A 72,089-nucleotide genomic window follows, 5' to 3' on the forward strand; every position below is an offset into this window, starting at 1 on the left:
ACTTGATCTTTAAGGATTTGATTCAAGGGTGGTGAATCTGCACGTGCAGCTCACAACGCCTAGCGAGTCAACCCAAGAATTTGAGGGTCAAAACAAGTCCACCAAATCCAGAGTGATTGCAACCCTGATGAGATGAGATACTTTTAATTTTGAAGAAGTAGCGGATGAATCGGCACATGCTTGTTGTGCTTGTCTCTACATGCTTCAATGTATCATTTTCCCTTGCCTTATCAGTTCTTTGAGCAGATGTGGTATCTTCTTTGGAAGTATACGATGTTGAAACAATGGATGCTTCGAGAGCAGTGCTAGGTAAGCAATCAGGGAAGGGTTCCAAGCAGTCGGTTCCTGACTGGGAGTTTGAGTGGAGGTTCCGACATATTGCTTTCTTTATCCTTGTCTTTGCAGGTAAGAACAAGGACAAAGAAAAGGACAGGGAGATTGCATGATATGAGATACTCTTGCTTTCTACACTGATGATATGAGATAATTTTGCTTTTGGTGTCATTTGTTTGCAAAGGTATTCCCGGAGAGGAAGAAAACTGAGTATTTCAAGAGGCTCTGCTGGGAGTGTACTCTTGGAGGTGAGGAATGGTTGGGCATTTTTGCAGGTCTGCCTTGCTATGGAGGATGAAGGTCGACATATATAGGACTTTTTTTCAACAACCATTAACGGCACTATTCCTTTACTCTTGTTAGCAATCGTTGGATGATTTAACAATAAACTTCACGTGCTTTCTACTTCATAAGAAATCTTCGACAGATTGCCCGTAATTTCCGCAAGGTTGAGTGTGCATGTGACAGGCGATGACACGTCTAGAAAAGCAAGTGCCTCTTCGATATCTGGAATCGGTGCTTCTACAAACTGCCCGTGATTTTCACAAAGCTGAGTGTGCATGTAACAGATGCTAACACGTTTGGAAAAGCAGATGCCTCTGCGATTTCTGATCTTGCCTCTTCGAGTTCTGAGCTCCGTCGAGTGCAGAGGTTGCATGTGACAAGTGCGGACAAATCTGGAAAAGAAGATTGGCCTGTGGTTTCTGAGCAAGCCCAACTTTTTAGAAAGCGAGCGCCTCTTCGATTTTTGAATTGGCCTCTTCGATTTCTGAGCTCGCCTTTTCGATCTCTGAAATCCCGTCGAGTGCTGATTTATATAGAAGCACGCAGTACTTTTCAAAGCACACTTGAATTTCTGCCTGTAGAAACTCCATTCTTGCACTTTTACGATCTTGACTTGTCCGACCTCTTCTTTCTTCAACACCTTTGAAAATGTCTGGCCCCTCCGACCGTCGTTTTGACTTGAACCTTGGTGAAGAGGCAACCATGCCTTCTCCAGACAACATATGGCGCCCATCCTTCATATCCCCTACTGGTCCTCGTACCATTGGGGATTCGGTGATGAAGAATGATATGACCGCTGCGGTGGTGGGGCGGAACCTTGTCACTCTCAAAGATAACAGACTGCTTTCTAAACGGTCTGATGAGTTGGCTGTTAAGGATTCTCTGGCTCTCAGTGTGCAGTGTGTAGGTTCTGTGTCTAATATGGCCCAACGCCTATTTGCTCGAACCCGTCAAGTTGAATCATTGACGGCTGAAGTGATGAGTCTCAAACAGGAGATTAGAGGGCTCAAGCATGAGAATAAACAGTTGCACAAGCTCGCACATAACTATGCTATAAATATGAAGAGGAAGATTGACCAGATGCAGGAATCTGATGGTCAGATTTTACTTGATAATCAGAGGTTTATGGGTTTGTTCCAACAGCATTTGCCTTCGTCTTTTGGGGCTGTACCGCGTAATGAAGTTCCAAATGATCAACCTCTGATGCCTCCTCCTTCTGGGGCTCCGCCAACTGCTGAGGCTCCCCCGACTACTGAGATTTCTCCTAAACTGCGTTTGTGAAGGCTCCTTCTTATATGTTTATTTTGATTCATGTATATGTATATATTTGTAACTTATCAGAGATATCAATAAATGAGCTTTATTTCATTTAGTGTCTATATATACATATTTTTTTTGTTGGTGCCTGAGCACCATTTTTTTTAGCACCATTGTTATATATATATATATTTTTTTTCTTCTGTCACATGGTGCCGTGCACCATTCATGATATCTTTATCAACATATATATATATATATATATATATATATATATATATATATATATATATATATATATATATATATATATATATATATATATATATATATATATATATATATATATTAGTAAGTGGAGACAACAATCATGTCAGAGTGAATGGACATCAACACCTTTTTTTTATTCTTTTATTTTATTTTTTTATTTTAAGCACCATTGTTTTATATATTATTTCTTTTCCTTTTGATGCTATACCACCATTTTTTTTTCTGTCACATGGTGTGACGTATTTGACCGGGTCATCTTGGGCAACCAAGTGGATGGTGTAAGCATGCATGTAATGCCTGAGTTTTTGGATTGCGAACACCAAGGCAAGACACATCTTTTCTATTGGGGAGTAGTTCAACTCGATGCCGGTGAGAGTTCGGCTGAGGTAGTAAAGCGCTCCTTCTTTCTGGGATTCATTCTCTTACGCCAAAAGTGCTCCAACTGAACTTTCCTGAGCGGTGATGTACAATATGAGTGGTTTCCCAGGCACAGGTGCCCCCAAGACAGGTGGACTTGACAAATACTTTTTTATGATTTCAAAAGCATTGTGGCATGCTTCGTCCCATACAAACAGAACATCATTTTTCATGAGTCGGTTGAACAGTTGACAACGCCCTGCAAGGTTGGAGATGAAACGTCTGATGAAGGCTAGCCGTCCTTGTAGACTTTTCAGCTCGTACAGGTTTCTTGGCTCAGACATGCTTTGAATGGCCTTGATTTTTTATTGGTCTACTTCAATACCACGGTGCTTGACAATGAAGCCAAGGAACTTTCCGGAGGTGACGCCAAATGCATATTTTAACAGGTTCATCTTGAGGTTGTATTTTCGCAGCCTTTCGAACACTATTCCCAAATCCTTCAAGTGGTCTGATCTTTTCTTTGTCTTGACCACCACATCGTCTACGTAACATTCTACGTTTTTGTGTAGCATGTCATTGAAGATTTTCTGCATTGCACGTTGATATGTAGCTCCAACGTTCTTCAGACCAAAGGGCATCACCATGTAGCAGTAGATACCTTTTGGAGTGCGGAAGGCTGTTAGCTCCTTGTCTTCGAGAGCCATGCACATTTGATTGTATCCAGAAAAGCCGTCCATGAATGATAGTGCCTCGTGGCCAGTGGTTGCGTCCATTATGATTTCGATGATTGGCAAGGGAAAGTCGTCTTTCGGGCAAGCGTCATTGAGGTCCTGGAAGTCTACGCAAACACGTATTTGTCCAGATTTCTTAAGGACGATGACGATGTTGGAGATCCACTTGGGATATTGCACCTCTCGAATGAAGCCTACTTCGATTAGCTTGTCAATCTCTGCCTCAATTTATGGAATAAGCTCGGATCGATAGCGCCTTTGAGTTTGCTTTATCGGTCGCGTTCCAGGCTTGACTGTAAGATGATGCACAGCGATGACAGGGTCAAGGCCGGGCATTTCCTTGTAAGTCAAAGCAAAGACGTCTTTGTACTCTGATAACAGTTGGTAATACTCATCTGTCTCGTCCGCACTTAGCAGCACACTTACGAAGATAGGTTTATGCTCATCTTTTGTGCCAAAGTTGAGCTTCTTGAGATCGTTAACTGTGGCTTGCCCCATCCTCAAGTTGTGGTGGCACATCAGTGACATCTTCTTCGGGGATCTGGTCTTCTTTGCTTTCTCGTGATATGAAAGACATCTTGGACTTCCTCTTCAGTGCCATCCTTTCGGGTGTTACAGTTACAAAAATCTATGCAAGCGCGGAGTTCCCCTGATATTTTAAAGGTAACATTTAAGTTCCATCCCGCGTCCATGACCTCTTGATTTAGATCACCTTCGATCATGTTGTCGATCTCAGCTTCATCCAAGCTTGAAAGTGTATTAACAATGGTTTCTTACCCTCTTTTCGACTGGTGCATTTGTGGATGCGACATAGGCTTCATGCGTAATTTCTTTGAAGCGACATGAGTCTATCCTTCAACTTCGCTTGACTTGGAGCATGCCCTCAGCGATTGAGGCGATGACTTTGAGTCGAAAGAGCCAGAAGTGACGTCTTCCTTAGGGATTTCGTCTCCTTTGCCTCTTTGGATCGTGATGGGGAAGATGTCTTGGATCTCCCTTTCAGTGTCATCTTCTTGGGCTTGTTGGCATGAAGATTGTCCAGTGTGGATGATGGTGCGCCTTCTTACCTTCAGTGGTCCATTTGTGTTAACCTCTAAGATTGTTTGGCGCTTCATCCTTGAAGGAATTGAGCTTCGAATATCGCCTTTTTCTGCTAGCCTGTTGAGCTTTTCTTCCTTTGATATTGTCTCCATATTTCTAGAAAACTTCCAGTTGTCTTCAAGTCTTTCCAAAGTCGACCGACGAGAATGAGAGCTGGTCGTGTGGCTTTGCTTCTTAGGTTTTAACAACCTTTCAAAAACAGAGCTTTGGGATGTTGGCCTGTCAAGCCTCTTGAAGACAGGGGTTCGGTTTTGACCACCAATAAGATTAAGTGCTGACGTTTTAGGTCTTAAACGATTCATCCTATTGAAGACCGACGTCCGAGGGGCGAATTTAAGCTCATATTAATCTTGTTCAATGCTCATGCTGATGTGTTGAGTGCTAGCATTTTTTGCTTTGCTTGAAATCTTCACGGGTGCATTTGGTGTGAAGCCAAGTCCAGCTTTGTCGTTGTCAACTCCGTAACCATGTTTCTTTAACTTCTTTTGAGTCTCGGTGAGGTCACGTTCTTTATTGTTGACGGTGTTTGAAACCTTCTTTCCAGGATTCGAAGAAGAAGCGAAGTCGTACCCAGCTTTTGACATGAGTTTGTAGGCGTTTAGATCAAAACCTTCTTCTGTCCTCTTGATTGGGAGAAAGCTTGGTTCCACCCCTTTTGGTAGAGCTTTTATGAAGCCTTGTGGTAGTCTTGCAACCTTAGCGTTGCCTAGCTGTGTCAGAGGTAAAACTGCATTCGTCTTGAGCAACTTTACATTATTCACATGCCACGGTGCATCGACTTTGCTTGCTCCAGTTTCGAACGGAGATTGACCATTCTTTCTTCTCGACATTGGGATGTATCGGAAGACGGGTGTGTTTGGTCTATTTGAAGGCGTCCTACCCCCTTTGGTTGTTACAGGTTTAGCAAGCTCATCATCGTTCTTGCTTGAAGATGGCATGGCTTCTCCTTCTTGCTTCTTGGGCATGGCTTGCCACTCCTGCTTTTTAGGTGTTGCTTTACCCGTGGATTTGATCTCTTTTGGAAGAGCTTCAGGCACCATGTCTTCATTCATGTAGAACTTGGCATCTGTGAAATGTGATTCGGCTTCGGTGAATGGTTTGGTGTCGCCATAGATCACCTTCACTCATTCTCGGTAGAATTTTAAACATTGGTGAAGGGTGGACGGTACTACTCCAATCACATGGATCCAAGGCTTTCCTAAAAGCAAGCTGTATGAAGTTTTTGCATCAATCACGTGGAATATCATGCTTGACTTGAGTTCACCAATAATCATCTCCACTCGGATCATGCATATCGCTCTTTGTCCTCCTTGATTAAAACCTTGGATTAGTAGACAACTTAGGGACAGTTCATCCTCCTTGATGCCGATTGTGGTCATTGTTGACTTTGGCATGATGTTTATGGCTGATCCACCATCCACAAACATGCGGTTGACTTTGTGCTCCCTTATGTACCTAGAGATGAAGAGATGACGGTTGTGAGGTTTGGATCCTAGCAATAAGTCTTTGTCGGTGAGTGGATTGTGTCCTCGATGGCATAACATGTGGCATATTCATGTGGCCAAAGCTTCAAGCCTTTGTTCTTACTTTCTTGCACTTCGTAGTCCTCGAGACTTGCCAAGGCCACTGCCAGTGCTCTTCATATCTTCTTTGGAAATCGTAGCGCTTCCTCGATGCTAAAGTGTGTTGGCAGACCTTCTTCGAGCGTGAGAGTTTTTTTCTCCCTCAGTGGTGATAACTTTGCTTTTTGAAGGTTCTTCCATTTCTACTTCGACCATATGGCATGCAGCGATAATGCACTGTTGGAAGAAGTCATTTGGGAAGTACTCGTGCAAGGAGACAGGAATGTGTGGCTCTTGCTCCATAGGTTCCCCAGCATACGTTGGCTTAGCAGCTTTTACGTTTCTTTTAGGCTTCCTACTGTTGCGGCGACGGTGTTTTCTCATTTGTTCCACCTTTGGTCTTGTGGCTTATGGTTTTGGTTTCCTTGTTTTTTTGTAGGTCACCAATGTCCATCATTCTTCATCATCAGTATGTGCATCTTGTTCGTTTACCCACGACGATGGTTGGGCAGTGGGTATCGTGCAACTTGAGCATTAATATGAATGGTCAAATGTTGCTTTGAAAGGCACGGGATCGAAAGATCCAAATGTAATCGTAGTAGTATGAGTTGCGGTCGTGTCTTCGAGGTCGAGCTCGATTCGCCCTTGTTGTGCCAGCTTCATGATGAACTTTTTGAGGACGAAGCACTTACCCACAAGATAGCTCACGATTCGATGGTACTTACAGTATTTAGAATCGTTTATGCGATTCATTTCTTCAGGCCGCTTGCATTCGGGTAGCTTGATTACCTTATTTCCCAGCAAGTCGTCTAACATTGCATCCATGTTTGAGTCAGGAAAAGGGTACGCCTTCTGCTCAAATTCCCTCAATGTGCTTTTGTACCTGTCTTGGGTATGAGGAGGCTCACCTCTCTTTATCTTCTTTGCTTTGGTTTTGGAGGAGATCTTGATAGGCGCGGAGGCGGTCTTGACGAGCGCAGTGTTGATGGTGAACGCTTCCTTGGGGGTTTTCTTCCCAGTCTTGTCTACATTTGGGAAGAACACCTTATCCTTCTTGAAGTCGGTGATTGGCTCTTTCTTCCCGTGATGGGCAATACTTAGCTCCATGTTATGGGCACGGGTGGCTAACTCTTCAAAGGTCCGTGGTTTGATGCCTTGAATGATATAGTGTAACCCCTATTGCATGCCTTGGACGTACATCTCGATTGAAGAGATCTCCGAAAGCCTGTCCTTACAGTCGAGGCTTAGATTACGCCATCGGTTGATGTAGTCCACGATTGGCTCATCCCTCCATTGTTTTGTGATCGTCAGTTCTGGCATGCTCACAGTGCGGCGGGTGCTGTAGAAACGGTTGAGAAATTCCCTTTCCAATTGCTCACAGCTGTTGATGGACTCAGGCTCTAGGTCTGTGTACCACTCAAAGGCATTTCCTTTCAGCGATCGTACAAACTGGTTGGCGAGGTAATCTTCTTCTGTCCCCTCGTTGTTGCAGGTCTCAATGAAATGGGCAACGTGCTGCTTCGGGTTTCCTTTTCCATCAAACTGCATGAACTTTGGTGGTTGATAACCCTTTGGCATCTTCAGGGCATCAATCTTCTTGGAGTAGGGCTTCGAGTAGAACAAGGAAGTATGTGAGCTCCCTTCGTACTACGCTTTGATGGTGTTAGTGATCATCTCTTGCAGCTGCTGAATAGAAAGAGATCCCATAAGTGCCGTTGCTTGGTCTGGCTCCGGCTTCACATCGATTTTCTCCACCTGAGGCTCCTCTTCTTCGCCAGCTCATCTCTTTAGTGGATCATCCTCTAGGTCGGGGTTCTTGCCGTCCTGTGGCTCTAGTCGGCTGACGAGTGCAGCGATTTGTGAGTCTTTCTCTTCCACAATCCGTGTTAGCCTTGCGATCGCTTCATTCGTTTGAGCTAGCTGCTCCTCAATTCAAGTTGCTCCGGTAGCCATAACTTGCATGGCTGTGCTCTCGCTCGAGTCAGCATCGGAAAGCAAAGACTCAGAGTACTTCATCGGGTTTTCCTCCCTTGGCACCCTTAGCGAGGCCAAAGTGATCACGGGCTCGTGCCTCGAGTGCCCTTGTTCTTTCGGCAGAGTTGATGTAGAGGTGGAAGAAGAGGTAAAAAGAGCTCTTGCCTTGCTTCGAGTTATGATGCCCGAAGTGACATCACCTATGGCGAAGATGCTTTTGTTCTTCGCTTTAGTTGCGGGAACAGCTTGAGCCTTCCTTAATGCCATGTGTGTTTCTTGTGGATTTGAAGATAGAGATGAGAGGCAGAGAGGTCCCACTGGGCATGCCAAATTTGTAAACATGGAAATTCCTGAAACAAACGAGACAAGAACATGTGTACAAAATAATATTTGTATTAATGATTTAGGGGTTGCAATCTCACTCAAATTTGATCCTCTGATTCGATTTCCGTAAGGTGTTGATGTGTGGATTGTGATATTGATCCAAAGGTCGTCGAGACTTGATCTTGGATAAACGGTTGGAAGTTTCTTCAAGGGCCTTTTGGGGCTTAATCTTGAAGGTTGAGGGAAGTTTCTTCAAAGGCCTTTGGGCTTGATCTTGAAGGTTGATGGATGAACTGATCTTCAAGGCTTTTGGGCTTGATCTTGAAGAACTGTTGATGAACGGATCTTCAAGGGCCTTTGGGGCTTGATCTTGATGAACAGTTGATGTGTTGATTTGTTGATGTTGTTGATCCAAAGGGCATTTGAGGCTTGATCTTAGGATGAACGGATGATGAACGATGAACACTTTCTTCAGGGGTCGTCGGGGCTTGATCTCGAATTGGTGGAAGTTCTTCAAGGGCTGTCGGGGCTTGGTCTTGAAAGAGGATTTGACGAAGAACGAAGAGAGCTTTCTTGATTCTTCGGGATTTGCTTAGGAGCTTTATAGTTTCAAAGCTTCAAGGTTTTGGTGTAATGTGAATTGGTTATGAATTGGTCCCCAAAATGAATGCCTTGGCTTCCTATTTATAGAATTCCAAAACTTGATTTTTGGATTTAAATAATCAGATGAAATAAATCATTTCTGCCAAGTGTTGACACGTGTCATGTTTGATGACTTTTCTGATGATTCTCGATTTTTCATTGAGTCACCTGCTATGTGTAAAATTTATGTGACACGTGAACGTTGAAATTTTAATTATTGATCAACATTTATTTCACGGAAATTTCGATGTCAACAAAAGGAAAGCACAGAATTGGATCATCTTCCTGACCCGCGATCCAACCTCACGGGTCCTAGGCTTTTCGACGCATTTTCAGGCAATTTTCTTGCGAATTGTAGCCACCTACCACCTAGAACCAACTCAACATCATCTCCTCTTCCTACTACACCCCAAAAATCAAGAGATTTAGCTTTGAATTTGGGAAAAATGCACCGGTGGGTGCGGTGGTTCTTGCCTGAGATCCACTAATTTTGAAATGATTTCATCCAATTGCTACCACCATTAGACATCCCTTGAGGCCTAGAACAAAGCCCAAACAACCTTAGGGGTGGCGAAGCACCGGAAGTGATGGATTGAAGCCACCCATTTTTAGGGTTTTCCGGCGGTTCTTGGTGATTTTAGGCCACTTCTCGGATGAACTAGGCTTCGGCCCAGGTATGAAAATTTCTCCTCTTATTGAGATCTATCTGTCTATAAAATTTGAGAATTTTTGAAATAGTTGAAATGTTTTGGCGAGTCGGGACAACCTACCGCCACCCACGGCGGCGCGTGGCTAGAGGGTTGTCAATGCTATTTTTATGCTAAATTTGATGCCTTGAATTCAGTTGTGATATCCATATGACGTAGGTTGATCGTTTGAACCTAAATTCACTACGATACGTTACTAGGTCATTATATGAACCAACGATCCAACCGTTGGATCGTCACCAAACTTTAAGGCATTATAATACGTAATATTTGAGGACCTTAGGAACTTACGGATTGGGAATCCGACGTACAGATCTTCCCAAATTGGATTTGTAAGTTCGTAAAATAAAACATCGACCGCCATTTGATTTCTTAATTGGCGAAGATCTAACCGTTGGATTATGATGAAATTTTAGTATATTGTTCTGGAAGCATAATATGAACTACGAATGGCTTGATCCCTTAGTAGGATACGTAGGCAGTCTAATGAGAAGGTTAGATGTAGTCATAATAAAATACATAAGATTATTCTTTTAGTGAAATTTGCGAATTTGGAGCCTATCTTAGTAATTAGCTTCCGAATTAGATATTTTGGGTCGTTACAGTTAAGGTGACTATGGAACCCTACCATTTTCTTTTAGTTTATTTAATTTAATTATTTCTCTTAAATTCGTTTTTATTATTTTAAATCACAAAATCAACCTTTTTCTCAAACTTTGTTTTAAATAATTAATTAATATTTAATTTTGACAAAAATTATTCATTAAATCACTATAGAAAACGACATTGCTAGAATTGCTATACTACGATTACCTTGTACTCTTACAAGTATTTTAAGTATTTTTATACTTTTGTAGGTGGTAAAAATCTCATCAAGAAATTGATGCCGTTGCCGGGGATTGTTTTAAATAATTTGTGTATATCAATTCTTAGTTAATTATTTTTGTAAATATTTTTTTATTTACTTGATTTTGTTTTTTTAGGTAACAATTTGTTGATTTTGAGAGCATTGCAGCAATAGATTGGTTTGGATTCTCACAAGGAGCACCTACAATTTGTGCTCTTTGCAATTTGAATACCCATAATATTATGTATTGTCCTCTAAGGTAGCATTTTCTAAAGTTTGTGCAGCACCTGTTTGGGTTAAAACTTAAACTTTGGGCTTAGAAGGGAGTTGGCCCAAAAAGAGAAGGAAAAGCCCGAAGCTCAGCCCAAACCCAGAAAGCAGAAAAGGCCTTTCCCGACTAGGTGCAGATCATTTGCACCATTTGCTCACCTACCCAAGGGCCAAGTGGTATAGACTAGCCAGCTAATCAGCCCAAAAGTACTTTATAATGGCAGTACAAGTAAATAGCTGATGAGTCACTATCCTTCAAAACTGCATTCGTGTTGGAAATGTGCCCTAAAGCTAATCATATGATGATACTTTACGGACATTTCACATGTTAAACTAATCTAGTTTAAATATAAAGGGCAAATATTATTGTTTGAGCCGTCTCATATAAATGTTATATGCTTAAATGATAAAGTCCAAGGAATATGTGATTGGGAGAATGCAATCTAAAGAAGTTAGATTCATGATACCATTCTTTCGTAGACACATCCTAAACGTTCCTGATCATAGAATTGCCAATTGAGCATTGACAGTCCGTTAAGATCAGTACGTGCTGTGTCTTCTCTCAGGGAGAGTGACTAGTCTCGAGTCATTGGTGTGTGTGACATCAAGACAAGTACGTAGGTGCTCAATAGAGAATGAGTTCACTGAACACGATCAACGAAGAGTTCTCATATTCATGTCACATGAGAACTCATGGTTGGGATAATGCAAAGTAGTCATTTGACCTGAGGCATTATAGTTGTCTTGTGGTTAAGTCCTTGATCTTTGATTATGTCAAAAGTCACTCCAAAAGGAGGGTGTCCACGACATAGTTGGGGTTAAGCCACTTAGCTATGGAGGCAAGTGAATGCGCAACAAGGGATCTCTAACCTTCAAACCGTTTGAGGGAGAATACTCTATGATATGATTTAGAACCTCTGGCCAGAGTATGAATGAGATTTAGGAAGTCGTTCCAAATCACATTCAAGGTAATCATATAAGCACATGAATCACATTGGATAGTAGACATGAATAAATAAACTATCAAACCAAACAATGTGATCAAGAGTATTGTATTAGAGAAAGACCGTATTGCATTTGTAATCCTAAACTGAATAGGTTCTCTACCTCTTCTGATTAGCTTGGGTAACCATGATATGCTGCTAGGTGTCACTCTTGGTTTGTGGAAGCCCTAAACGTGTATAAACACTAAAGGGAGAATTGAAAGTAAGTTTCAATTCACAATCGATTTTAAAGAGTTTTAATCGCCCACTGCCTCGCTAAAAGGAACCTAATGGATCGTACACCGTGTAAGGTGGAGATTGAAGAAACAATGGAGATGAGTAAGAATAATTAAATGGTTTAATTATTTATGGCAATGATTAATTAATATGTTAATTAATTAAACGAATAAGTTCGTTAAAGACCTCAGGATAGTTTTGGACCTTAAGGCCCAATGGGCTTCGAACGTCAAGCCCATTGACTTAAGTTGTATGACAACTTAATTCACAAAGGCCCAAAAAGCCCAAACAAAACCCTATGGCCGGCCATTTAGAGGAGGGTAGTGAACTTGCTTTAATTACAAGTTTGCCACTCCAATGAATAAAGGTATAAATATGACTTTATAGCCAAAATTCATTTAGGGTTTTCTTTTAGGAAATTGGAGAGAACACAATGCTCTCTTTTCTCTCTAAAGAGGCCGGCCCCCTTGGAGGGTGTATCTAGCAATCCCACTACTCCAAGGTCACTCATTTCTTCATCAATCTTACCTTGGTGTGGATACTTAGAGGTTCTCAATTTTGGGAACTTGGAGAACCATATTCTTCCATCCAAATCCATAGATTTTAGATGCAAGGAATGAAGGCCCTCTCTTTGGGTGATTAGCCTTTGCTTATGCAAAGAGGAATCTACAAAGGTATATTTCTCAACTCACTTTGATTTGAGTTGAGTCTTGGTTCACCAATCTACTAGGCTTTGAATTTCATGGTTAATGTTTTGTTTTTAAGTGCATGCAAGCATGATTCCGCCTTTAATTGTTAATTGCATGCTTATAGATGTTGCTTAAATGAACATGTTTTCACAAAATCATCATTCAATTCGGGCAAGATTATTGCTACAGGAGGCCATGCCAAAGTGTCTATAAAAGGAGACAGAGAAATCAAAGTCAAGGACACTCAAACAAACAAATACAAGCACAAACTTTGCTCAAAGCCAGATTTGCCTTTAAAACGAAGTTGTAGTCAGCCCAAGCCTTCATCCTTTTCGGGATAAACCCTTTGTAATAGCTCTGCTACCCTGTTCAACTCTTGCTGTAGTATCGATTTCTTTCTGTAAAATCACCTCCCAACCCCTTTTCTAAGCTTTCAAATCTCCTGATAAACCACAAAGATAGGAAGTTGCAAGACGATCAGCCTTGCCCGACCCTCTTTGTTTTTGTCTTTTCATTCATTAGCCTAGCAATATGTTGTGTACTACAAGTTGTATCCAAGTTATTTCTAGTAATATGGCTATTAAAAGACTCTCTCAGCGCTTGAGTCCGATTTGAATATGTCTTCACAGTTCAAGCCAGATCTAAGTTCTAAACCGTCGGGCATATAAGATTTGATCACTCTAAAAAGTCCTTGGCCTTAAGGCATAAAAAAGAACCTGATGTGGACTTAACCCATCCACGACAAGCTTTGATAACAAGAAGTTCGAAGTTACTTGAGGCGCAAGTAATTGACTCGTCACTTAGTTTTATTTCTATTATATTATGATTACCATAAAACGTTCGAGTACGGAATGAATTCTGATGGGAAGCCTCAAGGCCTATTCAAGGCCCTACAAAGGCACCTATTTGGATTCATCATGTTTCTCGGGCTAGAAAATTGAGTATAGAAAGAGTTTTGATGGGAAGCCTCAAGGCCTACACCTAAGGCCCTACAAAGGCACCTATTTGGATTCATTCTGCTCTTCGGGCTCAGATAATCAGAAGTATAATGGTTATAAGACTTATATAACCAAGAAAATGAACCTTATGTATTCGAGTACTAAGTTAGTTATTAACGGGAAGCCTCAAGGCCTACACCTAAGGCTCCACAAAGGCACCTGTCAATAACTAATATAGTCTCTTGAATATATAAATAAAACGCAAACATCCGTTTTACATCTGCCATGCTGAAGATGACAGTGGCACGCCTGAGCACTTAAAAGTTAATCTTGATTGTGAGCCTCAAGGCCTACACCTAAGGCCCCACAAAGGCACCTTTCAAAGTTAACTATGTCATTCTCTTTCAGCCTTGCCCGACAAGCCTTGCCCGACAGGCTTTGCCCGACAAGCCCGCTAGTAAAGCAGAAGCCCGACAGAAAGCATCAACCGGCACCGACCTCTCGGAGAGTTGTGTGCTCGTCGGCCATGAAGCATCCCCGACGGAAATTCCTGCCACGAACAACACCATATAAATATGAGGAACAATTTTCAAAGGCCTAGGTGCAACTCAAAATTTTCCAATCCATCTTGGCTAGAGCCTAAAAATCCTATGTGTGAGTGTATTAAACAGCCTCATGCACCAGTAAAAGCTGATTGGGAGGTTGCAGTTGAGAAATTGGCAGACAGTACCTTTACAAGGCTTGATCAAGCAGATCAAGGAATTCATAATATCCATAAATCAATAAAAAAAAATATGGTGCATCAATGGAAAGAACAGGGAGAAGAGGAGTTTCCTAGTCAACCAATTACTAATCCACAATGTTCAAAGGAATGCTGCATAATTCAACCATCCCAATTTGTGGAGAGCTATAATAACATTCTGGGAGATATTGAAATTAAAGAGCCATCGACGTATGACTCTTGCACAATGGAGTAAAAAGCACCTAATGATCCTGAAAGTTCCACATAATCTGCTCATACCAAAGTCTGTGTGCCACACATACTATTGCAAAGGGCTGCAATGCTACCCACAAAGTTGCAGGAACACGTTGAAACTGACGGGTTGGACAGTGTTGTTCAAAACTAGTCAAAATTTGATGATTCCCACGATAAGATTTTGAGCTCTAACCATTTTGCATAAAGGGCAGGCTATTGATAAAAGTTCTGGTTGCTGAATTAAACAAGCCAAAGGTAGAGCCCATCAAATTTCAAGAATGTCAGGGCCAATTTTATGAGCAGGCTAAATTCTATAAGGGCAAGCATGAAGAGCTTAGTGATAGCCAAATTCTTCGTCAAGAAATTCAGCCAGTGCAGAAATTGTGGATGTTAAATACAAGGTTTAAGTCAGTTCAATGGATACGTAAGTCTCACTGTAGGGGATTCTATTTGATTACAAAGATTCATTCACAAAGAAGGCCGAATATGATGGGTTCAACCACTCCCTTGAAACACATAATTGACAAACATCTCATTCCGTACCTACTGTTGCCTTGTGATGTTGTTAAAATATGGTTGACTCTAAGAGACCAAGTGACGTGATTATCAATTCCTTCCTCTATGTCTAGCTATATATGTTAACTAAAACGCTAATTAGGAGGCAACCCAATTTTTCTAAACTCTTTTCTTTTTATTTTCATTCATTTTATTTTCTTCCTTTTTAGTCTTTATCACAAAAATAAAAAAATAAAAAAAAATTATCAGAAAATTGAAAAACACAAAAACAACCATTTTTTTAGTTAATCAGTATTTTATTGTAGGTTTTACTCTAATTAGTTTTTTATTGTGTGATCTTTGTAGGTTGCATTGGAAGCAATTCAGCCCTAAAAATCCACTAAGCGCGCACATTCATCTGAATCATGCATTCAGCAGCATTTATACATTCAACTCAGCACATCAGCATTCATCATCACTCATCATCAACGAAAAGTGCAGAAAATTAATCGAATGCAGAAATATGCACAGGCAGTGTTCCAAACATACTCACAGTGGGGTTGGTGATGAAGCCCCTTGCATTGCTTGGCACCCCCTCTCACTTAATCACTCCCTGCATTTTATTTAAAATATTACTACGTAAATGTTTGGGGGTGGGATCCAAGCAACACAGAGGAGAAGCACAACTGTTCATGCAAACCAAGGATCCAGTTGGTGCATTGTTTAGCTCAATATTCATCATATTATTCAGGGCAGCATGCGTAGAAAAAAAAATTTCATGAGAATAATGGAGACTTTCAAATATATGGATGCGAGACAGAAGCCACACACTGACCAAATCACATGAACAACAATGACCACAAAGACACAGATTCACATAATCTATTTATCCAAATCGCGGTTGAAAATTTATACATTTCGTTCAACCTTAAGATCTGGGATTTGGGTTGTTTCTTGCTTTGGATCCGAAAGTCTTGCACAAGATATACACATGCATGAGGTACATCACATCTCTCTTCCATTTCATCTAAGCAGAAGCACAAAAATCGCAGAAGGAAAGTGAGCATTTTTACCTGCCATGGAGGACAAATATCCCTGTGATGGCTGTGCTTAGATTTGATCGATCTGGGGTTGCGGCTATGGCTTTAGAGTTCCCGGCCTTCATTTCTCAAACCCGAAGTTTGGGGGTTGGAGGTTGTATTTCGAACGACGGTTACGACTTTGGACAAAATGGCTATGGTGGCACGGCTAGAAAGTAGAGATGGATGAAGGTTAGAGATAAGGAGGCCTCACGGCTCTGGGCTCGAGGATAGAGAGAGAAGCGGCTGAGGGTTTCGAAGCTCGAAATGACAAATGGGGGTGTTCTAGATTTTAAGGTAAATATCAGTTTACTATCCTTAAGTTTCGTGGTTTTTAACATTTAGTACATGAAGTTTTTTTCGTCCCAAAGTCATACCTAAAGTGTTAATTTGGGACAGTCTCATACATCCGTTAGTCTGGCTGTTAAGTTTACCGTTAATTGATGACGTGGCACCCATGTGGACAATAACTGGACGCCATGTGTCATTAAAAAAATTTAAAAAAAAATTAAATAATTAATATATAAAAAAAAAAAAAAACACACACACACACACACACCTAGAACCCTTCTTCATCCCCCACCCTCCACCCCTCCATCCTACACACCCAAAACCCCTTCGTCCTCCCCCACCCTCTACCCCTCCATCCCCTCCACCACTCTTTCTTTGGATATATAAAGCCTACCCATCTCTCACATTTTTCCACATTTGAGACATACACAAACATATTTTCCTTTGCATTTTGGACACTTTCTCTGTGATTTTCTCGAAAGCCAAACGTTCTCAACGATGGCCGATCAGCTCACCGACGATAAAATCTCCGAGTTCAAGGAGGCGTTCAGCCTATTCGACAAGGATGGCGATGGCCTCGTTCTTAGATCCCTCTCTCTCTCTCTCTCTCTCTCTCTCTCTTTCCCTTTTGTTCTTATTTTGCCCACTTAATCTATGATATTTGGATCTAAAGCTGTTATTGCATCAAACCTTAACCTTTTTCTGGTGAAAAATTGTGATTGATTGAGTATTGTTAGAGATTGAATTGATTTATCATCCTCCGAGTGCGTTTTGATCATTGAGGATAAGATCTGTTAGATTTGAGGTTAAATGTGTGGAATTTAAATATATGGATAGATTATGATTCTCATATTCGTTTCCTCCATTGTTTGGATTATCCAATTTTTGGTAAAAGTGGGTCTTTGATTCAATTTCTCTGTTATGGTTTTGGAGTTGCAAAATTAATTATTCTTGTATTGGGATGGAGGGGTAGAGCCGTGGAGCCGTGGAGGGGGTGGAGGGGTCTTTGATTCAATTTCTCTGTTATGGTTTTGGAGCTGCACAATTTGTTCTCTTTGCAATTTGAATACCCATAAAAGTGGGTCTTTGATTCAATTTCATGCATCAGGACACCATGTCGAGTCCAGGTACCATCTTTCCTTTAAGTTTTGTTTTATTAAGAATTGTATCTTTTGTCTTTATATTATATTCTTCATTTTAGTTTTTACTAGCAACGGTGCCCGCGCTTTGTTGCGGAATTGAAAATTATATTTAAGATTATGCAAATTCATTCACTTCATAAGCAATGTTTGAGTCAAGAAATGAGCATTAAAAATGAAATAAATAAATAAATGAATAAAAATTTAACTTGAGAAAGACACCTCAATGATCTGGCTCAATTCATCATTCAAGACTTGGTTGAACTGTGATTTGCTCACTCTATCCTTAAACAAAAGAAAACCAAACCAAGTTTAGCAAGAATTATGCACGATCTTTGTGAAACTATATAACGAATGATACAACATTGTTAAACAAACATGGGCTGGAGCTAATCTTAAAATTCATTTAAAAGGTGAGTGGTTTTCTTGAGAGTATGTAAGTGTCATCACCCCAATCTTGTACTTGATCATATGCCAAGGTGTTGAAGCTAACATTTCTAATCTAAAAGCCTAGAAATCATAAAGCAAAGAACAAATCTTTTGTCTTGTAAGCAACCATGCCTATATAATCGAATTTTGCTTACCAAGGTGGTCTTACTAATATTATTCATAGAAAAGAAAATAAGATAGACCAAAAACTTTTTTTGGATTGGTTAAATTAGAGCAGATTAAATAAAATAGACAATGGGAGTGTAAAAGTCATTACCTTTTGATCTATCATATTTGTGATTTATAGAGTGGATGCCAAAACTGTCAATCATTGACGGTGATGATATTTTGCGAATTGATTTGTCTAATCTGGGATGAACATGTCGAGCAACATTTCTAAGCCAAAAGCTATTAAGGGGCTTCCTAGATCATAAATTTTGTCAAAGAGGTTTTCAAAATGTATACCATGTGGAATAAATGTAATTAAAATTTACCTTAACATTGCTTTTAAAAGAACTGGCATCTTGGAGAGTTTTTTTGTTCAACCTAAATAAAAAACCAACAAAATTTGAAGTTGAAAGAGTCAGGATTTTTTCAAACTTGAAATTAAATTATTACAAAATGTATTTAATGGTATCATCATCGAACCTGATGCTTTTTCCAATTGACCAAAGATTGTTTTTTTTTTTTGTTCTCTCTTTTGTTCAAAATGTCTTTTTTTTTCTGCACTTTTTGACCAATACATTGCAAATTACATAATGATCATTCATTTTTTAAATTATGTTTAAAAGCAAAAATACAAAAGCGACCTTACTGTTACTTATCTAAACTAAGCCTTTATAGTGATGTTAATAACTGTTTCAATTTGGAGGAGTAATTCTTCCTGATCGAAGAAACATCCTGAAGTGTATGGTTATTGTTAGAAGGAAAATTACCAGGTACTGAAACACTGCATTCAATTTTCTCATTTGCCTGAATAAGATAATATAGAACCAAGGTTAGGAAGCATAACACAGGAGAAGAAAATTGTAAAATCAAAAAGTCGATTTAGTTTTCTTATTTTCCCTATACTACAGTCCATGATCAACACTACTAAAATATGGTAAAAAATTTTTTTTTGCACTTGGTATAATTGTTTTCCTTATAACTGATGGTTGTAGTGAATATTCTTATGAGGAAGGAAATTAATTTAGGATTAAAAGGTTTTTATATCAAAAGAACTAAATGATGTGAAAATTTTGTTGACACACACACAAATTAAACCCTATTTGTGACAATTGTAGTAACGATGTAAGTAGGGATCGTTCTAACCGGGGATTAACTAGGGGTACTAATCACTTGAAAACTGAATTAGAAATGCAAAAACAAAGTTTAAAACACTAGATTAGACTCAAAGAATGCAAAACTAACGTTTAAAATACTAAAACAAACCAAAAACTCAAAACAGCAACTAAAAGACTCAAAACTGCCTTAAAAACACTTTCTGGGCAGTTTTGAACACAAAGCACCAAATTGGACGAATTTGGGTTTTAACTTGTACCAAAACACTTAAAAACATAAACCAACACACTTTCTAACTAATCTAGGACTTCAAAATAAATGGGGATTTGATTTGGACGAAAATAAACTAAATGGACAGATTGTAAAGAAAACAGATTGTAAGACAAAATTGTGATGAATCAAGGGATGATGGAATAGCTAAGGGGTTCTTTTGCACACATGAAATATATGCAACCTAAATCAATTTCCAGTTATCAAATTAATAAGTTATGAACCTCGACACTCCAAGTTAATTAGGTCCGCTTAAATTAACCTTCAGATTTCCCTAGAATCATTGAATTGGATGAATATGCATCGCAAACAAATTATTCCTAACAAGTTCTCTATATGAACAGCATGATAAAGACACAAGTTAGAATCATTACGTTCTTTGGAAATCATAAGCATCGACAAGGCATTCGTAACTATGAAAAGCATGATACTCTTGCCAGGAATCTACTTAACACGATCGTGACTAGCGACCTTCACTACTTACGAATATAAATTCATAACGATTAGGTGAAACAAACTTATATCCTAGCACCAAATTCAAGCATGCAAATTAAGCGTGCACTCTCAATCAACATACAAGAATAAGTTCTAAATCAAACGGTTAAGCAAATTGTATTCACGACTTATGCAACGATAACTGAAAGTAATCAACTTATTTCACATAAATAATCATGGTTTTGAATCCACCCTTAGCCAAAACGAATTTAGCCAATCATACTTAAAGCAAAACAAAGATTACATGAATTAGACATTGAAATATAAGATAGAAAACACCTAAAATCGTTCAACAACTCAGAATGAAGAGCCAAACAATTGTAGAGAATCTGTCCCCTTTCCTTGCTTGCGGCAGATTGGGTAGTGGTGCTTCCTGGATTGTTTTGATGATGTAGAATGGAATTTGGGGGGTGTAGAGGCACGGCAAGGGGTGTAGGATGAGTGTGGATTAGTGTTTGATGGGTGGAAGATGGTGGAAAGCTCGGCAAGAATGGTGGATGGGTGCGGCAGATTGTAGACTAGGGTTTCTGGAATGTAGAATGAATATGGCAGATGGTAATTCGGCCAAGAGGTTATAATGTGTATATAGAGGCATCCAAAACCCTAGGGCAATCAGATTAGGGCCTCCAAAACCCAAATCCATCAGAAATTAGGTTAAAACAACCAGATTTTTAATGGGAAAAAGGCCTAGGGTGCGGCTGGTTTGCTAGGTTTAGAGATGGGCCTTCTAGAATGCCTTGCAAGGCAAGGAAATCAGGTATTCTAGAAGGCTAGGTGCGGCAAGGGTTAGGGTGATCAGATTAGGCAATGGGCTAGGGTTTAGGTGCGGCAAAGGGTGAAGATCCACAAGGAATTAGGGTTTAGGTCCACTTAGTTGTAGAAAGGGATGTGTATAACCCAAATCCACAAGGAAAGGGCCTAACAAGTCAGAATTCAAGAGAGATTAGGCTAGGAAGGTGCGGCTCCAATCTAAGAGGGTAAGGATGGGTCATCTAAAAGCCCAAAGCCACGAATAGAAACTCTCGAAAATGGAAACCTCCAAGAATAGAAACTTCCAACTTTAGAAACTTTGGTTTCCAATTCCGAATTCTTTGTTCTTCACTTTCATTTCTTCATTTCTTAAGCTCCTTTGACCTTCAAACTCGTCCATTCCTTGTGCTCCATAAGCATACACAACATTCCAGCTCAATTTTGCTCTAAAATGCTCAATTTCGCACTTCTTTGCATACTTTGTCTCTAAAACCTGAAACTGCACGAAAATGACTTTAAACACTTAAAATAACTAAAGAAAAACAATCATAAATGCACAAGAACAAGCCAACTAAGTCGCATAAATATGCTCCTATCACTAAAACAAATATTTGTGAGGTTGTTTATATTGAGGATGGCTGAAGCATTAGGAGCTTCAGTGATATTTGGCTTGGTTGTAAAACTACAATTTCCTCAATGCACCAAAATAACCTCTTGCGAGCTACAAAACATCCATATAATCCACAATATGAACCCACAAAATGAATGAGCATATCTTACAACTTTAATTACAAAGATGTTTAATTTTCATAGCTGTTAAAGTGTAGTGTAAGCTGAGGAATATAACTGAAAATTTTGTTCAAGTATTACCTTTTTCTTGGGTGGGTTTCAATAATTAGGGGATGTGCAAGAACCACTTCAGCGTTGGTTACATGTTTTTCCTTTGATTCTAAGGCAGGTCTAAATCATTTACCAACATCAACATATTTAGTGTCGCATATGTCGTTGATTGATGTTGAGACCTTTACTTACCGATGAAAACAGAATCTAAATGTAATGGCAAGGCTGTATTCACAATATAAATAAGTCAAGAAAACAATATGTGATGCCTCTCTTACAATCTTAGGCTACAGTTTTCTGCTCACCGTTGTTTATGACCCATTTGTTGGAAAAATTAGTGTCTAATTGCTATATTAAATCAGATAGAAAATTAAGAAATAATTCATGCAATTATATATCAAAATAATGCATGCACGTGAGTAATCAATGTTAAATGAACATGATATAATGGATTAGAAAAACCTAGAAAATACGGTCGAGGTAAGTGTTGGACACTTTGTTCTTAAGACAAGTTTACGCCCCACTACGATGCTCATGGTTGATCGGCACATGTCATAACTTTTGACAGTAGCCACATCTGGTTTTATGTCATAAATTTTATCTGAAAAGTTGTTATCCAAGAAACGCAATTGACTGGTCAACGACGACAACCCTTCGTAAAGAGTTACTCAGACTTTGACATTTCCACGTATATTCTTCCTTTTTTTTAGAAATATCTTTTGATTTGCAATCATGACCAACAAAATTTTCTGGAAAACCAAAAATTTCAGAAATCGGTGCAGGCTTTCCAACTACACTTACGCTGCTAACATATTTTCCAAATTTTGAAACAACATATCAGACTGATTTCACAAGCCATTATTGCATGCCTTCCAAGGAACAGAACTTCCCAAATAAAGACTTTCGTAACATGTCCCACCATTTCATATATTAACATGGAAAGATTGCAATCGATTATTCAAATATATCATTGTTTCAGAGAGAGATAGGACAAACATGCATAAAAAACTATGTGCAAATTAACTGTTTGGCCTGGAATTTTGTTTCCAAGAACTTTTTTTTTTCACTGCTTTACGTATACTATGAATATATAAATCACTTCGCATATACAACATTAATTAGCATATGTAAAAATACAAAAATAACACATATCTAGTTGGTATGTTCTTCGAAACAATACATGTATGAATACAAAATATGTTGTCTACAAACTGATCATGCACTTATTAAATTAACAGTCAAAATGAACATGAAAAACCCACGCATGCAATCATGCAAAACAAGCAGCAACTATGAATTAACACTTATGTAATGCCAATTCGGAATTGATGACAAAATTATAGCAATCAAACCTAAACTTTTCAATCAAAACGTAAACGCTTTCATGCGTAACTATTAAATAGAATAATATAAAAATGATTGTTGCAAAGAAACAAATTCAGTTTCTCAAACCAACCTTTTTTAATCAAATATAGCAAATAAAACAGTAAGCTTGTCTTAAGATTGTTGGAAAATTTAGTCTCTAATTGCTATATTAAATCACATAGAAAATTAAGAAATAATTCATGCAATTATATATCAAAATAATGCATGCACGAGAGTAATCAATGTTAAATGAACATGATATAATGGATTAGAAAAACCTAGAAAATACGGTCAAGGCAAGTGTTGGACACTTTATCCTTAAGACAAGTTTACGCCCCACTACGATGCTCATGGTTGATCGGCGTAAGTCTCTCAAGATATAACAATCACGTCCTTGTAATAGTAGCACTCCAAATCACAAGGCTCCATGAACCACGATTGTGTTGAAAACTCTCTCATATGGACTTAATGAGACTCTTTAATATTTAATGCACTATATTTATGTATGACGAAAAGTTCTTATGTGATTATAGGGGGTTTTCCTATTTATAAAATGTGAGATACCTTTTTGGAAACACACATAGAAAACACTCAAAATTCCATCACCACCGTTTCCTGAAACTGAAAACCAAATCAAATCAATTCCCATTCTACTCACCATCCATTTCATCAAAACTCATAAATCCCCAACAAATAAATACAAAAATAAATAAAAGTGCGTAATTAGAAATAAGTACCTGGAACATAAGCGAGTTTGGAAAAAGCATTTTTCTTGGCGAAGATTGAAGCTTTGACAGAAAACAGGAAGAACATAGACAGAGCAACAATGGCAGCACGGATTAAAAATTCCATTGCTTGGAAATCTTGGAGAATCTGATTCATGGGTGCCATTGATTTTCCAGGAAAGTTGAGAAGAAAGGTGTTGGGTCTGCTGCTGGGTTGGTTGTGAAAGTTGCATTCACCCAGCAGAATTGCACAGCATCAAGACAATCTAAATCAAGTGGGTTCTACGGGATGGAAGAAATCACAAAAGCTTTTGCCGTGGTGGAGCAAACGGCAGAAGGCAGTGATGTAGGACAAGCCAAGGGTTCTCGGGAAGACAAGAATGGATGACCTGGGAATCACTCAATCAGGGACAACGGAGCTCGCTCATGTCGCTAATCGTGAATTCGCTCACACCACCAAGTCAAATGCTTGATTTTAGAAGGAGAAATCACTCTCTTCAAATGCACAAGGCAAATACAATTTTAATTCATTCAAGTCTGCCCATTCAAGGCTTTCTAGTACAATATTTATAAGCGTTTACAAATTACTAGACTTTAAGTTTCCATGACACCCTTACAATTCCCAAAATAACTTAACAAATTCCTAAGTAATTAAAATACAAAACCTTTGTTATTCCAAAGCATATTAATGGTTTCAACTTGTTTTCTCCAAGTCTTCCTCCCACATCATTCTCCTCTTCTCGGAAAAAACTCATCCTCGAGTTTCAATTGACCTCTTTTTTTTTCTTTATTTTTCCTCGATCTTTTGGATGTCCAACCAAGATGTTCCACAATACCCAATTTAGCACCAAAATTTTCCAATTCCTTGAGCAAATCCAAATAGTAGAATATTCCAAGTATTTTGCTTTCCAAAACTTTCTCAAGTTATGTGCACCGCTTAACTGTTTCATGATAGCAACAATTTCTTTTGAAAAATGCTTTTCAATCTTCTAGATTTCCTTTTGATATTGATGACTTGGAAAAGTGCTTTGGTCCAAGTATATTTTCCTACTGTGGAAAGCAATAAAGGATTCCCATATGTAGTCACATATATAATGGGTATCAAGGTCAAATATTACCTCTTTATGATGATGCATGCACCATTCTTTCACAGATGAACTCATTCCTTTGTCACCATAGCAGTATTCATAAAAAATTGGAGCAGGATTGGCATTGACTCCAAGTTGCAAGCAACACTGATGATTAACCACCGTAAGCATAGCCTTGTAATATTCATCTTGCTCGCCATAAATTAGTAGAGAACACCCATCAAAAAAGTTCTCTTTGAGGTTGTCATCATCATCAACATACTCATCATAAATTGGTGGTAAATTCCAATCGATGAAACTAGTTTCTTCGATAGTGTGCTCCTCAAACAGATTGTAAATCACAGCCATGGTCTTCAACCGCAGCGGATAACCTGCTTTGATGCCACTTGATGTAGGACAAGCCAAGGGTTCTTGGGGAGACAAGGATAGATGACCTGGGAATCACTCAACCAGGGGCAACGGAGCTCGCTCACGTCACTAATCATTGATTCGCTCACACAACCAAGCTAAATGCTTGATTTTAGAAGGAGAAATCACTCTCTTCAAATGCACAAGGCAAATACAATTTTAATTCATTCAAGTCTACCCATTCAAGGCTTTCTAGTACAATATTTATAAGTGTTTACAAATTAATAAACTTTAAGTTTCCATGACACCCTTACAGATGAACTCATTCCTTTGTCACCGTAGCAGTATTCATAAAAAATTGGAGCAGGATTGGCATTGACTCCAAGTTGCAAGCAACATTGGTGATTAACCACCGTAAGCATAGCCTTGTAATCTTCATCTTACTCGCCATAAATTAGTAGAGAACACCCATTGAAAAAGTTCTCTTTGAGGTCGTCATCATCATCAACATACTCATCATAAATTGATGGTAAATTCCAATCGACGAAACTAGTTTCTTCGACAGTGTGCTCCTCAAACAGATTGTAAATCACAGCCATGGTCTTCAACCCGCAGCGGATAACCTGCTCTGTGCCACTTGATGTAGGACAAGCCAAGGGTTCTTGGGGAGACAAGGATAGATGACATGGGAATCACTTAACCAGGGGCAACGGAGCTCGCTCACGTTGCTATGATTCGCTCACATGACCAAGCCAAATGCTTGATTTTAGAAGGAGAAATCACTTTCTTCAAATGCACAAGGCAAATACAATTTTATTCATTCAAGTCTCCCCATTCAAGGCTTTCTAGTACAATATTTATAAGTGTTTACAAATTAATAGACTTTAAGTTTCCATGACACCCTTACAATTCCCAAAATAACTTAACAAATTCCTAAGTAATTAAAATACAAAACCTTTGTTATTCCAAAGCATATTAATGGTTTCAACTTGTTTTCTCCAAGTCTTCCTCCTGCATCAGGCAGGGTAGAAAAGACGCCATGGAGAGAACTTGAGAACGGTGAATGGAAAAGGATGCCCTTCTGAGATCAGCGAGTCAAAGCAATTGGGCTTTTCCACTGCTTTCCTAGCCTTTCCACTGCTTTCCTTTCGCAATGACCAACACGTGCAGACGTGGGGCAGAAAAAAGAAAAGAAAAGAAAAGGCGAGTGCATGAAATGGTGAGAGAGAAGCAAAACGAAAGGCAAAGAATGAAGAAGCAAAAAACTCAAACAGGAAAGGCTAGCGATGAAAAACGTGTACCCAGCAAGGTCAAAGTCGTCATTTCGCTGTGCAAATGAGAACAAAAACAAAAATCCATGAGCAATTGAAGGGCATTTCCGTCCTGACACTATTAATGAACAGTGCCGTCCCCCAATTGGGTTTTTCCAAGGACAATGTGTGATTTAAGTTTGGGGGTGGGAAATAAGAATTTTTAGATTTTTAATTTTTTTTGTGTCAATTAAAATTTTTTCGATTTTAAGTTAATATTCATAGATTACTTTAAACGTTAAAACAAATGGACAGAGTGAAGGTTAATCCCATAATAAAGTCTTTTCTATTTATTGTTGCTTAGACACTAATTCATGACTTATACTTTGAAAATTTGCACATCCACACCAACAAAACACTTACTTTTCATCAAGTTATTTTTTAATTTTTGTTCTAAGTAAAGTAAAGTCTAGTTCTTGTTATGAATAAAGTAATAATTGTCTCACTCGAGGCATTGCTTTGTAGCTGGGCCATTCTTGCCTAATCAACAGTGATTCTCACATCAAACGGTAGAGTTTTGGCATGGGGCATAGTGGTTAGTTGGTTTCGTAGCATTTTCAGCTCGAGTTAGTAAGTCATTAGGGGTGTTCTACACCTAGTGCCCTAAAGCCCTTGTGTTTTGGGAGTCATTGATCTAAAGCTTGTTACATGGGGTGGATCGAAAGCTTAAGTGAACTAGCATTGCACGACCACTACTATTACTAAAAACTGAAAAAAAAAATTGATTAAAAAAAACATCGAAAAGAAGAAAAGAAAAAAAAAATAGTCTTTTTGCAGGTGGTTTGTGTGAAATAAAATGACAAGTGATAAGAGCTTTAGTTGAGTCTCTTTAACCATGTTGGTTCACTTTACACCAAAGGAAGTTCATGAATTCTTTTCTAATTGATTCTAAATGGCTTAGACTTTATAGTGGGATTGGTTGGAACTTTTGGAAAGATGTTCTAATTTTTAACGTTCTCTATGGATTGCGACTTGAAGGTGAAATTTTTTGTGTCTTAGTTAACTTTTGTTTAAGTTAGTTTTTCCTTTTGTATTTTAGTTTTATTTTACTGTAGGACAAGCAAAAAGCCAAGTTTAGGGGTATTTGATGAGTCGACGTTATACTATATATTTTATCCTTCTTAGTTATAATTTAGGGTAAATTACATTTTACCCCATCATGTTTATGTGCAATTACAACTTCATACAACACCTTTAATACATTTCAATCTCATACATTACCTTTTATTTCATTTCAATTTCATACACCCGCTAGAAAATCTGCTAAGTTAACTGTTAAGTAATGACGTGACACATATGGAGCCCACATTTTTGCTAATGTGATATGCCATGTAGATAAAAATAAAATTATAAAGGGTGAATTACATAGTAACCCCTCAGGTTTGAGGTCTATTACTACCCCATACAACATCTTTAAAACATTTCACTTTCATACCTCACGTATTATTTTATTTCAAAATAATACATCCGTTACATTTTCCATCCATTGATCAGTTAAGTGCTGGCGTGGTTGCCAACGTGGCACATCACGTTGCACAAAAAAAAATTTAATTAAAAAAAAAACCACCTGAATCTTCTTAAAAAAAAAAAAAAAAAAAACTGAAACCCACATCCCGCAACCCCCCACCCCCGCAAACAAACCCAAAAACCTTACCCCCTTCCCCCTGACCCACCTCCCTCTCCTCCACTCTCTTCACCTCTCCTCCCATAAAAAAAACCCAGCAAAGCCCCACCTTCCCCGATCCCTTTCTCCTCTTCACCCCCACCCCTTTTCTCCTTTCTCTTATCTGCAACCCTACCCACCCTTAGCAAACCTAACTCCATGCAGACCACCACCAACCAAGCACTGAAAAATTCAAAATTTGAAGGAAAAAATTAAATGCATACCTCGTTGTCGGAGTCGACTGACTCGCCGACGAGCAGGATTCGAATGGGAAAGAAAGGTGAGTGCAAGTTGCAGAGAGGAGAAAAGGGTGGGTGTGGTTGCAGATGAGAGAAGGGTGTGGGTTGGGTTATGAGTGAGCTGGGTCGTGGGGGGGGGGTTGGGGGTTCTAAGTGAGATGGGTTGCGCGTGGGTAGGGGGAATGGGGTGATGTCAGGAAGGAGTGGAGAGGGTGACGCGGGGGGAAGGAAAGGGTCTGGTGGGATGACGACATCTGGGTTGGGTTTTTTTGGTGGGGGGTTGCGGGCAGATGTAATGGATTTCTTTTTTTTTTTTTTGCCACGTGGCACACATTTGGCAACCACGTGGTATAAATGTGGCAGCCACGTTAGCACTTAACGGATCAATGGATGGAAAATGTAACAGATGTATTATATTGAAATAAAATAGTACTTGAGGTATGAAAGTAAAATATTTTAAAGATATTGTACGGGATTGTAATAGACCTCAAACCTGAGGGGGTATTATGTAATTTAATATAAAATAAAGATTTAATGGTTTCCAAGATGAAATTAAATAAAAACAAAAACCTAATGAAAATTTTGTGAGCGCATATGTGCACACCAATGCCCACCCCCACTGCCTGTTCTTCTTTTTCTACCATTGAGCGGTCCCTCGATCTCATAGGTCTATCCTTCTTCTTCCTCCCTTCATCTCTCTTGCTCCCACATCTTCTTCTCCACCTAAGAGGCTTGTTAACTAAAGATGGTGTTACAGAGGTCCTTGAAATTGGGGTCCCAATGTTTGAACAAATTGAAGAACGAGAGGTGTTGGCCACGAGGCGAATGTCGAGGATGATAAGGGGGCTTGGTCGGAGTGGTTCAGGAGAGAAGGGAGAAGAGGACTCTGTCGATGAAGAGGTAGAGCCTGAGATGATGGAAAACGACCTGGAAGCCATTGGTTTTTGCCAGTATCTGGGTTCGTTCCCTCACTTCGATATGCAACAACACTCATCCAAAACGAGCATGTAATTTATCAAACACCATATACACAAGACGAGGGTTTAGTTTAAGGTAATCTCGAGGCTTACCATTGTCGAAAATGATGAGAACTTTGTCGAGGGAAGTCGAGTGCAAGATGATGCTCTTCAATTCGAAGGCTTGGGGTTTGAAATTCACCAAGCACATACTTGTGTTTGTTCTATGAGAAACATTGGCTCATGGTGGTGGTCTGACATCGACGGGGAATGACAGTGAAGCCACCGTTTAAATCATCTGGGTGTGTTAGGAATCATCGGAGAAGACGATGAATGTTGGTAGCAACCACTGAATTTAGGGTTGGAAAGTTTAGAGAGAGAATGGAGTGAGAGAGAGAGATAAGTGGGGTCATTTTGTTTTAATTGATTTGTAATATTTAATTATTTTTACTTGCCACACCATAAAAACATATGGACTTTATATTTGTCACGTCATTACTTAACGGTCAAATTAACAGTTTGATTAACGGATTATAAAATTGTAATTAAATGATAAATAAATTTATGTAACTGAAATGTTTTAAAGATATTGTATGAGGTTGCAATTGCATCCAAACATGAGGGGATAAAATGTAATTTACCCTATAATTTAGTGGTTATTTTGTGAGAATTTTGATACTTTGATTAATATTCTTAATGTAGAACATTCGACTTTCTCTGAAGCAAAATGTGATGAAACGAGCGAATTTTGAAGTGATTCAAATTGAAGGACGTTCATGTGTCTCTCAACGTGTTCATCAAAGTTTCATAATTTTCTACCGAGCGGTTTATTTATGTCGATGAAATAAAGGATCAGCGCACAGTGCTGTCAAAATGACATTTTGAGCTTATTTAGGCTTTTTGGTGTCTAAGATGATGTCTTTTGGGTTTGAGGCCTTCTGCAATTATGTTTGGGACATCTCAAACTTTAATTCTAGCCATTTAGGCCTGTTTTGTAGCCCCTGAAAGTCCAAAAACATGGCTGATTTGAGGCTGGGCAGATTTCCTATATTTGATTAGGATTATGTTTCCTAGTTATGTTTCCTAGTTGTATTCTAAGACCTTTTCTAAGTAGGGTTTTATTTTCTAGTAGTATATAAATAAAGCTATTGAACCATTAGGAAGAGGGGGAAAAGAGGAGTAGAACGCACTACTTTGGAGCTTTTGACAATTCAAGTTTATTTACAAGGTGTTTTCTATCATTATTTTTAGTAATATTTTGTTTATGATTGTTAGTAACTAATCTCTTTTGCTAGGGTAAGGCCACAAGCCTTAGCAAGAATATGTAGTTTCTTTTCAATTTACTTGTGATATTATGCATGTAGATTTGAATTATTAATCACTGGTTTAAACTATCTAATTGTCTTAATACTTAGCTACCATTATGATCTTTAGAAAAGTAATTTGATGCAATTTTGGTCGGATGTCGGTCTCTAAAATTGACGAAGGCTTCTTGTGGTTAATATGTGCAAGTTCACTTAGAATGAATATCACCTCTTAAGGGTTGTATGGTTTTTCAAAAAGTTTCACAAAACTTAATGAGTCATGCATGTTTAGATTTGATCTGAATACCATAGACGGATTGAATGTTTGATATACGCTCTATGTTGGGGGTCCAAGTAGGCATATATTAGGAAAACCTAACCTTCAAATATGCATGTGTAATTCATAAGTAATTGAAAGAATTACATAGGATTGTTAAGGTAACGGCGGAACCTTAGTGCTTTCACAATTTAATTTTCAAAAAGCGTTTTCTTTTACTTTATTTTATTTTGCCAATTTATTTATTTATTTTTCTTAAATTTTTTTTTATTATTTTAAATCACAAAATAAACCTTTTATCAAACTTTGTTTTAAATAATTAATTAAGATTTAATTTTGACATAAATTATTTATTCAATCCCTGTGGAAAATGACATTGCCATAACTACTATACTACGATTACCTTGTACTCTTGCAATTATTTTAAATGTTTTTATCCCTACTTTTACAAGTGGTAAAAATCTCATCACCTCACATATCACTCAACTACATACACATCACATGTTGGGTGAAATTAACATGTTTTTCTACCGGATGAATTACTGTTTATACGCACACATGTACACCGTGTCGAAGTATCAAAACTAGAAATTAAACGTTCAAAAAGTCATGATATCATTCAAGCACTTGAAGTATAGTGATGGATGGATTCAAACTTAAGGGAGATCATATTGTTCTAGTTAACTTATCTAAGCTCATATTTACTACGAAGTTGCATGTTCAATAAATTATGAATGTGAATATTATACCATATACAAACAACCCACTTAGTACTGGTTTGGTATTGATGTACTTTTATAAAAAGTGAGTATAAAAAAAAACTGAGCTCAAAAAGGTGTTTGGTAAACACTTAAAAACAACTTATTTTCACAATTTTTGGTGAAAAAAAAAGCTGAAAACGAGAAGCAGCAAAAATGAGCTTATTCTCACAGCACAGCAGAATCAGTTTTTTTTTTCAAAGCACAACAATACCAAACCAGCTCTTAATCAAATTTGAAACAACACTTTCACTCTGAGACTGAAGAATTGTTCAAATAGCCCCAAATCTAATCCACCGGCTTGAACCACTGATCCAATCACCTCACAAACATATTATAAAGATTCCAAACAGACCAAATTAAATTCATAAAATTGAATATTTTCAGGAGTACAAAGTTAATATAACCAAATCAAAACTTGCATATGAAAATAATGAAGCAGAAAGTACCTTCATCAAACTATAGAAAGATAATAATACCCAAAACAAAAGCAATAATGGTCCAAATGAAGTTTCTCAAATATTGTCTGCCTTCACCAACTCAACTAATCAAATGTGGGGAGGGTAGGAGATCAAGGGTTATTCCAGCTTGAATTTGGCCCCAACCGATCAGACGCCGGTGCTTCTCAACTCGTCGGCTCAATGCAGTTTTCTGTGCAAACTGGAAATATGAGTTGCAACTTTGCCATATCGTTTCTCACAGAAATAAACTTTGCCCCAATAGACATGGATCTTATGTTCACCATCAGTATCTCCGCCTTCACCAGTTTTGGAGACTCTCTCCTACTTCTAGGAGCCCTTTATCTTAACCCCCACAAGCCTTCTCAACAGGAAGAAGTTCACCGGCAAAATCAGAGAGAAGGAGGAGGGGGGGGGGGGTGTCGTTAGATAAAATAAATCACTTCAAAAACCCTACAGATTTTGATAGGTATTTAAACACTTAAAAATACTTGCAAGAGTATAAGGTTATCGTAGTATAGTATTTCAAGCAAGGTCGTTCTCCACAAGGATTGAATGAATAATTTATATAAATACGAAATCTTAATTAATTATTTGAAAACAAAGTTCAAAAGAAGTTGATTTTATTACCTAAAATATTAAAAACGAATTTAATTAAAAACAATTAAATAAATTGGCAAAGTAAAGAAAACAAAAGAAAATCAAATAAATTTGAGCACTGGGGTTCCGCCGTCACCTTAACAATCCTACGTAGTTCTTCCAATTACTTATGACTTACACATGCATATTTGAAGGTTAGGTTTTCCTAAAGTATATCCTACTTGGAACCTCCAACATAAAACGTATATCTAACATGCAACTCATTCATGGCGTCCAGATCGAATGTGAACATGCTAAGTTTTGTGAAAGCCTTTTGAAAAACCATATAACTCTTAAGACATGTCGTCCATCTTAAGAAGTTACACATATTAACCAAAAGAAGCCAGCGCCAATTTCAGGGATAGCCCTCCGCCAAAATTGCATCAAATTAATTTTCTAAATATCCTAATGGTGACCAATCATCAAGACAATTAGATAGTTTAAACAGGTGATCAATAATTCAAAACTTGCATGCATAATATCATAAGTAAATTGAAAAGAAACTACACATTCTTACTAAGGTGTGTGGCCTTGCCCTAGCAAACGGAAATTAATTACGAACAACCATAAAACAAGTGGAATTTTATTGAAATAGAAAAAGGATAGAAAACACCTTGAAATACAAATCTTCAAAGCCTAGCTAAGTTCTCCAAATTGATCCTCCGTTCCTAATGTCTAAAAAGCCTTATTATACGACTACAAAATAAAATCCTACCTAGAAAATGTCTTCTAAAAACTAGGAAACATAATAGAATAAAATATTTAGGAAATAAAATGTTTCCTATTTAAACTAAAATTTGGACTTCTCAAAAAATCCATCTTTTGATCAACAAAATCAACACCGATTTGGTCCCAAAATATCTCTTTTTAAAGCTTGAGACGTCCCCAACAAATCCTCATAAGGAATCTTCCTCTTTAATATGTCATATTGACCTCCAAAATACCCAAAACGTCCATAAACATCAATCTAGGAAAGCTACGCTCTGGGCCTTCTTTTCTTTCCCACAGTCAAACAGCTTGGTAGAAAAATATGGAATTTTGACACGAACATCTTGAAACACCCACGAACATCCTCCAATCAGAATCACTCCAAAATTCATCCGTTTGATCACTTTTTTCTCAAGAGGAAGTCGAATGTCCTACATTGAAAATACATAACAAAGTATCAAAATTCTATCAAAATAACCAATAAATTAATACTAAGATATCGACTCATCAAATACCCCCAAACTTAGTTTTTTGCTTGTCCTCAAGTAAAACTAAAATAAAAAACAAATATAAAAACTAACAAACTAGAAACTTAAACAAAAATTAACTAAGACAATTTTCACCTTCAAGTCTCAAGCCAAAGAAAACGTTAAAAATTATAACATCTTTTCAAAAGTTCCAACTAATCCCACCATAGAGTCTAAGCCATTTAGAATCAATTAGAAAAGAATTCATGAACTTTCTTTGGTGTAAAGTGAAACAACATAGTTAAAGAGACTCGACTAAAATCATTAGCTTTCGTCCTCTTTATTTAATACTTCACACATAACTATTTTTTTCTTTCTCTTTTCAAATTTTTCTCAAAATTTTTTTTACACTTTTTTATTTTCTTCAGTAATAGTTATGGTCATGCAATGTCAGTTTACTTAAGCTTTCGATCCAACCCAGGTAGCGAGCTTTAGGTCAATGACTCCCAAACCACAAAGGCTTTAGGGCACTAGGCGTAGAACACCCCTAAGAACTTACTAACTTGAGATGAAAAGGCTACGAAACCAACTAACCATCTTGCCCCATGCCAAAACTCTACCGTTTGACGTGAGACTCACTATTAATCAGGCATGATTGGCCCGGTTATTAAGCAAAGCCTTGGGTGGAACAATTATTACTTTATTTGTAACACATACTAAACTTTACTTTATTTAGAACATAAAAAATTAAAAATTAGCTAGGCAAAAAGCAACTATTTCAATCTCACTCCCCACAAACCATGTTGATGTAAATGTGGAAATTTTCAAAGTATAACTCATAAATTAGTGTCTAAGCAAAGATAAATAGAAAAAAACTCTACTATGATATTAACCTTCACCATGTCCATTTGTTCTAACGTTTAAAATAATCTATGGATATTAACTTAAAAAGAATGAAAATTTTATTTGAATCAAAAATTAAAAATCTAAAATTTCTTATTTCCCACCCCCAAACTTATATCACACATTGTCCTCAAGATGTGAAAATAAATAAAAATAAAATAAAAATGACTACTTATGACTAGGGGTGGGCAAACGGGTAGAGGAACCGCGGGTCGGGGCGGGTAATGTAGGTTCGGGGCGGGTACGGGCCGGGTCCTTCTTTTTTTGGGAACAAACAGGGCGGGGCGGGGCGGGCCATGGTTATTTACGGGGTGGGCCGGTTCCTAAACCTTAGAAAATCCTAAGACACAAACATAAGTGAATCTAGACAAATAAAAGAATATGAAAATGAACCAAAACATAAAATAGGCAAATAATCAACAGAAAATCCTGGAGTCAAACTCGAGACTTGGAAGCATAGAAGAGGCGCTGATCAACATGTGCGAAGCCTTCTGATGTGAACCCTAGCAAATTCATATATAAAAAGTTTAGCTCACATGTACCATTTCCAACCCCAGTTGTAAACACTCCACCTCGAGCCCAGAGCTATGTGGGCACTCAAACCCTAGCCTCCCTATTTCTCCTAAGACCTTTTCCAACCGAAAGATCAAGAGGGCCAGATGATCGAAAATAACAAGAAAACCATCTCCAATCGAGGGCCAAGCCAAAGGGCTCATGGTCCCAATAGACAAAAAAGGGCCAAAGAGCCAACCGTCTGGCCAATAGGAACCAGCTAGCTAGCCCCGGGCCAGGCCAAAATTCAAATTGCAACGGCTAACTAGCTGATGTCAGCTAGCCATTATTTTTGAATTTTTTTTTACAGCTTTTTTTCTTTTCTTTTTTTACAAATTTTGTTTTTAAAAAATAAAAAATTCTATTTTTTTTTCCTTATAACTTCCTAAGCCATTAAATAACATTAAGTAACATGACACAACATTAAACAATATAAAAATTATACAACATAAAAAAACATTTAACAACATTTTTAAAAACATTTAACAACATAAAACTTAAACACATACTCCATGCTTCTTTTGGCCCAAAGATGACACACCCCGACCCCGAATGTGCATTAGGACTCCGAATTGAGGTGTGTTGGCCGACACCTGGAAGGTGACGAAGCCATAAAGTGTAGTGATGTGGAAAATGTGAATAAATTTAAACCTAAAAGTGCCTAAATATGAGAGTGCGCTGTGAGAGGGAATGAACCCATTTCACATGTAATGTCAAAGTATAAGTACTATACAGTAAGATAGGGTGAGGATCATACCCTTTATGGTAGCCACCTATACCGAGATTCACCAAGAATCCTCGTCGATACGTAAACTCCGCTACTAAAACCTAGAAGGGTGAAAAACAAGGGTGAGTGGGCCTGAAAATAAAGTTTTATAAAAACCTTTCTGAAAACATTGTAACCCTTCGCTGTAAAACAATTACAGTTTCTAAAATATACTTACTACGTGTAGTATAAAAATACTACACAATATCTCAAGAATTCATTACAGCACAATATCTCGTAACTAAGGGTGGGACATCCAAAATCACAAAATCTTAACAGTAATATAAGTAAAATCAGGTGCTCATCAATCTATGCTAGCACACAAGTCTAAGTCGCCTAATACGACCTGTACGACATGACTGGGTATAATCATAATATACGCTCTAGTGCTACAATCACGTGAAGATTGGCGTTATTCACAATCACCTACAAGTCAGAGTTGCCTAATGAAACTTGTACGACATGATTGGCACCTATTTGGATCCAAGGTGAGCGTGCGGTGTAGAGGTGGACATACACGTGAAAGACTGGTCCTAGCCCTGGGCGAACACTAACACTAACACCGGGGTGTAACAATGATGAGCAAACTACATAAATATAAGCATGCCACAATGATTCGATAGTTCTAATCAACATACTAACATTCATGGCCGTACATATAATTATGGCATCAAAGATTATAAGCATACATGTGCATCCCGTAGGATGTAGCATATTTCAGAAATTCCGTCATTTTGCTAATTCTTATAAACTTTAGTCTAATCCAAGCGTACGTAAGAAATTCTTTTTCAAATGCATAAATGGAAACTATCAATCACACACACACACACACTATAAAAAGGAAAATACCCACTCACCTGAACCTGAAGTCCGCGCTACAACTCTTTAGCACGAATATCGAGACGTCATGATCGATCGTCACCTAGAACAAATATCAAATCTCGTCTAAGAATTCTTATCGATAGAACACGTAACTTACATAAAACACATTCCCAAGGACGTTCTAGAATGATTTGTAACTCATTGACCAAAAGTCAACCGTCGGTCAAAGGTTGACTGTAGGGTCCACAACCTTACGTAACTCGATCCGGAAGATCCGTACATTGGATTTCCAATCCGTAACTTCCCAAAAGTTTCAATAAACTTCTAGAACAACATGCTAAAGTTTCGAAACGATCCAACGGTCGAATCTCCGCCAATCACTAAAATTAGGTTGATATCAAAGTTTGTTTTACAACTTAGAATTTCTATTTAGGGAGATCCGTTCCTCGAATTCCCGATCCGTAAGTTTCTATGGTTGTCAAATATTACGTACTATAACGTATTAAAGTTTGGTGACGATCCAACAGTCGGATTGTCGATTCATATAATGTCCAAATGACGGTCTCTATCAAACTATAGTCATACGACGAGATTTTGTCAATCGAACGTCACATATGTAATCAGGATATCCAAATTAGTCTAGGAAGGGTAGGTGGGGTCTCGGCACACGCGCTGCCATGCATAGTGGCCAGTCGTCCCGGCTCGCTGGAAAGTCCAACTATTTCTAAAACTTCTCAAATAAGTAGAGCAAGTTTCATACATGTGGCCAAGTCCAATTTGGACGGGAAATGCCCCAATTTAGCTTGCACCTGTCGAAAACCCTAGAGTGGGTGAGCTCGATTCTCCTTCCTCAGTGTTCCGACGCCTTTACAACTGATTGGATCTTGTTCCTGGGTCCAAGGGGAGTTGATTAAGGGTGGTGATGGGTGGTGTAACTCACCAAAACAGCAAAATCACCATCGAGCACCTCCGGTGCTCCGGTTAAATTTCTCACGATTTTGGACCTAAAAACCCTCAAATTTGGGTGGAGATGGTAAAGGGAAGGTTGTGGAAGAAGTTGCAGGTGATAGATATGTGAATTTGGTCTAGAAAAATGGTAGAAGTGGCCGGAATTAGAACCAGGTCGACTCCGGTTGCTGTGCGGGAATGGGTAAATGGGAGGGGTCATTCTCCCTCCTCTCCTGATTGGTTCCCCCCTTTTATTTATGATTGGTCCCTTGCCATTAGTCTAATTGGTCCACCATTCCCACATGGTGGGAGTTTACTTAATTTATAATTTAAAGTTTAGTAAAACAATTCCAAATGTCCATAATTTTTTCGTTATAACTCCAAATTGCGTTCCATTTGCGCCCACGCATCCATAATGATGAGACCTACGAAGATACACCAAGAAAATAGATCTTACGTGCCATGACAAACCGGTCAACAAAAGTCAACACATTTACCTTGAAGGGTATTTTCGAAATTTCACATTTTAAAATTATAAAATTCGTAGTAATTGGGGACGGGTCGTTACAAAAGATGTGCAACAAGATCCTGTTGTAGGTACTTATTTGTGGCACAAGAACGTATCATCCAATAACGCCTCATGTACTCATTTAAAGATATACTACCAGTTCTTGGATTGAAAGGAAAATTAGGCCCATCATATATTTTTCCACGAGCCCTTCTTGACCTATTTGGATCCTCTTGGTCGTCATTAGACTCTTCATCAATACACCCATCTCGCTCATCCTCCATAATCATGTTGTGTAATATGATGCATGACATCATGATGGAGTCCAAATTTTCTCGACTCCACCTTTTTACCGGTTCCTTGATGATCTTCCACCGTGCTTGTAGAATACTAAAAGCTCTCTTAACATCTTTCTGGTATGCCTCTTGGTGTAAGGTAAAACACTTTTTAGCATCATCGCAGGGTTTGGAATTGCTTAGACAAGTGTTGCCCACTTTAGGTAGATGTCATCTGCCAATTAATACCCTATATTATACTGACGGTCATTGATGTAATAGTGAAGTTGAGGTGATTTACCTTCCGTCAGGTTATTGAAGAGGGTTAAATGCCCAAGAATTGTAATGTCATTTTGAGATCCAGGGACTTTAAAGAAAGCATGCTAGATCCATATGTCATACAAGGCAACCATCTCTAACACAATAGTTGGCTTTCTCGATCATCCACTAAAGCCTCTTTGCCATCTTGTGGGACAGTTCTTCCAATTCCAATGCATAAGTCTATTGACCCTATCATGCCTAGAAAACCATGGTCTTCAACTTTGTGAAGGAGCCGATCCAGATTTTCTTGATTTGGCTCACGAAGGTACTCCTCTTTGTAAAGATGAACAATTATGTCATAGAATCTAGCAAAAGAATCAAGGCATGTAGACTCAGATATACCGTATGTATCATTCATCGCATCAGCTGGGGAGGCATAGCCTATCATTCGGAGTGCAATAGTAACCTTCTGATGAGGTGAGAAACCAGGACGGCCTACTCTATCTAACTTTTGTTGAAAGTATGGATTGACCTGCTGGACATCATGAAGTAAACGCTCGAACACATGATGCATCATCCGAAAGCGACATCTGAAATCCTCTTCTATGTACACCGAGTTAGGGTTGAAGTAGTTGTTCATAAGACCATCGCTCTGTTTCATGGTTTGTAAGAGCAACCAGTAATAGAGCCACCCTATTAAGGTTGTTCCTCAGTTGGCTGACACACCATGGACATAGCCATGGCCACCACATATTGTGTGTTGCGCCATGCTTCATCTTCTTCATCACACTCCTCATCTTCTCGTCTCATTTGCGCCCATTTTTCTTCCAATTCAGAATTGGATTCGGACCCCCAGTTGGAATTCGAAGAAGATCCAAAGTTGGAATTCATTGCAAACTTGAATTGAAAGAGTTTGAATTGAAAGAGATTGAATTCATAGGTGTGTGAATTATAGCCCAATATCCACCTTATTTATAGCAAAAAAAAAACTCAAATCTAACGGCTAGCTGACGTCAGCTAGCCATTGGATTTGAAATTAATTTTTTCAGCCAAAATTTTTAAAATTTAAATAATAAATTATGTTTGGCCCTTTGGCCCTCGGTTAGAGATGGTTTTTGTAACAGGGCTAAAACGAGCCCTATGGTCCTTTGGCCCTTGGTTGGAGATGATAAGAAATATAGCCCTGCAATGTTCATTAAAATATTAATTTGTTGGAGGTCCAGAGGGTTAAAACGAGCCCTCTGACCCTCATTCGGTTGGAGATGGCCTAAGATGAGAGATCTCTCTCAGTCTTTTACTCATCTACAACACAAGAGAGAGGTTCATGGAGTTTTGTAGGCCTCATTTTCGTTCGATCCAAAAGTCGAAAGGTGCACAGGTAGAACTTTCCCTCAAACTTCTTTGTTTCAGTTTCGAGTTATGCATTGCAGTCAAATAAATCAAAACTAACACATGCATATGGTCTTTCTCTATGCAAGGAACTTCGAGCTGATGTCAGTACCATGGAAGAGACAATGGACTTGCTACGACATCTCAGATTCGACGATGCACCCAAATTTGATCCAAAGTCAAATGTTCGAATCCAAAGCAAAATGTATAATTTCTTAGTCCCCCATCTTCAATTTATTCTTGCATGTGTTAAATCAGTGAATTCTTTATGCTTATGTCTTGCTTCCATGTACCATGTGATGAATGTCTGAGAAATTTTTGTGCCTGATATTGAATCTGGTCTTTGTTGGAATATTACGTCCTTCGTGCTACTTAGATCCCACCCACAAACTCATATTGTAGTATGCGTGTGTGTGTGTGTGTGTGTGTATATATAATTCTTTTTGTTTTTTACAAAATGTGAGAGTGAATGAGTGGAGTGGGTCCAAGTAGGTACAAAATCTTCTTTGCAAACCCACTAACATTTCTTAAACTCAAACACCAGTTAGGTTTCCTTTTAAATTTTTGCACCTTAATGCTCATATTGAATGCAAAGTTGTGATGAATGGATGGTTGAATGCATATATACTGAGATGAATGGATGAATGTATGAATCCACAAGTAGTTGAGATTAGATCGAATCAGTTCTGAATGCAGCCTGCAATCACAAATAAAAAAAACAAACTAATTAGATAAGTAAAGAAAAATAACAAGAATTAAAAATTGCAATTTTTTTTCTTTTCAATTTTCTTATTTTTTTATTTTTTGTGATTTTTGTAATTAGGAATAAAAGCAGGAAAATAAAATAAATGAAATAAAAAGAAAAGAGTTAGAAAAATTGGGTTGCCTTCCAATAAGCGCTTTTGTTAACATCTATAACTAGACGAAGTGGAAGGTTGGTGATCATGTCACTTGTTCTTGTAGAGTCAACCAATCTTCAATAGCATCATTGGACAATATTAGGTAATGAGTGACTTGATGTTTATTGACCGAGTATTTAAATGTTGTGGTTGAGTCCTTAATGTCTACTCTTCTATGTGAATCAATTCTTGTAATCAAATAGAGTCCCTTCAAGCGAGGCTTGCGCCTCTGTTGAACTTACTTAAACCTTGTATTTAACACCCACAATTCTTGCACTGGCCAAATTTCTTAACAAAGAATATGGCTACCATTAAACTTTTTCTTCATTCCCGCATAGAACTTATCCTGCTGGTAGGGCTTATCTTGAATTTATTTGAGTTTGATTGGCAGTGCAGGTGCACCGTCTGTTACAAACAACAACAAAGCCTTTTCCCACTAAGTGGGGTCGGCTATATGAATCCTAGAACGCCATTGCGCTCGGTTTTGTGTCATGTCCTCCATTAGATCCAAGTACTCTAAGTCTTTTCTTAGAGTCTCTTCCAAAGTTGTCCTAGGTCTTCCTCTACCCCTTCGGCCCTGAACCTCTGTCCCGTAGTCACATCTTCGAACCGGAGCGTCAGTCGGCCTTCTTTGCACATGTTCAAAATCACTGGAGCCGATTTTCTCTCATCTTTCCTACAATTTCGGCTACTCCTACTTTACCTCGGATATCCTCATTCCTAATCTTATCCTTTCTCGTGTGCCCACACATCCCACGAAGCATCCTCATCTCCGCTACACCCATTTTGTGTACGTGTTGATGCTTCACCACCCAACATTCTGTGTCATACAACATCGCTAGCCTTATTGCCGTCCTATAAAATTTTCCCTTGAGCTTCAGTGGCCTACGACGGTCACACAACACGCCGGATGCACTCTTTCCATCCAGCTCGTATTCTATGGTTGAGATCTCCATCTAATTCTCCGTTCTCTTGCAAGATAGATCCTAGGTAGCGAAAACGATCGCTTTTTGTGATCTTCGCTAGATTGCTCCGGTCATTAGTGTGGATAAGTATATAAATGGATAGAGATAGGAAAGCAAACACAAGATGTACGTGGTTCACCCAGATTGGCTACGTCCACGGAATAGAAGAGTTCTCATTAATTGTGAAGGGTTTACACAAGTACATAGGTTCAAGCTCTCATTTAGTGAGTACAAGTGAATGATTTAGTACAAATGACATTAGGAAATATTGTGGGATAATGATCTCGTAATCACGAAACTTCTAAGTATCGGAGTGTGGTGTCGTCTTGACTTGCCTTATCTGTCTCATAGGTAGATGTGGCATCTTCTCTGGAAGTACTCTTCCTCCATCCAGGGGTGGTATCTTTAACTGGTGGAGATACACAAGGTAATGTATCAATTTCACTTGAAGCTTACTTGTAGTTTCAGGCTTGGTCAAGCGCGATACAAACCATGTAGTAGGAGTCCCCCAAGTCGCCGAGCTAGGGGGTCTGCTGAAAGAGGTGACAGACAAGGTAAGCAATCAGAGCTCCGACTGATTGTTCACCTTCTCCCCATCTTGCAGCAGCATGAAGGATAAAGAGAAGAAAAATGAGAAGATATGATATGAGATACTTTTGCTTTTGAAGAAGTAACTTTCCACAGGCTTATTCTTGAACAGAGCTGGAGGGTTTTCTGGTTTCCTCCAGAGTATAAGGCCGACTGAAGAATTTGAGGGTCAAAACAAGTCCATCAAATCTAGAGTACGTTCCACCCTGCTGATATGGGATACTTTTGCTTTTGACAGAGTAATGAATGTATCGGCACGTGTGCTGTTACGCTTGTCTCCACATGCTTCCTTGTATCCTTCGCACTTGCCCTATCTGTTCCTCAAGCAGATGCGGAATCTTCCCTGGAAACATAAGATGTTGAAGATGAGTACTCGAGAGCAATGCCAGGTAAGTAATCAGGTAAGGGGTTCCAGGCAGTCAGTTCCTGGCTGGAAGCTTGATTCCAAGTGCTGACTGATTGCTCTCTTTCTCCTTGTCTTGCAGGTAAAAACAAGGCCAAAAGAAAAGACAGGGAAAAAGCATGATATGGGATACTCTTGCTTTTAACCCTGATGATATGAGATATTCTTGCTCTAGTATAGCTTGTTTGCAGAGGTATTATCGGGGGGAAAGAAAGCTGAATATTTCGAAAGGCTTCGTTGGGAGTGCCCTCTCAGATATGATGAAGGGTTGAGCATTTTTGCAGGTCTGCCTGTCCGTTGGGGATGGAGGTCGACATATATAGGAGTCTCCCTAACAACAAGTAGTAATGCTATTCCTTTACCCTGCTTGGTCATAGCACGGTAGTGGGAGCTGCCAGTTTCACATGTTTTAACTCTGTCAGAGCACTTTGAAAAAGTGGTCTGTGGTATCTGGCTCTCGAGATTCGGAGAACGATGCCTCTTCGATTTTTGAGAAAGCAATCATGCTGGGGGTATGACTCTCGAGATTCGGAGAGCAGTGTCTCTTCGATTTTTGAGGAAGTAATCATGTTGGGAGTCTGGCTCTCGAGATTCGGAGGGTGGTGCCTCTTCGATTTTGGAGCAAGCAATCTTGTTGGGAGTGTTGTCTCGAATGTGAGTAAAGGTTGGGCATGTTTGCTAGTCTACCTTGCCACGAAGCACAAAGGTTGACACACAGGGACTTTCCAATTATCCAGCAATGGTACTGTTCCTTTACCCTCTCTTCGATTTTGAGAAAGTAGTCATGTTGGGAGTCTGGCTCTCAAGATTCGGAGGACGGTGCCTCTTCGATTTTGGAGCAAGCAATCTTATTGGGAGTGTTTTCTCGAATGTGAGTAAAGGTTGGGCATGTTTGCTAGTCTACCTTGCCACGAAGCACAGAGGTTGACACACAGGGACTTTCCAATTATCCAGCAGTGGTACTGTTCCTTTACAGTTGTGGGTAATAATATGGTAGCTAGACCTTCAAAATTTATGTGTCTAAACTTTTGTTAGTGATGTTTCTTTGCTATTCTTTTACCTTTCTTGGTCAGAGCGATGTAGTGGGAGCTGCAAGCTTCACGTGCTCAACTTTGGCAGAGAACTTTGGCAAAGTTATTTGTGGTACCCATGAGCTATTGTTGCGTGTGGGAAGTGGGTGATTGAACAGTAAGATTCATGTGCTTTCTACTTCACCAGAAGTCTTCGACAGAATGCCCATAATTTCTGCAAAGCTGAGTGTGCGTGTGACAGGTGTTGACAAGGCTAGAAAAGTAGGTGCCTCTTCGATTTCTGAGATCGGCCCTCGTGGTCTCTGAGCAGCCCAGCTTTTGAGAAAGCGAGCGCCTCTTCGATTGATTCGGAGAACGATGCCTCATCGATTTTTGAGAAAGCAATCATGCTGGGGGTCTGGCTCTCGAGATTCGGGGAGCAGTGTCTCTTCGATTTTTGAGAAAGTAATCATGTTGGGAGTCTGGCTCTCGAGATTCGGAGGGCGGTGCCTCTTCGATTTTGGAGCAAGCAATCTTGTTGGGAGTGTTTTCTCGAATGTGAGTAAAGGTTGGGCATGTTTGCCAGTCTACCTTGCCACGAAGCACAGAGGTTGACACACAGGGACTTTCCAATTATCCAGCAATGGTACTGTTCCTTTACCCTCTCTTCGATTTTTAAGAAAGTAGTCATGTTGGGAGTCTGGCTCTCGAGATTCGGAGGACGGTGCCTCTTCGATTTTGGAGCAAGCAATCTTATTGGGAGTGTTTTCTCGAATGTGAGTAAAGGTTGGGCATGTTTGCTAGTCTACCTTGCCACGAAGCACAGAGGTTGACACACAGGGACTTTCCAATTATCCAGCAGTGGTACTGTTCCTTTACCCTTGTGGGTAATAATATGGTAGCTAGACCTTCAAAATTTATGGGTCTAAACTTTGTTAGTGCTGTTTCTTTGCTATTCTTTTACCCTTCTTGGTCAGAGCGATGTAGTGGGAGCTGCAAGCTTCACGTGCTCAACTTTGGCAGAGAACTTTGGCAAAGTTATCTGTGGTACCCATAAGCTATTGTTGCGTGTGGGAAGTGGGTGATTGAACAGTAAGATTCATGTGTTTTCTACTTCCCCAGAAGTCTTTGACAGAATGCCCATAATTTCCGCAAAACTGAGTGCGTGTGACAGGTGCTGACAAGGCTGGAAAAGGCTGGAAAAGTAGGTGCCTCTTCGATTTCTGATATCGGCCCTCGTGGTCTCTGGGGAGCCCAGCTTTTGAGAAAGCGAGCGCCTCTTCGATTTTTGAGATCGGCCTTCGTGGTCTTTGAGCAGCCCAACTTTTGAGAAAGCAAACGCCTCTTCGATTTCTGAGATCAACCCTCGTGATCTCTAAGCAGCCCAGCTTTTGAGAAAGCAAACGCCTCTTCGATTTCTGAGCAGGCGCCTCATCGATTTCTGAAGCTTCGTCGAGTGCAGATTTTTATAGGGGCTGGCATTAAGTTCCAAAGCACACTTGAATCTCCACCAGTAGAAGCTTCATTCTTGCACTTCTAAGATCTTGATTTGTCCGACCTCTTCTCTCTTCAACACCTTTGAAAATGTCTGGCCCCTCCGACCGTCGTTTTGACTTGAACCTTGTTGAAGAGGCAGCCCCGCCTTCTCCAGACAACATATGGCGCCCATCCTTCGTCTCCCCTACTGGTCCTCTTACCGTTGGGGATTCCGTGATGAAGAATGATATGACCGCTGCGGTGGTGGCCAGGAACCTTCTCACTCCCAAAGATAACAGACTACTTTCCAAACGGTCTGATGAGTTAGCTGTTAAGGATTCGCTGGCTCTCAGTGTTCAGTGTGCAGGTTCTGTGTCTAATATGGCCCAACGCCTATTTGCTCGAACCCGCCAAGTTGAATCATTGGCGGCTGAAGTGATGAGTCTCAAACAGGAGATTAGAGGGCTCAAGCATGAGAATAAACAGTTGCACCGGCTCGCACATGACTATGCTACAAACATGAAGAGGAAGCTTGACCAGATGAAGGAAACTGATGGTCAGGTTTTACTTGATCATCAGAGATTTGTGGGTTTGTTCCAAAGGCATTTATTGCCTTCGTCTTCTGGGGCTGTACCGCGTAATGAAGCTCCAAATGATCAACCTCTGATGCCTCCTCCTTCTAGGGTTCTGTCCAGTACTGAGGCTCCAAATGATCCCCCTCCGGTGCCTTCTCTTTCTGGGGCTCTACCGACTGCTGAGACTTCTCCTAAGCAACCTTTGTGAAGGCTTCCTCTTGTGTGCTTATTTTGACTCATGTATATGTACATATTTGTAGCTTATCGGGGATATCAATAAATAAGCTTTCCTTCATTTCAACGTATTGTGTTAAATACACCAAAGCCTTCTTCGCTAAGTTCTTTGAATTTTCTTTTGTTAAAGCTTGTATGTTGAAACTTTCTGAGTGGAGCCTGTAGGTTGGGGTAGTGTTCTCTTAATTTCCCGAATGAGGAAAACTTCTCGGTTGGAGACTTGGAAAATCCAAGTCACTGAGTGGGATCGGCTATATGAATCTTAGAACGCCATTGTGCTCGATCCTGTGTCATGTCCTTCGTTAGATCCAAGTACTCTAAGTCTTTTCTTAGAGTCTCTTCCAAAGTTTTCCTAGGTCTTCCTCTACCCCTTCGGCCCTGAACCTCTGTCCCATAGTCGCATCTTCTAATCGGAATGTCAGTAGGCCTTCTTTGCATATGTCCAAACCACCGTAACCGATTTTCTCTCATCTTTCCTTCAATTTCGGCTACTCCTACTTTACCCCGGATATCCTCATTCCTAATCTTATCCTTTCTCGTGTGCCCACACATCCAACGAAGCATCCTCATCTCCGCTACACCCATTTTGTGTACGTGTTGATGTTTCACCGCCCAACATTCTGTGCCATACAGCATCGCCGGCCTTATTGCCGTCCTATAAAATTTTCCCTTGAGCTTCAGTGGCATACGGCGGTCACACAACACGCCGGATGCACTCTTCCACTTCATCCATCCAGCTTGTATTCTATGGTTGAGATCTCCATCTAATTCTCCGTTCTTTTGCAAGATAGATCCTAGGTAACGAAAACGGTCGCTCTTTGGTATTTCTTGATCTCCGATCCTCACCCCTAACTCGTTTTGGCCTCCATTTGCACTGAACTTGCACTCCATATATTCTGTCTTTGATCGGCTTAGGCGAAGACCTTTAGATTCCAACACTTCTCTCCAAAGGTTAAGCTTTGCATTTACCCCTTCCTGAGTTTCATCTATCAACACTATATCGTCTGCGAAAAGCATACACCAAGGAATATCATCTTGAATATGTCGTGTTAACTCATCCATTACCAACGCAAAAAGGTAAGGACTTAAGGATGAGCCTTGATGTAATCCTACAGTTATGGGAAAGCTTTCGGTTTGTCCTTCATGAGTTCTTACGGCAGCAAAAATTATTTTATGTTTAGCTATTTGCCCTGTATCGAAATCTGGTAGATTTGTCAAGTGTTAGTCATGTGTTGGATCAAATTTTGAATTTGTATGAATAACCCCTTCGAACATGTCAATTTCAATGCCTTTATGCAGCTTTGTTGGTTGCTTTGCAGCCTCGAGATATTGTATGTGTGACGTATAGGTCTGGGTAGGAATGGGTTCCTGGGATATGTTAGGATCAGCAGGTTCTGTTTTCTCCATTGTGCATGAATCAAGCCTTGATGGCTCTTCAATCTCAATATCTCCCAACATGTTATTAGAGCTCTCCACACATTCTAATGTACTAGTAGCCTAACCGTCCTTTGAACTTTGAGGCATATTAGGCTGCTCAAAAGGCTGTTGAGTACCTGCCCATCTAAAACCAGGATTTTTTTTCAAATCTAGACCATAGAAATAAAAAAATGGGATCATTCCAATGCCAATGCGAGTCATTCCTCATATTAATATGCTCCTTCACATAGTCTGGAAAATATTTCCTTTCAAGACATTGCAAAATTTCATGGGTATTTGAACAACAAAGAGCACAAATTGTAGGCTTAAATCCATAGAAACTCTGCTTTGCGAATGAGACCCATAAAGGTGGTCCTTCTAGTGGTGGTAATTCCCAGCCCACCATTGCCGCTGAAGAATCCCATAAAGGTTGTGGTCTGGTTGGTGATGGCAGTTCCCATGCCATTGTTGCACTCTTCTCAGAATTAACAAAATGTAGCCTATTAAATAAAATTAGTAATTAAATAAAAATATATATACAATAATAATTAACTAAGAATATGGTAAACACAAAGTATTTAAAACAATCCTTGGCAACGACGCCAATTTCTTGATAGAATTTTTACCACCTGCAGAAGTGGCATAAAAACACACAAAATACTTGCAAGAGAACAAGGTAGGTGTAGTATAAACGGCTCAAGCAAAGTCGTTTCCACAGGGATTATTTAAAACAATTTATGCAAAACCAAAATCTTAGTTAATTACTTGAAAACAAAGATTGGAAAAGGTTTATTATTTTTTAAAAATAATAAAAACGAATTTAATTAAAATGATTAAAGAAATTAGCAAAGTAAAGAAAACAAAAGAAAACGTTTTGAAAACCAAATTGTAGAAGTCCTAGGGTTCTGCCGTCCCCTTAACAATCCTATGTAGATTTACCAATTACTTATGAATTACCCATGCAACTTTGAAGGTTAGGCTTTCCTTGTGCATATTCTACTTGTGGCATTCAAGCTAAAACATATATCAAACATGCATGAATCATTACGCTTTTTGAAAACCCCTTGAAAAACCATGCAACTCCTAAGATGTGGCATTCACCCTAGGTGAACTTTACAACTATCAATCACAAGAAGCAATACTCAATCCTCTGGTGGCATTCCAACCGAATTGTATCCGATTACTTATCTAAACATCCTAATGGTAGCTAATCATTAAGATATAGAGACAATTTAAACACGGTGATTAATAATTCAAAATATGCATATATAATATCATAAGTAATTGAATAAAGACTACATATTCATGCTAAGGCTCAAGGCATTGTCCTAGCAAACGAAAATTAGATACGAACAACCATGAAACAAAAGGAATTTTATTGAAATAGAAAAAAGATAGAAAACACCTTGAAATGCAAAACGTCAAAACCTAGCTAAGTTCTCCAAATTGATGCCTCCATTCTCCTCATTTTAACCCTAATGGCTAAATATCTTTATTTATACTACTACAAAATAAAATCCTACCTAGAAAAGGTTTTCTAAAAACTAGGAAACATAATAGAATAAGATAACTAGGAAATAAAACATTTCCATTTTAAACTGAAATTCGGACTTTTCAGAAAATCAAACTTTTGACCAACCAAATCAACTCCGATTTGGTCCCAAATGGTCTCTTTTGAAAGCTTAAGACGTCTTCAACAAATCCTCATAAGGAATATTCCTTAAAATATGCCATCTTGACCTTCAAAATACCCAAAATGTCCAAAAACGTCAATTTGGGAAAGCTGCGCGCTGGATCTTTATTTCATTGCCACGGTCAACGGCTTGGTAGAAAAATCTGGAATTTTGATACGAACATCTTGACACACTCACGAACATCCTCCAATAAGAATCACTCCAAAATTCATCCGTTTGATTACTTTTTTCTCCAGAGGAAGTCAAATATCCTACATTGGAAATATATAACGAAGTATCAAAATTCTACCATAATAACTAATAAATTAATACTAAAAATAGGATAAAATATATAGTATAATATGGACTCATCACCACACAAGCATGATGGAGACTTCTCTGAAAAACATTGGCCCACGTGTAAACAATTTGATCTATCTAACTGAGTTACATCCCTTGTGATACATATTTTATCATGTCTAATGAACTTTTTGGCCTTGGCGCCCAGAGCTTTCCATCACCTCTGGATTTACATAAGGTCATTGACAAGTAGGATGAATGCTTAGGTTCAGTTCATTATTCCATTTGTAAAGTGAACTACACTATGTTCTGATGAGAGATATATAAGTACCAATGAATTTAGAACAATTTAGTTAGAAATAAATACAAAACATTAGAAAGATGAATTTGAATCACACTACAAAATATTAGGAAGAGGGGTTGAAATGAGTCATTTGTAAATCTCTTTCAATGGATTGTATACGGTCATTTTAAATTCCTCTGCAAAATGTTTTGTGCTACATTTCTAACTCATGCTAAATCCTTTGGCATATGCAAATCCCTCCATTGATTCATGGATGTTATATGTGCAAATCCCTATATCTCAATTATTTTAAGTAATTGGATCAAAGAATAAAAAATGATTATGGATGAATGGTACCTCACTTTGTTAGAGCACTTCCAACAAACTAAATACATACTTGACATAAACTGCCCTAAAACTGCCCTAAAACCAGTACTACAAACTAACTATCCACGAATCACTTTTAGGGTTTTTTTTTTTTTTTTTCTGACAAATGTGGATATAAACGTTTTTAGTCATCATAAAACACTTTTAATCACAATCATAAACAAATTCATAGTCTTACATGTGAAAATAGCTCTTTTTAAATGATGAACATAAAGGTTTATGCATGCCTTTCAAACTCTTATTTATATGCAACGAAAAAAGTTTCTAATTTTCGAGTAAGAAGTTGCGTATTTTCCAAAAGTTTATTCTATTTTGTCATATTTTATGGATCGAGTCAAAGGTTTTTGTTTTTTTTTTTTTTTTTTTCAAAAGGAATATGACCTTAAAAAATTATTGTATAGAATCTAAGAGTTAATGAGATGCATATAAAGTTAAGGAAGTGATTTTCACACAATTTTTAGCTTCTTACACACTTTTGTTTAATTCTGAATGTTGATTCCATTTGATTCCTTCAATCTAATGGTTATAAATAAAGAAGTGTGTGGAAAGCTAACAATGTGTGAAAATAACTTATTTAAAGTTAGTTCTATCCTTTAGCGGTGGTCAAAGATTTCACAACAAGTCATAGTATACAAATATATTCCAAAGGATCGTTAATTAATATGGGACGATCTTGGTAGAAGAATGATGTTGGATGGCATAAGGTTTATATTTTATTATGATTAACACAATTATTAAGGAATCACGGATGCTTAAAGAATCAATCACACACACACACACATATATTAGCAACTGGAATTTAGTCACGTGATAATTCTCTTGTTAAAACTAGAAGAAGTTTCAAGTTCGAAGTCATCCTCCTACTATATCTCCAACTATTTTGAAGTAACTTAGGTTGGGGGTCTATGATAGTAATGATAACCTTACCTCCCAAATCTCCCCACCTTTGTCCAATTTCAAACGGGGTTCATGCTTTTTTTTTTTTCTTTTTTATGCAAGCGATATTGTGTATGAAGAGTCATTTGCGACCTTGAATACAGGATACGGAGCCAGTTCACTTTGTGACATTCAACCCCATATATATGACTTTACACGTCTTGTATTAGTGGTTTGGACGCTGCAATGGTTGTAATCCGTTTACCTAAGTATTTCTCTGAATATATAAGTGATTGCTTTTAACTAATTGAACTACAAATTTTGTTGCAGTTTCATGTTTCCATTCTCACTTTGAAGGTTTACAAAAGTGTCTTATGGTACCGTAATGGCGGAAAGCAATTATGTTTATACACCATGGCACATGTTAGATCTCCACCGATCCCCCTCCCCTTTAGCAACTAACAGTGTTACAGAGAAGCAGCAGGCCAAGAAGAAGGGAAAAGCTAAAACAGAGTCAAGAGTAATACGAAATCATACGTTGCCTTTGGTTACGAGTCTGTAACTTGTGAGTGGCTTTTCTTTTTTTTTTTTGTTATATTGGCAGTGATGAAATGTTGGAAGTAATGTCTGTTGAAAAATGTATCAATCACGCCAGAGAATGCAGCTCAAAATGTTCATCGAAATGTTGGAAATGATAGACCGATGGATGGACTCAACTTCTTGAAAACCCATAAAAGAATCTTACATGATAGGTTACTTACAACGGAATCTTTCTGATTTATACAACATTATTGCACTTCCAGGAGGGTGAAAGATCCATTGATAAGAGTTCTTCATACATTGACTAGCGATGGTTGACGGAGTTAACTTCGGATTTGATGGTGATGGTTGACAGAGTTAACTTCGGATTTGAGGAGAGTCTATTGATGGTGGTGGTTGACGGAGTTAACTTCAGATTTTATGGATTTCCATCTCGAAATTGACGCACCCACCGATGCATTTCTTCCCAAATTTGAATCCAATCTCCTTAAATTTGATGTAGAAATGGTAAAGGAAGGGTCAATATGAGGATTGGGAGTGGTGGTTCGGCTCAATTCGTAGGAAAAATAATGAATTTTGCCGGAGAAACCTACGGGTCGTAACAGGGTTCGCGGGTTGCACGGGTCAAGGGTGATTATGTGCTTCTCGTTTCTCCCCCTTCCCCTCCTTTCTTCTGCTTCCTATTGGTCCTCCTCACATCACTCCTCTTCTCATTTGTCTCACATTTCCCTCATTTATCTCCTTTATACTTCATCTGCACCGACCATCCTTTGTTCCTTTTAATCTGGGCCACACACGTGGCATCCCAGATTTTGCTCCAAAAATCTGGAATTTTCTAGATATTAACCAAAATGCCCTCAACTTTAAACGTTAATAACTTCTTCGTTATAACTCCAAATCACAAATGGTTTGCGCCTATGCGTCCGTGAGGTCGAACTATATCCAAACATGTCAAGAAACATGACAAAATATAGGAGAATCACATACGTCCTCGAAAAATCACGCTTTGCCCCCTAGGGCATTTCCGTAATTTCACGTATTAAAATTATGAAAACCATAACTTTTAGGGACGGGATGTTACATGCATGCCATGCCCTTTAAACTCTTATTTATATGCAACGAAAAATGTTTCCAATTTTTCAGTAAGAAGTTACTTATATTCCTGGAATTTATTCTATTTTGTCTTATTTTATTGGTTGACTCAAAGGTTTTTGTTTTGTTTTGTTTGAAAGGAATATGACCTTAAAAAATTATGGTACAGAATCTAAGAGTTAATGCGATGCATATAAAGTTAAGGAAGTGATTTCTACACAATTTTTAGCTTCTTACACATTTTTGTTTAATTTTAGATGTGATTCCATTTGATTCATTCAATCTCATGCTTGTAAATAAAGAAAGGTGTGTGAAAAACTAAAAAATATGTGAAAATCACTTATTTAAAGTTAGTTCAATCCTTCAGTGGTGGTCAGAGATTTCCACATAAAGTCATAGTATATAAGTATATTCCAAAGGATCAAATGTTAATTAATATGGCACGATCTTGGTATAAGTGATGTTAGATGCCATAAGGTTTATATTTTATTATTATTAACATTATTATTACACACACACACACACACACATATATATATATATATATATATATATATATATATATTAGGAATTGGAATTTAGTCACGTGATATTTCTGTAGTTTTTTTCTTTTTCTTTTGAACAAGTGATATTATCTACACTAAGGGAAGGGGGTGGACTTAGTCTTACATTGGGCTATCAATAATGCGGTTCAAACTCGCATTTGACGAGAATTTAACCTAAGATCTCTTACTTACAAGTGAACACAAATATCACTAGACCGTAGTACTAAGTGACTTAGGTTGAGGATCTAAGATAGTAATGATAACTTTAGGCCATCTCCAACCGATCCGGTTAGAGGGCCAGAGTGCCGAAAATAGCCCGAAATGACACAAAAACCGTCTCCAACCGAGGGATAGGCCAAATGGCTCAAGGGCCCCACGGCCAAAAAAGAGGAATCAGGCCAACCGACTAGCCCAAAGGAGCCAGCCAGCTAGCCTAGGGCCGGCCCAATTATTTGAAACCAACAGCTAGCTGATGTCAGATAGTCGGTGAATTTGAATTTTTTTTTTTTGGCCAAATATTTTTTGAAAAATTTAAAAAAATTACCATTTTTTTCCTATAAATACCTAAGCCATTCCTACACCATTTCTCACATAATTTTCACCATTCCTTACTATCTTACTTCATTATATTTCAGTTCTTCACATTCTATTTTCTTACCTCTTCCAATAATCTTTCTTTCAATTTTTTGAATTATTTTCAAATGGCCACATCTGCAATGAAAGGTAGGGTTTGGACCCGAAAAGAAGATGAAGCTCTTTGCTGGGCTTATAGATGTGTCTCGGAAGATAGTGTGAGGGGCAGTTCTCAAACAAGTGAAGGTGTTTGGACCCGAAAAGAGGATGAAGCTCTTTGCTGGGCTTATAGATGTGTCTCGGAAGATAGTGTGAGGGGCAGTTCTCAAACAAGTGAAGGTGTTTGGACTCGTACGTCTAATAAATACTATGAGTTCTATGAAGGCACCACTCCACCGAATACCCAAAACCACGAGAGTTGTTCTTCAAGATGGAAGAAACATCTTCATCTAAGTTTGAATAAATGGTATCAAGCACTGTTAACGGCCGCAAGTAGTCATGAAAGCGACATCAATTACTATGACGAAGTAAGTGTTTTCACAATTTATTTTAAATATTTAATTATATTACATTTAATTTCATAAATTAATTTTCTTTAATTTTTGTAATTATATTTCTAGTACGCCAAGCGAAGGAATTGTATATGGAGGACAACTCAAAACCCTTTCAGCATCACGGTTGTTGGGAAATTTACAAAGGGTGAGTGTTATTTGAAGGTCCACCTCAACATAGAGTAGGTCCTACGCCGGTGTTCGGAAATGCATCCTCAATTGCAGATGGCGATGAAGATGGATCTCTTACCATTCAAGAAACAAGGGTAGAAAATCCGTCTCAGGTCTCAGGGTGAAGGTTCCATACCTAGGGTTATGGGATGAAACAAGGCCCAAAAATTAAAAGAAAAGGGCAAGGCAAAGGATGATTACGCCTTTCAACAGGAAATTGCGGCCTCTTTGTGATTAATGGCGGAGCAAAATGGCATTGCCGCTGAAGAAATGAACCGTAGGCATGAAGAACGGGCCAAACAAATATAAGAAGAGATGGATGACAGGAATATGCAAAGGAACACTTCGGATTACACTCCAATAGTAAGGCCTATTTTGATAAGAAAAAGAGGGGAATTATGGCCCGATGTCAGTTGTTTACCTTCGACTATAATCCACAATGGCGGATGATGATGTTGATGATGATTATAGACTTTAAATTTAAGTTGTTGTAGTCTTTAAATTAAAATAATAAATTATGTTTGGCCATATGGCCCTTTGGCCCCGTCGGTTGAAGATGGTTTTTTGTCATAGGGCTATGTTTGACATATGACCCTCTGGCCTTTTGTTGGAGATGGTAAGAAATATGACTTGGCACTGTTCTTTAAAATATTAATTCTTTAGAGCGCTATAGGACTAAAATGAGCCATCTGGCCCTCCTTCGATTGGCCTTACCTCCCAAATCTCCCCATCTTAGTCCAATTTCAAACGGGGTCATATTTTTTCTATGCAAGCGATATTATGTATGAAAGAGTCATTTGCGCTTGAATGTAGGATACGGAGCCAATTGAACTTCAAGTCTTCTTGCAGTTTCATGTTTTTATTCATACTTTGAAGGTTTACAGAAGTGTCTTATGGTACCGTAGTGGTGGAAAACAATTATGTTTATGCACCATGGCACATGTTAGATCTCCACCGATCATGCTTTATCCAGAATTTCCCATCTTAGTCCTCCCCTTTAGCAACTAACAGTTTAATCCGCTAATGTTATCGTTTGTTAAAAAAAAAATAAAAAATAAAAAAATAGAAGCCCATTTAAACTTGTACGAAGAATTATTGAGTTGGACCAAAACAGCCGAACCCAGCCCATTTGGCCTTTCAACCCATATCTACTTCGGATCTTGAAAACTTGATTTCTCACCATCCAGCTGCCATTGCCGATCAGTCACCCAACAAAACCCATGGATCCTCCACATGGAAGCAGGCCATGGCGGCCATACTTACTCCACCATCATCATCACCACCACCAGCAGGTCCAACACCACCATAACCACCACTTCCACCATCACCGTCCCAATTTTGCGTCTTTTCTGCAAAACCCAGAACCCCCAGCTGCCGCCGCCATTCCTTTCCCAACCCATTTGAATTCAGAACCTTCTGAGCTCAAAGAAGCGTACTACGACTATCCTACCTCTCAGTAAGTAGCTTCAGCTTCTTTGCTTCAAGGTCAAAGTCTGATTTTGGTCCCTCTGGTTCCAGTTAATTGTTCCAATTCTGCGAGATGAATGCATTTTGCGTTTTTGCACCTCAACAAACTCCAGTTTAGGCTCCCACATGTTGGTCACAAGCTTATTTAACATTTTCTTTTGCTTCACGTTTTGAGCTTGGGCAATTCAAGATTTGGTTTTTCATCAATTTGTTAACAGGCCATTGCTGGAGTATGGTGAGGTCGATGATGGTTGGTTGGAAGAGGAAGAGGATGACGACCCGGTTTTCGTCTTAACAGACGATTGGAAGGAGTTTTTCGCAAAATCTGAAGCCAAGAGGAAACTAGGTACTTCTTCTCACTCTCTGCTATCTACCCTCTCACTTTATTTTTGGAAAATCTTTTCCGCACAACCTTATGCGGAAATCACTTCCCCTGCATCTCGACTTCTATAGTATGATTTTGTGCTTGGTGAATGTAATTACAGAGAAGCAGCAGGCCAAGAAGAAGAAGGGAAAAGCTAAACAGAGTCGAGAGTGATACGGAATCATACGTTGCCTTTGTGAGTGGCTTCTTTTTTCTTTTTTTGTTATATTGGCAGTGATGAAATGTTGGAAGTAATGTCTGTAGAAAAATGTATCAATCACGCCAGAGAAAACCCTAATGCAGCTCAAAATGTTCATCGAAATGTTGGAAATGATAGACCGATTGATGCACCCAACTTCTTGAAAACCCATAATAAGAATCTTACATGATAGGTTACTTACAACGGAATCTTTCTGATTTATACAACATTATTGCACTTCCAGGAGGGTGAAAGATCCATTGATAGAGTTCTTCATACATTGACCGGCGATGGTTTCTCAGTAGCGTTAGCCTTCTCCGGCCATCTATGATTTGTGGGGAAGCTTATTGAGAGCAGAATTAAACCTCTCATCTGGGATCGTTCGTTGGTTTTCGTAGAAATCTAGTATCTCCATTGATATGTTTTTCACCTGTCAAAGTATGCGTTATAATTAATTCCCAGGGTACGAACAGAAAGAAAGCGCTACACTTACTTGTTATTACCAACTCTAGAGTATGGTCAGAGAAACTTGATTTATAAACAGATCCCTCAAGAGTAAGATGATATGCTAAATGCAGAAACAAATAATCTTTTACCACGTTATACAATAATGTACAAGTGGCATTGCCGGTGCGCATGCCGGACCAAACGCAACTATATTTTTTCCCCAGTTTCAAGCCATTTGTACAGAACTTCCCGATCAATGCTCCAAATATCAAGTAACAAAGGCCAGGAGGGTTTTACTTTAACAAATGCATAGCCAGACGTTGTAAACGAAATCAGCATTTGCAATCAAATGACGAACCCAAGTAGGGTTGCGCCTTAAACAGACAAAAGGTCTTTTTATGTTTTTATAGATAATCATAAGGAAATGATGCAGAAACATCAGGAAGACTCACCACATTCATGTCCACACGAAGCTCTTCAAACCATGCTGTGGTATCTTTATCTCTAAGCACGCTAGCAATGTATATGCAAGCTAAAGCAATCAGGTGTGGAGGATGTACAAGTGCAAGGTCCATCTTGTAAGTGTCATTTACAACTCCCCTGTGTATATCAAAAATGTCAAGGTTACCTCACGTTTAAGTTCTAGAGAGCGCGAGAATGTATAAATACAAATATTCATTTATCAGAAACACCAAAGAGGCATTTCTGTATTAAAACTCCTTGACAACAAGCAGTGCCCTAGAGACACAAAGTCCTAATAACAAGGTTACGAGTTGCGGGTTTCTGAAGATGATGTATAAATAAATAAATAGCCGCTAGGTAAACAGTCAGATACGTATAACAATGTTCGAAAATAAACCACTTGGTAGATTGGGCACTTACCAAGTTAACTCAGTCATACTTATATTGTTTAAGCCTGCATCCTGAAGCAACCTGGAAAGAAATGGAGTGAAATTGTTTTAAAGTAATAATGGAGGGACAAAAGAGAAAATTACTGTACTTAGAAAGAAAGCGCTATCAAGGGGGAACTAATCAGATAAAGAGATATTCATCTCCGCAATCATCCGTTCATCAACACTGACAGAAAAAGTACTTACTGAGACAATGAGCGATAAGGATGGTATACAACCAGGTAATAGTTGAGAGCTTCTAAAATCTTCATTTCCATTTCAAGTATGTCTTTGATCTCATATCTATACTTATCATCGGTATCTGTAAAAGAAATGTTTCAGATTGTCCGTCAGTGCTTCAATAATAAAGGGTGGTGCTATCCACACACACATTTTTACTTACCACATACCCTTTGTTAATTTTTGCCCTTTGATCCTCTTCAATTCATTCGATCCGACGGTCGGAAATTAAGAGGGTGTGTGGGAGGTAAAAGAGGTGTGCAGATGGCACCACCCATAATAAATACAACGACAACAAGTACATCATAACAAAAATTGGAGAAAGGAATCTATTGTTTTCAGCAACCAATACTTACAAATCTTTTTTATGTAAAATACTAGAAGTTTAGCTTGCACTGTGCTTTCTTCTGCTTTTGATGCCAGGTACAGGCAGGTTGGAGCTACAAGACGTGGATCATACTCAGACATACTCTTCCTGAAGCAATAACGAGACGTTATGCTTGGAAAGAAAAATCACATCTAAAATTCAAGGTCCTGCAACGATAGACTACTAAACTGCAAGCCCAAAGAAGGGAATGTCAACAATAACTGTATAGTGAATTGAGACATAATTGCGTTGTGAACCCAGATTACAACACATCGGAACAAGCAACCATAATAGAATAAAGATTGAACATCCATACGTATGCATACATTGCACTGAACCTTTTGGGGGAATAAGTACTAGAAATTTGATAAGTTCAAACACCCATCCACACGTGTGATCTATAAGCAGGATGAACTATATGCAGATGAAAACAAGCAAACAACAGGCAGTTATAATCATGATTGACAATCAATAAGTCGAGGATATGCCTAGGTTAGTAGGTATTGTGATAATCAGTTCAGAGGCAAAAAAACATAGCTTAGCTAAAGAAATGAGAAACTTAACAGATACGAACTCAATTATGAAAGGAAGGATTTGGGGGTTAAGTTAAACAATCTCAGGACTCCGACTATCAGAAGAGAACAACCACAAATAAGGAATAAACCATGCTAGTGACTGAGCATTTCTCCTACGATAAGATAATTAGTTAACGTACTTGGTGTACACTCGTCTCATATATGTAACTGCGGTAGCTACAACCCTGAAAACAGTAAATAAGAAATAAGATAGATAGGCAGAGGTGAATTAAGAATTTTACTGAACATAAAGTAGATGAGGAAATTAGCCCGACCTTTGTCTCACTTTTACAAGTTGGGCCAATTTTGATATATCTGAAAGAAAGGAAAAGGAAAAAGAGCAAAAAATGAATAATTTATAGTAAAGCAGATATGAAAAACATAGTGAGCTATCAGCAGTATTATGCATGTGTATGTGAGCAACATACAGTAATCTTGCAGCAGAAGCTCTATGGCAGAAAGAAAACACAAGCCAAGAACACCAATGCACCATATTACTCTAGTAGAGCAACACACACACACCACCCCTTGACAGAAGAACAATTGTTTTCTTCTATTGTTTCAATTGAGGTGAAAAAGTCCAAAGGTAGATTGCATTTCATCATTTAAGAATTCTCGACGAATCCTGTTAAAAGTTACAGTCTTTCCAAACATTAACCAGACCATAATTCCCAATTAAGCACGTCTGGAAATCCATAGTACTATTCCGAATTCCTTCTATCATGATGAAACTAGAATCTGTAACTTTAACCGGTCGGACGATTTAAGTAGTTCTGTTCATCCCAACGCTCTGATTAACTATAGCTGAAATATTAAATTTTAAATCTTTTGTATCGATTAGTATGCGAAATTCAAATGCAGCCGCCGAGTCATATCTAATGAAGTTCATAAATGGAAGGGCATAAGAAGCTCAAACGAAACCAAGAAAGTTCAACAGAAACGTACCAATTCAACAAATAACAAAAACCCAAGCTGGAAAACACATTCAAAATCCACACAAAAAAGGACAACAAAAACCCAGTTCATACAAATAAAAAACACAACATGGGGAGAGAGAGAGAGAGAGAGAGAGAGGAAATACAGCTAGCCATTTGCATCTTTATGAGCTTGAAATCTTCAAGAGTGATGCCCTTCTCTCTATCAAGCGGGGATACGACATCCACGTCTTCCTGATCCAAAAGCTGTTTGCTGCGTGAAACAAAAAACAGAACCACATGATCAAAACCTACGAAAATCAAAGCAAACAAAAAAAAGAAACATGGGAAACAATTCCGGGTTCGAAAAGAGCATACTAGTGGGACGAAGTCCAGAAATTGGCAGCCATGTTTTCTTTCCTGGGAGATTTCCAAATGTCTGAGTTCCCCCAATCGTCAATTACTTCGTCGTTCAGACCTTCAGATTCTGTTTTCCGGGAAAGTACAAGTTGGACTTTGGATTGAGCCCATTTCGTTGATCATGGGCCTTGCCTCATGGGCCTTGCCACCCATCTCGTAGACAAATAATTATATACCCAACCCTTTAATTTGGGTTGAAATTTTCACTTCAAAGCTTGACTAGCCTGACTAATTTTTCCGTGCTTCGTATTGTTATGTGGTGTTTGAAAATTTGAATTCACTAACACTATGTTTGGATGAAGAAATTTAAAAATGATATTTTGGATGCTGTCCCTAATCCTTAACATTCTTTGATTAAAATCTTAATAATATTCAAAGTTTGATCAAGGTCCTTTGACTTTGTACATCTCATTATATTACTATTAATATTTATAGTTTTATAGTTTTGACATTAATTGTTTGATATTTTATGAGATTTATAATCCTATAAATTTAAAATCCCTCATTATAATACCATTAGAAATGATTACAATAAAAAAATTCAAACATTTTGATTGAATAAATGGATAAAAACTATGTAAAAATAATAAATAATAAATGGCAAAATAATGTATCCATAGTGTTAAAAAAATTGGTACATTTTACAAACAAATTGGTACATTTCACATATAACAAAGTGGTACATTAATAAAGAAGAATTGGTACATTAGAAATAAATTAGGGTACAAATAAAAGATCAAAAATTATGAATACAAATGAATTTTTAAAAATACAGGCTTTAAAAGAAATTAATACATGGGTACAAAATAAAACTAAAAAGAAAATACTACAAATTTTAAAAAAAATGTTGCAAATTAAAAGTGGGTACAAACTAAAAATATAAATATAGATACAAAGTTTAGGTATAAAATATAAATATACCATATATAATTTTTCTATCATTAATTAAATGTCATGTGACGGTATACACATGGGTACAAACACAAATAAAACTTTAAAAAATATGGGCACAAAAAGAAACTAATATATGGGTACAAATTAAAAATGAAAAGAAAATTGGTACAAATTAAAAAATATTTGCAAATTAAAAATAGGTACAAACTAAAAATAAAAATATATGATAAAAATTTTAGCCATAAATATAAATATACTAATTGTAACATTTTTATCATCAAAGAAATATATTTAAAAAATAATAATAATTAATGATGTTATTAATACCCAAAGACCTTGATCAAAAATTGAAAATGAATAGGATTTTAATCAATGAAGTAATAAAAAGAAGGATGTGAACCTAATTTTCCCAATTTAAAATTACTAAGGAATTTTAAAATGATGAAAATTGAAATGAAGGGATTTTATTTTCTAGAATTTGTGAATTTTGTTGTTTGGTTAACTTAAAAGGATAATGGAATTGAAAACGGAATTTGTTAATTTTAAACTCCCAATCATAGAAATTGGGAAATGACACCTATCTACATGGAATTTAAACTTGGAAATTGGAGGCCCCAAATTCTAAGTTTTTTTTCCACGCGTAAATTCTAAATTTCTATGTTATAAATCTAAACAAGGGAATTTGTGCATGTCAATTTATAAATTCTGACTTTTATCCAAATTCTAAGTTTATTTCCCTCATCCAAACATAGTGTAATGTTATAATATGTATATCTTTTTTTTCATCATACACATCAGATTTTTGAAGAACTAAACCATATAAGTTGTTTACTTATTCAAATAAATCAGAATAAAAATCAATCTGATTACTAAAATGTCCATATTCTAGTAATCTATTTTATATGCTAATTCTTGTTTGTTTATTTATCTTTTGGTGAAATTTTATTTTATTTTAATTTTGTTAGAAAAGTTGTAATTCCTTTAATTTTCGATTTTTTTTCTCTTTTGAGAGAATAGAATTTGCATGAGTCCCACCAAATTTTTTATTTCTCAATATTTAATAGCATCAGAGTAGATGTCGTTGTCGGAATTCAATTTCACTTTTTTATTCCACTTACTTGTATATGGACATGACATAAATGTTGCCCCACTCCGGCACTCCCATCTTCATTTGACTATTGTGAGCATTTTCATTGTCAGCTCCTCTGTTTTTCGTTTCTTTACATCCAATTATTTGTATGTATTAACGTAGGGTGAGAAAGGTATCTTCCACCTAACAAATGGTGCATAAAAATGTGGTTAGTAATCGAGGACATATAACATGAGACCCATGTATTCGCCCACATTCATCGTACATGTTCACACTAGGGTGCATATGCATTTTTTACTTTTTATCACTACAGTAAAATGCACGTATATTCGCACATCTTTAGTCTAGCCTAACCGGTGAGGATAAATAGGGAAACAAGTTATGTAAGAGTTCAATTGCGATCCAAAGTAAGTTAAAAAGGAAAACTAATGAAAATTGCTTCAAAACTTTGAGTTTTAACCAAAAGCTATTCTATAACTTTATTTAATGATAAGAACAAAAAAAAAATCCTAACTAAAGGCGCGTGCAAAAAGCACTCAAGCAATCCTTCAGTTGCATAACCATTTGACATAATCCAAGCATATTTTAGTCCTCTAAAATTAAAATTTCAAATTGAAGTGGGTTCCTTTTAATTCAGAATCACATACGAGGCGGTATGGTTGGGAGGGAGTCGGTCAGGTGTGGGTTGGGATGGTTAGGGGTAGGGGTGAGACAACGTGGGTTGCATCATTTTATGCGATTTTTTTTTCAATTTTTTGTTGCTGAGTCGCAATTTTTTCTTCATGTCTGCAATTTTTTCATTGCTGCTGGGCCCTCATGCTAATTGCTGCTATTTGTGCGGCATGGGTTCATGTGTTGAGAGCATGTCTGTTTCCTTATGCTTGATTTTTTTTGTACCATGAATGAATTCATTTCATTAATAAATATTTTCTGCGGGCTTAGAATTAGGATTTTATCCTAAAAAGGTCTCTCTTCCACTATATAAATACACTCTTCTAGGGTTCATCTATAGTAACACAATCTAAACACTTGAATTCTCTTGCCCACTGCTTGAGTCTAAAATCATTCACTAACTTAACTGTCGGAAAGCCTTTGGCCTGCAAACCCCCTTCCCTAGTCTTAGGCTTGCTTAAGGTTGTTTCACTGTTTTGCAAGTTGCTCAAATTTACGCTTGACCACCACTCACGGAGGTGTGAGGAATTTGGTTCCAGCATTGGGCAATCCTCTCAGCAATGATTCTAGCCACATTTGGAACAGCACGCTTCGCATGCTTAAACTCAGTAATCTCCTTTTTTTCCTTTGGGATAAGTCAAATCAATGACAAGCCTCTTGGCAGTAGGCGAGCCCCCACAGGCAACAGAAGAAGTCTTCGACATTTTCTTAACCGACAACTCTCAAGCAGGTGATGAAGATTTCTTCTTTCCACCTTCACTGGCAACAGGCTTTACCACGGTGATTAAATGAGTAATCGCCTCCTCCTTAATCTGTTAATTTCTTATCTTGAAGGCAGCCCACCTTTTTCCCAATGAAGAGGGCTAAGCAACCAACGCCATTCATGATGCTTAGCAAGGATGCCTAGGCAATGTGCATCTTCTTCATATCTGGCAAAGTTTTTGGAGTTGAGCCAAATTCTGAATCTACACTAGGCAGTCATCTGATTCACCTCCGATCTCGCCTAGGCCCTCGCCGGTAGACAAAGACAAAGAGGTTAACAGGCGACGGCACGACGAACGTCCCATTCGAGTCCCTATTTGAAAAATCAATGCGATTTTCATTTGGATTCTTGTGATTCAATGGAAAGTTAAGGTCTTAGAAGGGTTTTCAGCTGGGTTTTTGGGTTCTAATGATTTATTGGAAAATTTCACTTTTGGGTTGAGAGTTCTGAGCTTAATTAAACGATTTGAAGGAATTATTACAAAATTTTGAATTGATTTTTTCTATGTTTGAAGGATTTGATTTTCTTTTTTTCCAGTGTCCACTACGGTTCTTTTTCCTTTTTATAATTATCATGCTTATTAGTCGTCACTGCATCAAATCTTTCATTAAATTAGTCCAGCTTAATTTTTAAATTAGTCTAATTCAAAATAGTCCAACGCAACAACGTACACTATTTACCTTAGTGAAGTGAACTTGCTCCAAGGATTGGTTCCCTTTCCAAACTTACCACCAGAAGGTTTTCATCGTAAGGTGACTTCCTTTGAGCCACCAAACAATTATATAATATCTTGATTACAGAAGTTCAACATGTGGCCATCATCTTCTTTTCTTTTCTTCTTTTTTTCCACCAGAAGGTTGTCATGGTGAGGTGGCTTCCTCTAAGCCACCAAACGATTATACAATATCTTGATCAATGAACTCTTCATCCAAAAGTGATAGAATAGGCAGTCAACGAATCCTCGGTTCTCCATGGAACGGTGATCAAATTCATGGTCAACAAGTTTTCTTTCATTGGTGATGTGGACAAAGTTGACAAGTCTTCCTTAAATTATGCGGTAAGTATGTTGCATCAACAACCTTCATATGAGAGCAAACATTATATTTGAATAATATTTAAATTACCTATCAACAAGAGTTGAAAAAAAAAAAAACTAGAAATAAAAAAAAAATAAGGATTCATACATCCATCAATCCTTCACAATATATACTTCAATCTCGCTGCTGCAAATCATCAAATCACATTATTTCTACCTTGGAAAATTAGTTATTAGTTTATTTTTTGTTTATGGTTTTCTTGTGGGACAAGGATATTAAAATTTTCTATATCCTTTACAGGTTAGGATTTAGGGTTTATTAGAGTTTTCTATATCCTTTAAGTATTAGGATTTTGCTTTAATTTTCATTATATATAGTAGTGCTTGTATTAGTTAGTTTCAATCAATAAAAACAGTGCTTTGCCGGTATACTATTCAACTTGGTATCAAGAGCAAGGTTGTTGGACCTATCCCGAGAACCACCGTGCCGTCGGCCTGATTGATTCGTGAACTCATTAGCCCACCACCGCACTAGACCACCCACACCGCTGCACCTATATGGACCCCTTCGACTGCAACCTACCTACACCAGCTTGAATTTGTACATGCTCGAATTGCTGCAATCATCGCAGCCAAGTTTGATGAACTGAACCACCATCGCACCGCTTCGTAGCACCCACACCCTTTGATTTTGCATCTTTGCACTGGCATCAGTCTGCATCAGTACCAGATTATGATCATTGCTGCATAACCAGATCAAAATTCATTCGTTTAAGTCGCTTACTTACTATCAGGTATCTTTTTCCTTAGTGTTGTCATGGCATCTGCAAAGGATGATTCTTTACAAGCTATTGGTGTGAAATTAAATGGAAATAATTATGTGCATTAGGCATATGTGATGAAGAATTTTTTTATTGGAAAAGGTTTGTGGGGCTATGTTTATGGAATAGTTTCCATTTCGAATAACCCCAAAGATGAGAAACATGTTGAATTGTTTGCTGCATGGGAGATGAATAATTCAAATATTATTACTTGGATTAATAATTCTGTTGATTTGACTGTTGGAATGCAACTTGCTAAGTTCTCAACGTCTAAGGAAGTTTAGGATCACTTGGAAAAATTGTATACCAAGGCCAATTTTGCCAAGAGGTATCAATTAGAAATGGAGATTCGTGCAATCCGACGAAGTGATAAGAGTATTCAATTTTTTTATAATGAAATGACCAATCTTTGGGATCAACTTGTTTTGAGTGAACCTAAAGGACTTAACATTGTCGAGCTCTATTATCAGTATAGAGAAGAACAACGTCTTGTTCAGTTTCTAATGCCTTTTCAGGATGAGTTCGAGACACTCTGTAGCTCCATCCTACATCAAACTCCTCTTCCATCTGTTGATTCTGTTCTTAATGAGTTACAAGCTAAAGAAGTCCGTGTGCAATCGCATAAGCTCTCTTCATCTTTGTCAAACACTTCAGCATTGGCTGTAGCAATTGGGCTAAGACCTCGCATTAAAACTGGTGTTGCTATGGATGAGTGTTCTATTTGTAAAGGGAAAGGGCATAGGAAATCCCAATGTCCTAAGTTATCTCAACAATGTGAATTTTCACAGAAATCACCATTTGCAGCAGTAGCAGCAGTCGTACCTTCTGTTTTGCATATTGCAACTGATTCAGAATCTGAATCTAGAAAAGATGATTGGGTATGGTAGCTTGAAATTGGCATCGGTATTGGCATCGGCATTGGCATTAGCATTGGTATTGGTATTGGCATCGGCATTGACATTGGCATTGGCACTGGTACTAGAACTGGAATTTGGAGTTTTGCATCCGCATCTACTTTTTGGCAAACTCATGACGGTACCGCCATGAGTTTGACTGGGGGTGTTAGAAAATTACTTATTAGTTTATTTTTTGTTTATGGTTTTCTTGTGGGACAAGGATATTAGAATTTTCTGTATCCTTTAAAGGTTAGGATTTAGGGTTTATTAGAGTTTTCTATATCCTTTAAGGATTATGATTCACTACAAAAAAAAATAAGCACTGCACATAATAAATTATATGTGCCCTTTGAGGCCAAAAAGCACCAACAATTGTGCTCATAGACCAATAGCAACAATGCAACAACTATATTTGTATATGTGCCCTCTATGGGCGTCACCATTGCTGATAGCACAAAATATGATGTTTTGTGCCCAAAGAGCTGAGCACAAATAGGAGTTTTTATTAAAATAAACATGGTAAATACCAATATTAAACTAAACATGGTAAATACCAAAAATATTTATGACAATATTTGGGAATTTCTTATATATTCATTAATCTCCAAAGTGGAGTATATATAGGAGTTACAATTGGTATTACATATATACTTCACCAATGTGGGACAATAAACTACTATTTACACTTTAACTAATATATAACTTGCAACACTCCCCCTCAAGTTGGTGTAAAGATGTCACGCATGCCCAACTTGTCAAGCGAGTTGGAAAACACACTATTAGACATAGCCTTTGTAAGAGTATCAGCAAGTTGATCTTTAGATCTCACAAACGGAAACATAATAATTCCAGCATCCAATTTTTCCTTAATGAAATGTCGATCAATCTCAACATGTTTTGTTCGATCATGTTGCACTAGATTATGAGCAATCTCAATAGCAGCCTTGTTATCGCAATGAAGTTTCATAACACCTTTGGGTTTAAACCCAAGATCTCTCAACAATTTTTTCAATCGTAACAACTCACATACACCATGAGACATACCACGAAACTCAGCTTCTGCACTTGACCTAGCCACCACTTTTTGTTTCTTGCTTCTCCAAGTAACTAAATTACCGCCCACAAACGTAAAGTATCCAGATGTAGATCGCCAATCAGTGATAGAACCTGCCCAATCTGCATCTGTATACCCTTCAACATTTAAATGACCATTCTTAGAGAAAACCATGCCTCTACCATGAGCCATCTTCAACTATCTCAAAATACGGGTTACTGCATCCATATGAGCTTCACTAGGTGAGTTCATAAACTGACTTACCACACTAATTGCATAAGCAATGTCAGGGCTAGTGTGAGACAAATAAATTAATCTCCCCACAAGCCTCTGATATCGTTCCTTATGGGTAGGAACATGATCTGGAAATAAGCCCAAACGATGATTCTGCTCAATCGGAGTATCAACAGGTTTGCAATCTAACATACATGTTTCAGCTAACAAATCAAGAACATATTTCCGTTGAGACAGAAAAATATCATGCTTGGATCGTGCAACCTCGATTCCAAGAAAATACTTCAATTCACCCAATTCTTTCATCTCAAACTCAGTAGCTAGGTACTTTTGAAGGCGTTGTATCTCCTTCTGATCATCACCAGTCACTATCATGTCATTAACATAAATAATCAATGCAGTTAGCTTACCATTTTGTCATTTTAGAAACAAAGTATGATCTGAATGACTCTGGATATACCAAAACTTCTTCATTGAACTTGTAAACCTCCCAAACCACGCTCTAGGAGATTGTTTCAAACCATACAAGGCCTTTCGTAACTTGCATACAACACCTTTTTCCAGGAGATGTTCCAATACCAGGTGGGAGATCCATATACACTTCCTCCTTAAGATCACCATGAAGGAAAGCATTCTTAACATCAAACTGCAATAGAGGCCAATCCTGGTTTGCTGCTAAGGACAGAAGAACACGCACAGTATTAAGTTTGGCAACAGGAGCAAAGGTCTCCTAATAGTCCACCCTATAGGTTTGAGTATAACCCTTAACAACTAATCTGGCTTTATACTGGTCAATAGAACCATCTGTTTTGTGCTTAATAGTAAACACTCATCTACATCCAACGGCTTTCTTCCCGTTTGGTAAAGGAACCAAATCCCAAGTAGAATTTTTTTCCAAAGCTTCCATCTAAACTTTCATGGCATTAACCCACTTAGGGTCAAACAAAGCATCTTGCAATTTTGTTGGAATTGATACACTAGATAGCTGACATATATAAGATGCATACGGTTTGGACAAACGATGAGTAGACACATAATTGTTGATAGGATATTTGGCTTTGGCATGCATATCAGGCTCATATTGTACTTTAGGTTTTCCATGATTAGCTCGTGGAGGTAACTGATAAGTAGAAGAATCGTCAGAATTTACCTCATGTATGCCACTATCTTGTACTAATCTGTTAGAAGAATCATCACTGGACGAACCAGCATCAGGCAACTCGTTAGACATATTAGCAGCAGGCAACCGATCATCAGAAGATAATTCGTCAGACATACTAATAGGCAACTCGCTGAGCACATCTGATCTGTCGTTAGTAGAAATAGTTCCGGGAATAACAAGTGACCGATCACTATCTGTAGCCGAATGATCAGTATCACGCAACATAATAGGCTCTGTTCCCAACTCTACCTGTAACACATCATCCATACCATCTCTTCGAATTTGCACTTCACTCCCCCTCTCCCCCTGAAGTGGAGAGTCGGAAGAGGGCTTCACAAAATATGAAACTTCCTCATGGAAGGTGACATCCGTGGTAATATAAGTTTTTTTTAGTCGGAGGATGATAACACATATAGCCTTTTTTATTGTTAGCATATCCAACAAAGACACACCGGATAGCACATGCATCAAGTTTACTCTGCTGATGAAAGTAGACATGCACATACGCAATACACCCAAACACTTTCAGAGGAAGCTTTGATACAGAAACAAGATAAACATGTTTTTGTAGCACATCGAACGGTGTTTGAAAATCAAGAACCCTACTTGGAACACGATTGATCAAATACACAGCAGCCAAAACAGCATGACACTACAAATGATTAGGAACACCTTTATCCAACATCAAGGAGCGAGCAACCTCTATTATTTGACAATTCTTCCGTTCAGACACACTATTTTGTTGGGGTGTAAACGGAGTAGTCGTCTGGTGAATAATACCATGACCACGAAAAAAACATGCCAAAGTGTGATTCATATATTCTCCTCTGTTATCAGACCTGAATACCTTAACTTTGGTCTGAAACTGAGTAGATAACATTGTACAAAATTCTTGAAGAAGTAACAGAACATCACTCTTATTCTTCATCAAGAACACACAAGTTAACCGAGTACAATCATCAATAAAAGTAACAAACCAACGAAATCCATTAGAAGTAACTTTCGTCAAACCCCACTGATAGGAACATATTTATGCGACTTAGTTAGCTTGTTCTTGTGCATTTGTGTTGTTATTTCTTAGTTAATTATGTATTTTAAGCTATTTTCGTGTGTTTGTAGGTCATAATAACAAAGTTGGCAAGAAAGTGCATTTTGGAGCATTTTAGAGCATTTTTTAGCCAAGATTGAATAGTGCAAGCATGGAGACATGAGGATGGACATTTTTGAAGATTTGAAGGCTAGAAATCAACATGTGTGTGTGCAAGTGTGTTGACCTACAACTCCAAACATTCATCCACTACACCCATTACATCCACTCATTACCAAACACTCATCCACCACACCCATTACATCCACTCATTACCAAACATCCGCCCACTACACCCATTACATCCACTCATTACCAAACATCTGCCCACTACACCCATTACATCCACTCATTACCACAACACTCACCCACTACACCCATTACATCCACTCATTACAACTCCATACACTCCTCTCCCTAGCCTATAAATACATCCACCCTTCACCATAATTTGGGGGCCATCATCCAAAGACACCACATCATCTACACAACTCGCCACCCTTCACCATAACTCACCTATATCCATCCACCACCACAAGAGACCATCCATTCACCACTCACATCTTGGTGCCGCATATTTGCAAGGAAGGAGGATTGCTAGAGCATTCTAGGTGTATTCTACTTTGGTTTTCAATGTTTAATTTCAATTGTTTCTGTTTAGTTGCAAGTATGAGGAACTAAACTTGTTTTGGCTAGAGGAGAATTCGAAACCTTGAATATATTTCCAATATGAATTGATTTCTTCCAATTGTGATTTGATAAGTTGTGATTGCAATTCAATTATCTATTTTATTCATAACGGATTTGTGTATGTTTATTAAGGATGCATACTTAGTTTTCATGCATGAATTTGATGCTAGGATATAAACAAGTTTCACCTAATCGTTACAAGTTTATATTCATGAGTAGTGAAGGTTGCTTGTAACAATCGCGTTAATTGAATTCTTGGCAAACGTATCATGCAATCATAGTTACAATTGCCTCGTCAACGCTTATGATTTTCATGGAACTTAATGATCTTTAATTGTATCTCTATTATGCATTCATATAGGGGACTTTTAGAGAATGATTTGGGTTGTCGCATGCATTCATCTAATTCAATGAGTAAAGGAAAATCTGAGGGTTAATTAGTGCATCACGGTTAATCTGGGGTGTTGAGCATCATAGTTTATTGAAAAGCAATTGGAGATTGATTTGCATGCAAGTGTGTCATGTGTGGAGAAAGACCTTCTAGCTAGCCCATCATCCATCCAAAACAACCAATTTCGTGCAAATCTGTTTAGTTCTAGTTTCTGTTATGTTTTACTTTATTTTCGTCCAAAACCCAATCCCCCTTTACTTTAGTGTGTCTAATTAGTTAGAATCTGTTTTAGTTTGTGTTTTTAAGTGTTTTGAGTCTATAGAGTCTAGTTAAGTGTTTTTAAGTTTCTTTTTGTAGGTCAGTTTAGTTTAGATTAGCAATCTCTCCTAATCCCCGGTCCAGAACGATCCCTACTTATACATATACTACAATTGTCAAAAGAGGGTTTAATTTGAGTGCTTAACTCTCATCGCATCAAATTTTGGCGCCGTTGCCGGGGATTAGCAAATTGCTAATCCCTTGTTATTTCTTTTTGTTTATTTTCATGTTTTTTGTTTTAGGTATTGACTTTGTTT

The 72,089-nt window shown here is 38.1% G+C and overlaps 3 protein-coding genes and 2 long non-coding RNA genes across 6 annotated transcripts; 2 read left to right on the forward strand and 3 right to left on the reverse strand.

Moving 5' to 3' along the window:
- Positions 1-13,633: 13,633 nt before the first annotated feature.
- LOC126585649 (uncharacterized) lies at positions 13,634-16,329 on the reverse strand. 2 transcript variants are annotated; one of them, XR_007610610.1, is made up of 3 exons: positions 16,055-16,329; positions 15,535-15,594; positions 13,634-14,060 (listed from the first exon to the last, which is right to left on the reverse strand). It is a non-coding gene; the product is annotated as an uncharacterized LOC126585649 (long non-coding RNA). The 2 variants fall into 2 exon arrangements; XR_007610609.1 differs by lacking the exon at positions 15,535-15,594.
- A 319-nt stretch (positions 16,330-16,648) lies between these two features.
- On the forward strand, positions 16,649-24,209 carry LOC126585651 (uncharacterized). Its single transcript, XR_007610612.1, has 2 exons — positions 16,649-17,478; positions 23,823-24,209. It is a non-coding gene; the product is annotated as an uncharacterized LOC126585651 (long non-coding RNA).
- A 14,840-nt stretch (positions 24,210-39,049) lies between these two features.
- LOC126584381 (uncharacterized) lies at positions 39,050-39,556 on the reverse strand. Its single transcript, XM_050248784.1, has one exon. The coding sequence runs from the start codon at positions 39,554-39,556 to the stop codon at positions 39,050-39,052; it is 507 nt and encodes a 168-aa protein (XP_050104741.1).
- Positions 39,557-56,011: 16,455 nt separating this feature from the next.
- On the forward strand, positions 56,012-57,022 carry LOC126585647 (uncharacterized). The gene is made up of 3 exons (XM_050250117.1): positions 56,012-56,297; positions 56,527-56,654; positions 56,794-57,022. The coding sequence occupies exons 1-3, from the start codon at positions 56,062-56,064 to the stop codon at positions 56,844-56,846; spliced, it is 417 nt and encodes a 138-aa protein (XP_050106074.1). The 5' UTR covers positions 56,012-56,061; the 3' UTR covers positions 56,847-57,022.
- On the reverse strand, positions 57,015-60,849 carry LOC126585644 (cyclin-C1-2-like). The gene is made up of 9 exons (XM_050250115.1): positions 60,683-60,849; positions 60,472-60,578; positions 59,666-59,705; positions 59,531-59,575; positions 58,805-58,923; positions 58,416-58,530; positions 58,201-58,251; positions 57,771-57,918; positions 57,015-57,301 (listed from the first exon to the last, which is right to left on the reverse strand). The coding sequence occupies exons 1-9, from the start codon at positions 60,712-60,714 to the stop codon at positions 57,197-57,199; spliced, it is 762 nt and encodes a 253-aa protein (XP_050106072.1). The 5' UTR covers positions 60,715-60,849; the 3' UTR covers positions 57,015-57,196.
- Positions 60,850-72,089: the final 11,240 nt, after the last annotated feature.

Source organism: Malus sylvestris, chromosome 10 (assembly GCF_916048215.2).
Source record: "Malus sylvestris chromosome 10, drMalSylv7.2, whole genome shotgun sequence".
Classification (NCBI taxonomy): Eukaryota; Viridiplantae; Streptophyta; class Magnoliopsida; order Rosales; family Rosaceae; genus Malus; species Malus sylvestris.

Bases quoted from the DNA above. Each gene is read 5' to 3' on its own strand.
- LOC126584381 (XM_050248784.1), bottom strand. From the start codon at position 39,556: ATGAAACAGAGCGATGGTCTTATGAACAACTACTTCAACCCTAACTCG.
- LOC126585647 (XM_050250117.1), top strand. From the start codon at position 56,062: ATGGATCCTCCACATGGAAGCAGGCCATGGCGGCCATACTTACTCCAC. The intron at 56,298-56,526 runs GTAAGTAGCTTC...ATTTGTTAACAG, and splicing joins TACGACTATCCTACCTCTCA to GCCATTGCTGGAGTATGGTG. The intron at 56,655-56,793 runs GTACTTCTTCTC...ATGTAATTACAG, and splicing joins TGAAGCCAAGAGGAAACTAG to AGAAGCAGCAGGCCAAGAAG.
- LOC126585644 (XM_050250115.1), bottom strand. From the start codon at position 60,714: ATGGCTGCCAATTTCTGGACTTCGTCCCACTA. The intron at 59,706-60,471 runs GTATTTCCTCTC...CCTTTCTTTCAG, and splicing joins AAAGATGCAAATGGCTAGCT to ATATATCAAAATTGGCCCAA. The intron at 57,302-57,770 runs GTGAGTCTTCCT...ATACTTTGACAG, and splicing joins TTCGTGTGGACATGAATGTG to GTGAAAAACATATCAATGGA.